We start from the raw sequence: 72,089 nt of genomic DNA on the forward strand, positions 1-72,089 counted from the left end.
CGCTGATCATGGCACGGTTACCCTCCAAGATGATGACGGGAACATTTTCAAGGTCAATGGCCAGAGGCTGAAAGTGTTCCTAGAACAGGAAATGCCAGAACTCGAAGAAGTAGACGTCTTCGAGCTATCCGAGATATGAAAAAATCTAGTCTATGGTCTTCACCAGACCCGAAACCGGCCTTATCTTAGGGTAGAACCCTTCTCTACTCTATTCTTTTCTTCCCTTTCTACTCCTGGAAAAACCACCCCAAGAATTGAGGCCTACACATAATGAGAGAGCACCTGCCAAAAGACTGGGGCCCACACTTCAGAGTGTGGGGCCGGCTAGCCTTGCCGGGGCCGCCCGGCCCAATCCAGGCCGCTCGGCCTCTCCCGGACTCGTTCCGGAGTGCCGTTGCACGGTAACGCTCCTCATCGGGCGAACGTTCCACTTATGAAGGAGCTGCATCGATTGGAGTTGATTTAAGCCGGGAGGCCTCTCCCTCCTTGCCACTCACTCCTTTCATGCAATCCCAGATTTCGCCCACCAATTCTTGAGCCAAGATCACATCCATGGCATCGCAATCTTCTCCCAAAACTCCACATTCTGCAGCCATGGACAGCTCCACACCATCCGCTCCAACCAAATTGTCCCAGAGTGTCTCCACGAGCAGCATCCTAAGGATGATCGGTCCAATCCCTATGGCTGACTCCTTGTCATCGCCGCCATGCCAGACGGCGACCAGCCAGGCCGGCTGGCCTAAGGGAGGCCACCCATCCTCCCCCTCATGCCGGTCGCCTCCATCTCGCGCAACATCGGCTTCTAAAAGCCCTGCATCAAGGGGCAATGGGTGGCTTGGTGCGCGCACTTCTGGACGGCCGACCACCGGGGTTCTTTCCCTGCGGAAGGCCATTGGGAAGTGTCTCGTGCCGTCCTCTTCTGGCGGCCACGTGATGCAAGTCGCTGCCCTCCAGGTGGTGATGCCCAAGTCCCCAGAGTACTCTCCGGCCAGCCCAAGTCCACCGCGCACCCGTTTGGTTGGATGGAAGGTCGGCCGCGGGAAGAAGTTGCGCCCGCCGTTGGATCGGGAGGAGAGGGAGTCGATTGACTCCAACTCAGGGTCGGTGCGGCGGTTCAGATCGCCACCACCAATCCGGGGTCCTCCGTAGATCCACGCCTACATGGACAGTGACGATGAGGAGGAGGAAGAGAAGGACGACATCGCCACACTCCGTGCGCAGCTCGCTTCTCTTAAACTCTGGCTCAACAACATGGATGAGCGGGTGGCGGAGTCCGAGATCGATCGGATGGATCTGGACGACAAGATGGATATGCTGCGCAAGGCCGTTTGTTCAAAGATCAACGGGGAACGAGGAGCTCTACCGAGCCCCGGACCCGAGGATCTAGGTCCATTAGGGAGGGATAGAATAAGTAGATTCGGAGTAGGTTTTGTTTTGTTTCTTTGATGTTGTTTCCCTTCTCCAGCACCTTAGCTTGATTTTATAAAGTTTTGAATTGAATAAAAATAAGTTTCCCTATGTCATGTATGTGGTTGGGACACACTTGTGTGCCAACCACACCCCTGTTCTCACATTCTGCGAAGTACCTAGGAATTTGCAGCACACATCACGAATGGATAGCACCAGAAAAAGTTGAGAGCATTTCGCTGCAGAAAAGACCGGGAAGCCAATTCTAGGCCGACTGGCATACCAATTCTACGATCTGCTACAACACCCAACAGATTTGTGACACGCGCAGCACAACGGACACAACGCAATGGGTCGTTTGCAAAACGGTGGAGGATCAGGTCGTCCGGCCTAAGTTTAGGCCGCTTGGCCCCACTGTCACCGAAATGCCGAGATCTTCCTCATGCTGCAGGTTTGCAACTCCTATAGCTCACTTCTCTAAAAGATCGGTTCAAATTGTGCCTGGTTTAATACAAACTAAAATTTGAACAAGAACTTAGAGAAAGATGAAACCATTTCATGAAAATCAACATGTGCCTAAGTTTTATTTCTCATGCAAGTATTTACATGCCTTTGGAACTTAACTTTGTTAGGATCATCAGATCTTTTGCCTATTGACTCTCATGATACTTTGATCCAAAGTCAAGCTTTCTCTAATTCTAGGACTTGGAGGTATTTATTTTGAAAACAAAAATCATGGCAACTCGCTTGTGCTCAAACACCACCATTGTCACATATTTATATATATGAGAGTAGTTCCTATGGTTCCATATAGCTATCTTGTACATTTTGAGCTCGTTCAACCCTATTGCCTCTCAAGTTACCCTTTGCACATTCCTCACTTTGATCATACACGTACACGACATCAATCACTGTCCGTCATGATCAAATCATACAAAAGCTCGTCATCCCCATAAAACAAAAAGAAAACAAGTAAAGTGAGTCATCATGCTCATGGATCCTTGTTCAAAAAAATAAGAGAGAGAAAGAGAAAGGGGAAGATGATAAGAGCAAGAGTATAGATGACGGACAAGTGTCGCTATTTACACATGCACATGATCAAAGTATTTGAGTGGCATTTGCGACTTAGAGACACTTTTGTTTGAGCTTGCAAAATAAATGGAAAAGATGAGCACATACCTTTGTTATCATAAAAAAGAGAGAGGCTTTGCCTTGAGAAAACCATACACCATGAGCATCCAAGAGTTCGCCTTATTTTGAAAATCTAAAAACCCTCCAAGCTCCGAGAAGAAAGACTTGCACTGATTCTTGGTGACAAGTTCTGAGGATCAATAGACAAAGGTGAAGATGTTAGCCACCCAAAATCCAAGGCATGCAAAGAAAGCTAAGAAATAATTCTTATGCATAGTTTGAATTCATGAAACCAGTCTTCGCTCTTTTCTCGACCTTAATGCTCGGGGCGAGCAAAGTCTGGCTATGGGGGTGTGTTGGCAGTCGATATCGATGATTTTCTCTGCCAACGCTCCGCCTGATTTCATGAAGTATAGGCCATAACTATGCCATAACCATTATTACTAATGAGTTCCACAAGTTTTGGTGTTTATTTGACTTCAGAAACAACATATCCAAATTTAACCCAAAATGGACGCTGTTTGGACCGCAAGGTCCGAATCCGGCCGACCGGCATACTTTTGGTGGAATCTTCGCATGAAACTTTACCAAAGTCAGATAAAGGGAGAATTCAAGCCATTTCAATGGGTTGGACCCAGAAATACACAACTTGGACCCGGAAGGCTTGAACCCATATCCAAAAAAGAAGCCAACCTGGGCCATGGTTAAGCATGCAACATCCACCCTATCCAGGATTGATCCATGGCTAGAGAGGAGCGTGTCAGTGCAACGGAGGACCGAGAAGCCACCAGAGGCTGGCCGCCCGGCCCCAAGGAAGCTGCCCGGCCCAAGACGAGGTCGGTTGATCAAACCGCCTGAAGAACCGACGTCTAGAGGAGATCAGGACCGTCCACGGAAAGGCGGTGCCACGTGGAGGCAGGGCCAGGCCGGCCGGCCTAGGCAAGGCCACTTGGCCCCACTCTGCAGCCTCTGTTGTCTATCCTTGGCGTGAAGGTCAAGCACCGCCTCCACTGCTGCTTACAACCGGCGCTACTAGAAATAACCGTCGAGAACCGACCTTAGCACACAATAAATAGGACCTCCTCACCTTACTTGTAACACACAGCCTTGGAGCTTGAGTGCCTCATAGTTTCAGTTTCATCCTTAGTAGAATAGGGAGAGTGTGAGGTGAGAGCTTTGGCGGAAGCCGGGCTAAAGGGGCGGAGTCGGGTTCTCTCGACCTTACCCCATCTTGTACCCACCTCAGGGGATTCTTATAATCAAGTAAGTTTTCCTCGCTTATCTTTAGTTTCTCGCTAGTTTACTTTTTACTTAAGTTATTTGCTTAGTTACTCCCTTTGATCTGCGGGATCCCTTGTCTGCGTGGATAGAAAGTTCTATCCATTTGGGGTTTCTTCTAGCCTTGCCGCGAGGCGGAAGTCAGTAAATCGATAGTTTAGGTGTGGTGCTTAGGCTTGGTTAGTTACCTCGGGTTGTGTTCCACCCCACGGTACCGCAGTAGTAGGCGGCAAGTGGTGACAGCCTTGTCCGTCCCTAGTAGTCCACCACGTTCGGGTGCTTTCATAGCAGTAGTTGCCGAAGGAACATCGGGCTTCCTTCTCATCCCTTTCCGAGCCCTTCTCTTATTCCGCCGAAGCAGATCAAGTTAGTAGCTTTTCAAGTTATTTTACTAATTAGGATTCTATCTGAAGATAAGCCCTCTACCCTCGTACCTTTGCTCCTTGGCGGGTCCGACTGAATCGCTCCTTGGATTCGCTATCCCAGGCTTACTCACCTGGTGAAAGCTACAATTGGTCTCTGTGCGCTTGTGGAGTAATTTGTTAGGCTAAGGAGTGCCAACAATACGGCGGCAATTGAGATGCTAGCCGACGAGGTCATTGGTATTGACGCCCACAATGAGCACATGCTGCTCGCTGCGAAGTTGGGCGGCACCTAGAAGAACCGGGTGTTCGCATTTTTTGGCATCAAGGCTCCCGGGCGTGCTACCGAAGCACGGCTTATTGAAGCCAAGGAGAAAAAGAAAGCCAAGGCGAAGGCTAATAAGGAGGCGGCTAAGGGGCGGCCAAGGAGCCCACCGCCCTCGGGGTGCCGGCGCAACCGGTGCCCTTGAGAAGAAGAAGAAGAAGAAGAAGAAGAAGAAGAAGAAGAAGAAGAAGAAGAAGAGTGGCGGCGGGGGGGGGGGGGGGGGTTGCGTGCGATGAAGCGCCCACGCCTGCTGGAGAAGCTCCTCACCAGCTCCTCCCACCGCAGCAAAGGGGGCTCCGAAGGGGCCGCCGGTTCCAGCGATGACACAATCGCACTGGAGGCTACTCCCACTACTCCCATTCTTGCGGCTCCTGTGTCTGTGGCTCCTTCCCCACGCGAAGCCTGTTTTCTCGTTGGAGTGGAGCGACATGGAGTTGGAGAGCAGCGATGAGGTGAGGCCTCAACCTCGTGCTGCGACGGATGTCGACGGTGGCGGTGGCGAAGGCCCCGAAGGATACGGCGATGTCGGCGGGGTCCCCTTCAATCAACTCATCTTCTACGGAGGAGGGGGATGATGAACGTGAGGAGGGGTCGGGGCGGGTTCCCTCTTATGGCGGCACGGCAGCGAAGAAGGCTGGCACCAGCGGCAAAGCTAGTAGCAGCAGTTAGAGCTCTTTAGAGGAGAGCAGCAGCTACGTGGTGAGCCCCTCCAACCCCGTGGAAGTCGCGGTTGCCCTTGGGGCATCAGAAGCGAAGCTGATCAGTGGGCAGGTCGTCTGAAGCCTTCACTTCGAAAGCGGGGAGCACAAGCGAGCCTTCTTGTCTGAGGCAGGCAACTCATTTTGCTTCCTGCTGATGGAGCGGTGGCTGCTGAGGACCAGGGCTGGCCATGCACTTTGCTGCATTAAGGATCTCGCCCTAAAGTCCTATGTCGCGTCTCGGTGCGCCTGTCGCAAGATGGCCATAGAACATGGTGAGGCTTCGCACATGGCGGGCATGGAGCAGAAAATCGCTCGGCTTGAGCGGGAGAAGACTGCCTTGGAAGCTTCGCTCACCTCCTCGAGCGCTAAAGCTGAGGCCGCTCTGGAGCAGCTCAAGACCGCCCGCTAGGAGGCCGATACCGCCAAGGCAGAGGCAGTCGAAGCCCCTGTGTGCTGACGTGAAGGAGGAGGAGGCACGGGAGAGTGAGGCCCTGCGGCACGCGGCGCGGCAAAATGTCGCCGCGTACCACGAAGCTGTCCCCGCTGGTCGAGCCTCTTCAAGAAGATATCACCAAGCTACTGGAGAGGCTCGGCCTGGAGGCCCCAGAGCTGTCGTCGAACGCCACCCACATCAGTATTTCCGAATTGTTTTGGTGGCTTCGGGCGTTCGTGGCCATGGCGGACTCCGGCAATCGGACCATTGGCGATCTTAGCACCACCGTGGCTGCCCGGTCGTTGAGTGTCGTGATCTACAAGCTGCTCCCGGCCAGCACTGGGGCAGACGCGCACGTCATGAAGGCCCAGCTCCTGTCAATGCGCGAGGCGACATTCCAGTGGCCTTCGCCGGAGGAGGTCCGGCCCAATGTGCTGCTTCCGCTCCCGAAGAACATCGCCAAGAACATCACGGGGACATTCTTCCGCTCGAAGGGCGAGACTGCACGAACAGGATTTCGGCTAGGGCCTACCTATGGCAAGACCTCGTTGTCGAAGTTTGGCTTTCGAACGCATAGCTAGGCCCTAGCCTTCGGCTTTCGCACGATAGGACTTTCCATGCCTCTGGCATTTCGCACAACAGAACTTTTCTTTAGGGGACCTTCAACTCATTAGCACGCATAGTAGGCCCTAGCCTTCAGCTTTCGCACGATAGGACTTTCCATGCCTCCGACGTTTCGTATGAGAGGATTGTTTTCATTAAATATTGTGAAGTGAAGCCGAATGGGGAGGCGGGCCATTCAGCTCGCGTGCCCCGGGCTTACTTCTCCAAGTGCTGATCACTTGCACCGCGCCGATGACTCCCCTCTTCACCGTGACGATGAGGCATAGACGATTTGGCGCTTCTTTGCCCTTCAATGTTCTTTTAAGGGGACCTTGTTTATATTCCAAAAGGGGTTACATAGGGTTGCCGCCTCGTTAAAAACCTCACACTTCCGGCGGCCAAAGTGACTGCGCGGGGGCTTCCTCTGTGAGGAAAAGAGTACGGGCCCTTCAGTACACGATGCGAACTTGTCGCGAAAACAAATATTTACAGAATATTACAAAATGGAAAAGAAATTACCCATAGTAGCATTGGAGCATGTCTTTGTTCCAGGAGTACGGGTCCTCGACGCCGTCAAGGGTGCCAGCATGATTCGGGTCTGGCCATCGAAGTGACCAGGATTGGCCCTTTCCACTTGCTGTGCATTTTGCCTTTCAGCTTACCCTTCAGGATTCGTCGAAGCACGAGGTCACCTTCCTTGATTTCCTTTGGTCTGACTTTTTTGTTGCGCCACCATCAGGTCTCCTCCTGGTATCTGCCAAGGTTGATGGCTGCTTGGATCTTCATGGCTTCGTTGGTGTCAACGGTTGGCTTCATGTCTTCGTAGGGATCCTCCGGATTCTCCGTCTTATATGACCCATGACGAAGTTCCTCCGGGGTCATAGCCTCCTCGCTATAGAGGAGCTTGAAAGGAGTGAATTTTGTGTCCTTAGATTCGGTCGTATTGTGGGGCCAGATCACCTTCAGCAGCTCGTCCACCCACTTGCCCATCGGTTGTTCGGTGATGTTTTTCTTGATGCTCGTGAAGATGATGTCATTGGCTCTTTCGACTGCTCCGTTGGATTGTGGGTGGTAAACTGTCGCGAAGCATAGCTTGGTTCCTAGCTGGTAGTAGAATTCTCTGAAAGTGGTGCAATCAAATTGTTTGCCATTGTCCACCGTGACCTCCTTCTGAAAGCCGAAGCGACACACAATATTCTTCCAGAAATACTTCTGCAGGGCTCCGGCCGTGATGTCTCGGAGCGCCTTGGCTTCGATCCATTTTAAAAAGTATTCCACCACCACTGCTGCGTATTTGTAATTCCCCGGAGCCGTGGGTAGGGGACCAACGATTTTGATGCCCCATCGAGCGAGGGGCCACACCAGAGGGATAAGGTGGACTTCTTTCGTGGGAAATTTGTTGTAATGAGCGTGCTTCTGACAGTTGGAGCATGTGCGGACGACTTCGTGTGCGTCCGCCACCGCCGAAGGTCAGTAGAAGCCTTCGCGAAAAGGTTTGCTGACCAGGGCCCTTGTGACGATGTGTGAAGAGCACATGCCGACGTGGATCTCTTGCAGCGGCTGCTTGCCTTCGTCCCGCAAGACACATTTTAATAACGGTGCGCATACACCTCCTCGATACAATTCTTTGTTGATTATTGAGTAGTTGCGCGCCCGAAGGGACATTTGTTTCTCTTATTTTTCGTCCTCCAGGACGAAGTGCCCCCGAATGTAAGCCATGACAGTGGCCCTCCAATCTTCGCTGGTGATGGCATTGACAAACTTCGCTGTCTCTTCAGCACAGTTAACTGAGCCATGCCTCAATGTTTCAAAGAATACGTCAGGTGGCAATGGTTGATTCTCTATTGCTGCCTTCGCAAGGATGTCTGCTTGCTTGTTCTGTGCTCTGGGGAAGCTTCGGATGCTGAAGCCCAAAAAATATTTCTCCATGCTTTGTACTGCTGCCAAGTATTTTGAGAGCTCTGGTTTGAGCGCTCTGTAGGATTTACCGATGTGATTCGTGATGAGCTCCGAGTCAAGTCGGATAAATAGCTATCGCGACCCGAGGGCTCGTGCTTTGCGAAGGCCTAGTAACAGACCCTCATATTCTGCAATGTTGTTGGTGCACCCTTCGAAGTCGAGCCTAACCACGTACTTGAGCTGGGTGCCCGAAGGCGCAGTTAACACTGCCGAAGCCCCCAAGCCATGCTTGCAATAAGCACCAACACACTCAAGCTGCCATATGGCTTCGATTGTTGGTGGGTCATGCGAAGGCGATGCTAGTGTCCAATCAGTGATGAAGTCTACGAGGACCTGTGATTTGATGGCACTTTGCGAGATGAAGTCTATTGTGTATGCTGCCAACTGGGTTGCCCATTTTCCGATTCTGCCGGAGGCTTCCCTATACTCAAACATGTCCTGAAGAGGGTAGGACGTTGGGACCCTGATCTTGAACCTCTAAAAATAGTGTCGAAGCTTCCTTGCCGCCATCACCACTGCATATGCCATCTTCTCCATCTCCGAGTATAATAACTTCGATCCGCTAAGGGCTTCGGAGATACGAAGTAGATTGGGAACTGCTTCAGTGTCCCTTCGCTCATTCTCTCTTCCACCAGTGTTGCGCTCACCACAGACCCTGAAGACGCTATGTATAACAATAACTCTGCCTTCGGCGAAGGGCTGGGCATCACTGCCAAGTTCTCCAAGTATAGCTTTAGGTCTTCGAAAGCCTTGTCCTATTCTTCCCCCCATTGGAAATTTTCAGAACCTTTTAGGACCTTGAAGAAGGGGAGGCACTTCTCAGCTGACCTTGAAATGAATCTGTTCAGCGAGGTCAGTCTGCCTGTTAGCTTTTGGACCCCCCCCCCCCCTCTTCATTGTTGGAGGCTTCATTCTCCAAATGGCTTCGATTTTCTTGGGGTTGGCCTCAATGCCCCTTTCGGTGATCATGCACCCCAACAATTTTCCATGCCTTACTCCGAAGCCGCACTTATCCAGGATCAGTTTTAGCCCATGCTGGCGGAGGTTTGCGAAGGTCTCGCGAAGTTCTTGGATGTGGTCTTCGCGCTTTTTGCTTCGCATGAGGACATCATCGATGTACGCTGAGATGTTCCTGTCCAGCTGAGTTCAGAGAACTGCCTTGACAGTTCTGTTGAGGGTGCTTCCCGCGCTACGAAGCCCCTCCGTCATTCTGACATAGCAATACGTGCCGAAGGGTGTTGTGAAACTGGTCTTCTCTTCGTTAGATTTCTTCATGAAAATCTGGTGATAACATGAGAAGCAATCCAACATGCTTAGCATCTCCGAGCCTGCCGCTATGTCAACTAGAGTGTCGATGTGGGGTAGGGGGTAGTCATCCTTCGGGCAAGCTTTGCTGAGATTTGTGAAGTCGATGCACTCCACTTGCCATTCTTATTCGGGACCATGACCATGTTGGCCAGCCATTCTGAGAATTGCACTTCGCGGATGACCCCCACGTCGAGTAGTTTCTGCACTTCGGCTTGCGCTGCTTGCTTTCATTCTTCGGACATCATCCGGAGACGCTGCTTTTGTGGCTTGATCTTCGGGTCCACTCGCAGGAATGCTCCAAACTTGATGACAGAGGTAGGTCTAGTGGATGACAGCCCCAAACTTGATGATGGTGTTGCGGCCGAAGATGGCGTTGTATGGGTACCTGATGTCTACCACATTGAAGGTTATGGCCTCCGTCCTCTGAGTATTGCCTTCGCCAAATGTCACGTTCAACTCAATTTTGTCGATGGCCTCAATTTTCTTGCGACCGAAGCCGATGAGAGGGTACTGAGACTTGAGCAGATTCTTTTCGGTCAAGCCCATCTTGACGAAGCATTGCCAGGTGAGAATGTCAGCGGAACTGCCATTGTCAGCGAGGATGCGGCCCACATCGTTTTCGGCGAAGTGCTCGGAGTTTTTGCCGATGTTGGCCCGGATGACGAGGAGGTCGTTGTAGGGGTAGTGTTGGAGTCTGAGGTCGGTTTCGGTGAATGAGATTAGGACGTGGGACCATGGGGTGTGAAAATGCTTGCCTTCGCACACGTGTGAGATTGTGCGGAGGTATTCTTTCCTCTGCCTCTTTGTCTCGTGTACTGGCTCGTTGGAGCCACTGGAGATGACGTTAATGACATTGACCATGCCTCCGGCAAGATCATTGGCTCGTTCTAGGATTTGGCCGGGCTCTAGCTTCCATGGTGGGGGAGGTAGGTGGGTGTTTGTGTTGTGGGTGTTTGCGGCCACGCATGTTGCGATGCCAAGGGGGTTTGTGCTCGTGGGATTTGGGGTGCTGAAGGTGTTGGTAAGGCTAGGGTGTGTGTGATTGGGTAGGGGTATAGTGGAAAGCTGGGAAGGATGGGGAAAGCATGGGGTAAGCCGAGGTCCAATGGGCTTGCTGTGAAGGCTGCCATTGAGTGGAGAGCAGGCTTCAGGGTTGGTTGTTATGAGTGGTGTAATTGACGGGCTTCGGAGGATGAGCGCTGGTTCGGTCGTACTCTTCCTTCTTTTCCTTGATGAGGGGGCATTCCCTTGTTCAATACCCCTTGTCCTTGCCGTTGATGCAGCAATATGGGATCTTCTGCCTTCGATTGAGGTTGTCGCCGCGACCCCGGTTGTTGTTGCTGCTTCGATCGCTCCTCCCTCTTCTACTATTGTGGTGAGGCCGGAAGTTGCGCGCTCGTCGGAGGCAGTGTTCATGACCTTTGTGTTCTTCGCTGGGGCTACCTAATGCGGCTTCGGCCGATCTCTATTGCGGGCTCGCTGCTCATTCATCTCCTCGAGTCTTCGCCGCTTGCCTTTATCTGATATGCAGTATTCCTGCATGATCTCAAAGAGTCTATCGACGGTCTTCGGTTTGCGACACTCGAGGTACTCTCTGCACGGGCCGAGGCTCATTCCCGCGACTGCAGCGTCAATGATGGTTCGCTCGGCTACCTCCGGCGCCCTCGCGCGAAGCCTCATGAGGCGATGGAGGTACTCTTGCAGGTTGGAGCTCCCCTGCTTGAGGTTGTGGAAGTCGCAGGATGTGACTTTGTTGAGCTTCACTGCCCAAAATGCGGCGAACAACTCCGCCTGCAATTGGTCCCATGCGCGGATGTGACCATTCGGGAGGTTGGAGTACCAGTGCTATGCGAGTTCCTTCAGGGAATGGACGAGGGCTTTAGCTTTGCATGCGAGGCCCCCTCTGGTTGCCTCGATGGTGGCTTCGTACTTGAGAAGGAACTCTCTCGGGTCAGACTCTCCGTCATATTGCGAAAGGATTGCTGGGTTGAATCGCGTTGGCCACTAGAGCTCTTCGAACTCCACAGAGAGGGGGGGTGCCTGGGCCTCCGCGGTTCTGCCGGTGCTGCTGCTGCATCTGTCTGTACTCGCCATCTTCTTCGTCGGAGTACAGGTCTTCATCGACGATGATGGGTTGTGGCCGATACCTGATGGGTTGGACAGTGGGTGGCACCACTGCAACTAGCTCCGCAATCGGGCTTGTTCTTATTGTAGCACTGCCATGCATTCTTGGATGTGCTGGCGCATTGCATTACACCGAAGCTCCTCTTCCTTGAGCTTGCTGAGCTGTTCCTCCCGCTCTTTGGTGGTGAGTGCCCTTTGCTTCCCCTTCGCTCTTGTGGTCATCGGCGCGGCCGACAAATCAGCCTGGGCGGCCGCCTACCGTGCGTTGCGCGACCTCTCCGCGAGGCGCGCTTCGATTCTTCTCATGGCTTGGATGTCTTCGGATGAGATGCCCAAGTCATGGAGTTCGACTTCGAGCTCCCCATCGGCGACGTGGTCGACCGAGGCATCTTCGCTGTTGCCAGCATTGTTGGTCGTGCGTTCTCCGTAGAGGCGGGAGGCTCCGTTGAAGCGGTACCGTTGGCCTTCTTCTTCGCCTCCATGTGGTGTGTTGGGACGAACCGCAGGTGGACGCCAAAACTGATGGTGGAGGATACCCGTCGGAGCGAAGGAGTATCACAACAGCCCGAAGACCAGAGGTCGAAGCCTCCTTCGCAAATTGTGCTAAGAGAAAGAGCACAAAAATTAATGCAAGCGTAACCGCTCAGTTGTATTCAATGTCCCATCAACAACAGTTACAGAAGTATTTATAGCCAACAGCTTGCCTACCCGTCGGCCTAGATTCCCCGTAGTGCCCCCTAACTGCTAGATTCTCGGAATATTTCATGGGCAATTATGTACATTTACGACAGTCACAGTGATAGTGGGATACAGCTGGCACACTCGGTGGGCCCACATCGGATTCCCACTTCCTTCGCTGACTGTCTGTCCTTTCTCTTCGCGCTTAGCCTTCGAACCCGCTCCTCGGGACCTCCGTATCCGCTCTTCAGGGCGTGCACCTTCACTCGAGGACCTTCGGAGCCGGTCCTTCGCCAATCTTGGCCTCCATCTCGGGCCGGCCATCGGGCGACGACCTTCGCCCTCGGGTCATCGCTCGGCACCTTCATACCTGGGTTGCCCGCACGTTCATCCTTCGGGTTCCGAACTTCGGGCGCCAGGTCTTTGTCGGACGCTCGAAGGTGGCTTGCCCAGCAAGCACCTCCTGCGTGGAGCGGTCAGACTAGTCAGATCGGTCACCAGGATGAATCGGCGACGATTGAAGAATGCTAGCCCGGGAGGGACCCATCAGAGCAAGTGCGCGCAGGGTTGTTTTAGAATCGGCAGGCCAGCCTTCAGACATCGCGGAGACGAAGGAAGAACAGCAGATGGAGGTTGGAAAAGTTAGGATTTGGAGAAAAGATAAAAAACAATAAAAAGTAGAAGTTGTATTTGTTTTTGATCGATTGGATGTCTCAATCGGCCGGGGTGGACTTATTTCACAAACAATCTTTTTACATATCTAGATGTACAAAAAATTCTAATTATACTCGGACTCCTTTTAAAAACCGGTCAAACCGATCGGACGCACCGATTAGACTTATGAGACCCCTGCCAAAAAAACCGGTCAGACATTTGATCAGACCGGTCAGACCACTTCTGCCGCAATTCCCCAAACCTCGCTGCACTCCAGTCCTTCGCCGACGACCCTCCTTCCACCGTGTCTCCCTCCGTGTGGCGGACGCATTCGACCCCACGCGGCGACTCCACCCCGTCCTCATGGCGACCGCCTGCCGCGCGTCGCGCCTCCCCTTCGCCGCCGCAACCTTCCTTCTTGTGCTACTTCTCGCGGGCGGCGGCGCGGCGGACGACGCCTCCAGCGACGACGACGCGGGGACCCCGCGGACGCCCGGCTGCTCCAACAAGTTCCAGCTGGTAATGGCCTGCTCCCGGCCCGTGCTTCCTCGATTTGCTCTGCCTTCCTGATTAATTGGGTCTCTGCTAGCACTGGTTAGTTATGGTTTTGCCCAAGGCTTGTAGGTTGTAGTTCGGTATATGTGGGATCTGGGTCGTGGTTTGATCGTGTCATCGTGTAGAGGCGGATTTATAAATCTACCTGCGTAAGATCTGGTCAGTGTTTGTCTTAGGATTTAGTGAGCTCAACTGAGAACTGAAATACCGAGTTGTGCTATGGACAGTGCCCCAAATAGTGCAACCATGCTTTGTAGACCATATTGTAGGAATTCAGTGGTGAAGTGAAATGGACCTTACTGGATAGTTGTTACTTGGGCTAACAGTGTGATGGCTCCAATGCTCATATATCTGTCAATCGGCATGCCTTTTTCAGTTTTGAACTTGTTTCAGCCGTTGGTATTTCATAATGAGAAACTTGGTACATGCCATAGAAATATCTTACACACAGTTTTACTACCTTATAGTTCCCTTTAGAAACAATAAAAAGTTTACAATGCTCTCAAGTCTACCATTAGTCCATCAATCTCTTTTTTGGTGATATTGATCCTGATTTTTTTTCTCTCTCGAATACCCATACGCTATTCTGTTTCTGACTCTCCAGCTTATCTCCAGGTTAAGGTGAAAAATTGGGTGAATGGGACTGAAGGTGCAACTGTTGTTGGCTTAAGTGCAAGATTTGGAGCCCGCTTGCCTAGAGATATGCAAGAAGCTCAAAAATCATTTGCTATCCTCGCAAATCCATTTGCCTGTTGCTCCAACTTGACATCAAAGGTTTCACTTTGACACCACTAATAATAGGCTTGCAAACAAAGTTATTTTATTTTCAGTAGACATGTTTGCAGCATAATGCTATTAGTATGCTCTAAGCTAAATCTTATCACTGCAGTTAACAAATTCTGTTGCTTTAGCAACACGTGGGGAGTGTGCTTTCACTGCTAAAGCAAAGACTGCTCAGGCAGGTGGTGCAGTTGGTTTACTAGTTATCAATGACGATGAAGGTATAACTTTGTCCAATAGTAAGATATTTCAAATGTCCATGGTTTCTTTTCCAGAAAGTAATCCATCTCGTGTTTTTAGAGCTTTACAAGATGGTTTGCAGCGAGAATGACACTTCTATTAACGTGACAATACCTGTTGTCATGATACCACAGTCAGCAGGGAAGAAGTTGAAGGACTTCCTAGATCATGGAGCAAGTGGTAAGTTATTCATTTATTATCCTTCCTTCTCTTGTAAAGTGCATCATGATTCCTTTTTTTGTTTACATCATTGTGGTGGTGGTATTTTGTTATTTTGTATTTAGACAGATGATTTGTTTTTTGCCATAGGAAATTTTCTTTTGCGTTAGATAGGTTTATGCCCGTGTGTTGCTATGGGTGGAACAAATTCCTTGTACAAGAGAAAATACATTATGTATCCCATAATAAAAATGGTTTAGCTTTTCAAGAAATGCTTCTCAAAGTTCATGAAGTCCATTGACTAACAGAAGTTAAGCATAAGAATCATTTTCAGGAATCTCTACTCCTAAAATTCATGTTTAGCTTGTGAATTAACTCTACACATAATCTCTTAACTCTATTCAATTAATACCATGTTGATATGCTAGGAATTTTGTTTTATTCCTTGCCAATCGAAGGAATTCTATCAGTAGCATACTGTGGTATAGTTCATTACTACATTACATGATTGCATGAAGAATGCACCCGAGAGACCTGATATCCATCGTTTCATCAATATCAGCATGGTCAGGGTAGTCCAAAAAATCAAGGGCATGATAAGGTGCAGAACAATGCTCAGCACCTTGCAATATCTTTAGTCTGTAATCATAAATGCAGTAACAAGCAATTCATACAACTTTTTTGAGAAAATATTTAGCTTACATAGTTGTGGTAAATAATCAGACATCTACCCATTATCCATTGGCTGCCATTAAGCTAACAATAGTAGAACAATCAAGGCCTAAATAATCACATGGATAATGAGTTGATCATGGTGCCGTGACAACATATAGCAGAATGCACATGTGACTGGTCAACTACGTCTACATGACATAATCACTGAAAAGCTTTCCACATTCCTTGATCACATCAAGCTGCCTCTCAACAAGATCTTGGTCCATTAACACCACAGCAGGCCACATCATGCAGAAACTCAAAAACCTCAGCACAATATAATGCAACCAGAGCTGATAAAATAGAACCAATTCAAGGTTCAGAATTCAGATAAGCCTAGATATACACCAATCAGGTGGATAGCCAGCAATTATAAGATGAATTAGGTAGCAAACGATTGGACTCTAAAACATAGTAAGATCTGTGTTACATGGACACGGGTGAGGGTGTCGGAATCCGACTCGGGTGCGGGTGTCCGATTCGGCAAATCCTAAAAAACAGGATTCGGAGATTCGTCTGGGATTCGTCTAATATCTTTTTTATTTTTAAATTTTACAAATCAATATGCAGGGACTGGACTGAAAGTTAGACAAAAGGCCCAAAAGGCCCAGCCCACCATGCCATCCCACCTTTATCTACACCGTCCCTCACCTTATCCACCACATCCATCCACTGTATCCACCGCTTCGTCGCTTCCATCGCCACCGCCTGCCTCCTCCCTCGTCTCCACCGCCGCCCGCCTCCTCCCTTCCATCTCTGCAGCCGCTAGTTTCCTCCCGGCTGCCGTCTCCAACACCGTGGACGGCCGGCGAGGCGGCGACGGCAGCTCGGTTCGGGTGGCGGCCCGGCAGCAAGCGGGCGTACGGCGGGCGGCCGTATCCGCCTGCGCGGGCGCAGCCACGGGCAGTCGGCGGCTGTGGCTCGGCGGGCGCCGGGCGAACGGCGAGCGCAGCTGCAGAGCTCCCGGCGGACGACGGGTGGACGGTGGACGGGCGGACGACGAGCGTAGCTGCCCAGACACGGCTGCGGCGTGTCTGGTACGCGTCGCATTGCGTCCGACGCGAATCGACGCGCGGATACGCGTCGCATTGCGTCCGACGCGAATCGACGCGCGGATACGCGTCGACGCGCCAAAAATTTTTGGACGCGCGTGTCCCGGTAACACAGAGTAAGATTGCGGAAGTACCTAACCTAGCACCATGAACGAACACTATGACTATTCAAAGTTCAAAACACTGACAGTGTTATGAACCTAGTTCGTAACGGGGTAAACATCTGCCGGGAAGATAGCCGGACGGCGACGGCTAATTAGACTAGGATTGGATCTATACTTGGGAGACAATTGAGGATTGGGACTAGATTGATTTCTTATATTTTTTCTTGCCTTGAATGACATATCTCCTCTCTTTATATAGAGAGGGTTCCTTGACCCCTAAGTAAGACCTAATCTGATCCCTAAACCTAACCCTAATGGGCCTGCCCAGCCAGCCCATAAGACCTCCGACTGCCCATGATATTACTCCCCTCTTTTTGAGTAGCTCGTCCTCGAGCTGCAACACACCCTGCTAAGAAGACGACACAACTCCTTAGCAATTAAACACCTAAAAAATAAGCCTTTTACATCTCGGCTTATTTTCTTATTTTCGACTACGACACAAACTAATTTTAATGACTTGATTTGTGGAGCTCTCTCAAATTTTGGAGGACCCCATCCTGATTCACACAGAGAGAAAAATCCAAAGTAGCTTCCCTGGTTTCTGTTGAAGAACACCAGACCCGATTGCACATGTAACACCAAAGGCATAACACAGAAGGTTAGATCCCTTGATGTCCAACGGAACAATCCTGTTGTTGTCACTGGGGCCTGGGCCTTCGGGATACAACAAAGCATCGGCCCATCAAATGTGGCCTGCTGCAGGTCGTCGTCCCTCGGTCGTCTCCTCTGAACTGATAAGGCATAAGTTTAGAATTTGCCAATTTGGCAGAGAATCATTTCAGTTAGTATAATAGTAAGTCGAATAATATTTCAGTATTTCACACACCGAAGAGCAACAATCCCAGGGTGGTAACGGTGAGGCTTCTTCACTTCCCCAGTTGTGGGCGCAGACTTACAGGCAGCCTGTCAAAAAACAAAGTCACTTAGTAAATAACCATTTTACAAAGAAAACTAATAGAACCAACGCAATGAAGTCAGATATCTATAATTAGACAACAGATAACTTTTCCACCCTAAAATAGAGTAGCCAGAGTTGGTTTTCTGTCATATCAATGATAAATAAAGTCATTGGGCAGCATAGTTGAAGACAGTAACAAAAAAATGGCACAAGAATAAATTTACAAACCTTGGTGGCTAGTTGCTTCCTAGGAGCCTTTCCTCCAGTGGACTTGCGAGAGGTTTGCTTAGTACGAGCCATGTGTCCCAAAGGTCTGATATTACCTGAAAACAAAAAAAATTGTAATCAGTAAATTGTCAGGTGAATTTTAGATTGTTCCTGACAAATCAGTAAATTTAGTATGCGGGAAAGTTAAAATCCCGTAGAACCATAGAATTATTCAAAAAATGTTGATACGACTATAATCTATTGTCATGGTCGGACTCAAGTACAAGAGGCGCAACAAGTCAGGATAGAGTCCTAGTCGGTTTGGTTAGATAAGATTCAGTTAGTTTGTTTCGGAGTCTGTTTCCAGGCTTGGCAAATATAAGCCTTGACCTGCGATTAGTTTCCCATCTAAGATTGTATCTCAGACTTGGCTAGGGCGCCTGCCTTCCTGGTGCGCGGTGAGCTTCAACCATTGCTCCTGCGCGCCGGCGAGGTCCAGGGCCACGGCCTCCTACTTCATTTGAATACAATCTACGTCGTGTTCCTTCCACAAACCTCCATCCATCCCTAGCCCCTGACATCTATATTCTATATCTAAATGTTATGGATTGGCTAGATCAGGAGGATTGGAACGCCCGGCCGAGCAGGAAACCTAGCCAGATCGCCGAAGAACAGGCCGCCTAAGGCTAGTTCTATTCTTCTTCGATGACTCTAACCCTAGGACTCAGGCCGCTTTTATAGACTAGGCGCCCTAGCTAAACCCTAATCACCCACGGGGGTACTATTCACGCGTACTGTAGTCGCGTGAACAGTACCGCGGGCCTCCCTTTTGGGCTCTACTCAGCCCATACAGGCCCAGCCCGCTGCCATAACACTAAACATGATCATTCCTTTTACAACTATGAATAATAAATGGCTAATAGCCCAATACCTCAAAATGTAATGATCTCCTAGTAAAAACATGACGAGCACAAAAAATTTCGATCAAATTAGACAGACAATGTAGCCAGACTGCCCATTACCACAAATACAAAAACCTACCCATCTTCAGGTCTTCACTGCAACATGTGAGCATTAATAAAGAAACACAGCAGCAAGACTTGGGGGCAAGAAGCCTCCCCGACCCCATGATATATCCTGTACTACCAAATATACTCTAACAGTGAATACTTTCAACAGCGAGTGTTTCAATTAGGACAACTGTTTGTGTTGGCTGTTAGTCCTGTAGAGATGGTGACTAGTCTAAGTCATATGTTCCTTTTGAGTTAATTATGCCGTATCATTTTATGCATAGTAATATGGACAATTTTCTTTTTCTGCAGTGGAAGTTCAGTTATATTCACCAAATCGACCAATTGTGGACCTTTCAGCATGCTTCCTGTGGATAATGGCTTTAGGAACCATAGTCTGTGCTTCACTCTGGTCTGAACTTGTTGCATGCGAGCAGGTTGATGAGCGTTATAATCAGCTGACCCGAAAGGTTTGGACTTTTGGGCCTTGCCTATGCTGACCTAAAGTGAATGGACTTTCATGTTGTTTTTTATTTTTATGTGCATACTTGAACAAACCCATGCTGATTTGCTTCTGGCGCTCAACATTTATAATCTTACTATCATAGGAACATTAATACAATATTGGGTGAAGTAGCTGGAACTCAGAACTTGTATGAGTAGGTTGCATGCAAGGCACATTTCTGTGCTGCTAGCCAATGTATCTTGTCTAGGAAGAGAAATGAGTTAAACGAGACATGCGATCTACCACTTAAGTGTCATGGTTAACTCTTGTTCATCTTCTGTAAATTTTTCGCAGAACAATGGCATCATAATGCCCTATGACCTTGTTATAACTTGAGTTTTGATGTGAAGTGCTTCACATATTCTATAGCAACTGTAGTTTTGTGAATCATCATTGTGTTCTTTGTTTTTTGAACCCCTGCATTTTTGCTGGTGAAAATACAAAACATCTTGTTGTCAATCATGTCTTTTCTGCCTGTAAATTCTGCTTCTTTAGTTTTTGTCTTAAGTTTGTATATAGTATTGTAGCTAAACAGTAGTCATATGCTCTCTGACAAATTTATCCTTTGAATATTAAACAGGATGGACCAAACACAGGAACAAACTATAGAGAAGATAAAGAGATCTTTGAGATCAGCGCCAGGGGTGCTATTGTTTTTATTATAATAGCTTCAGTTTTCCTCCTCCTCCTGTTCTACTTCATGTCATCTTGGTTCGTTTGGGTCCTAGTTGTATTATTCTGCATTGGTGGTATTGAGGTATTCCCTGCTTTCAGGCATAGAAGTAGCTCTACTTTTTGTTAGTGAATGTTGAAATGTATTTTTTTCACTTTCATTGAGGAGTTTACCCAGAGCATTATGGTGAATTGTTTCTCGCAGGGTATGCATGTTTGCTTGGTCACACTTCTAGCTAGGTACCAAATAAACTAATTGTGATAAAGAAATTCAGTCAATGCTCTTCTCTTTTTATATCCTTATATCATATATGTTTTTCATCTTACAGGATTTTCAAGGATTGTGGGCAAAAGACTGTACAACTTCCCTTTCTTGGGGAGGTCTTAACCATATCTGTTGGAATTGTACCATTTTGTGTGGTGTTTGCAATTCTCTGGGCTGTGTATCGGCATGCTTCATTTGCTTGGATAGGCCAAGATATCCTCGTAAGATAAACTTACTGCCAATTCTGTTCTGTTTTTACTCCCTCCCTCCCTCCCTCTCCCTCCCCCTCCCTCCCCCTCCCCCTCCCCCTCCCCCTCCCTCTTCCTCTCACCCCCTCGCCCTCTCCATTTCCCTCTCCCTCGCTTGCTATGTTTTCCTCCCTAGTATTGGATATAACTTTCTATACTTTTCTTCAGTAGCATATGAAACTACTGCAATGTACCATCAAGCTAAAGTTCAGATCACATGATAGAAGAATGGAATAGAATAACCTATTTTTCTTAAATACCAGATTTGTAACTAACATATTGTCATTTCTAGGTCCAATGCTAATCCAGTTCTTGAATTGCCAATTTGGTAGGATTTGCATGTATAATTTACATTGTGCAATGAGGTGATTGTTTTACAAATGTTTGGTATTCGAAGAACTTCGCCATAAATATATACAAGAATGGGTCTGCATCTTTCTACAAAATTCCCTGGTCCTAAAATGTCAAACATGGTTTGTGCCTACTGTTAAGGCTCTTTATATTCTTATGAGTCTCTCCATATTCAGATGACTCTTTATATTCCTATATGGCTCTATATAAAGATGTGGTCATCTACACATTTGTATTCATCTTCTCAATCCTCCAAGGTTAGTAACATGGGATCAGAGCAAGGATTAGGGTTAGGATTAAATTAATTAATCCACCCAAGATCCAATTTTTTTCCCAACCTTGGGCTGCTTTTGACATCCTCTGCCCACGGCCGCCGTCCCCCGTCCGCTGTCGTCGCGGCCATTCGCCGCTCGGCGCGTCTGTTCTCCGAAGACCGTTCGGCCGCCTGTCGCGGCTTCTCTTCGGCCGCTTGTCGTGGCTCCCCTTCCGCATCGAGCATCGGCGTCCCGCCCGTCGCAGTGCCCTGTTGTCCTCTGCCCGTCGCAGAGCAAACACGCCGACTCATCCCCAATCTTCGGCCGTCGCGGATCCGTTCGGCCCTCTCCCGCTTATCGCAGTTCTGCACTGCACCGCCCATCACTCGTCCTCGGGTCTGCTCGTTTGCCTGTTGTCCATCCTGCATTAGTGCCATGCGGATTTCCCCTCTAGTACTTGATTTATTCTCTGCACTGCTGTTATCTATGTGCTGTGTGCACTCGCGCTCTGTTCTCTGCACTGCTAGTTGGTTGGTATGTTGCTGCACGGGAGCTCCTTGGTTCTTGTGCGTCGGCCATCATCTAGAGATATAAAGCTCGTCTTGTTGCAAGAGGTTTTCAGCAGACTCGGGGCTGCGATTATGATGAGACATTTGCTTCAGTTGCTCATATAACTACTGTTATGACTTTGACTGCAATGGCTGCCACTTCATGGACTATCTCTCAAATGAATATTAAGAATGCTTTTCTTCATGGTGACTTGCATGAGGGAGTTTATAAGCAACCACCCCCAGGTGTTATGCTCCTTTAAGATATGTCTATCGTCTTTGCTGTGCTTTGTATGGTCTTAAACAAGCTCCTCGTGCTTGGTTTGAGCATTTTGTCTCTGTGATAAGGGATGCTGGCTTTACACCTATTGATCATGATCTTGCCTTATATATTCATCTCTCCACCTGGCCATACTTTGCTTCTTCTATACATGTATGGCATGTTGATTAAGAGTGATGATGCGGAACACATTTCTGCTTTAAAGAAGCAACTCGGTGAGCAATTTTAGATGTCAGATCAGGGTCCTCTGAGCTATTTCTTAGGGATTGAGGTTCAACACCCTCCATAGGGATACTTTCTCTCTCAGTCTAAATACATAGAGGATCTTATTGGTCGTTCAGGCATCAGTGATAATCAGACAGCTGCCGCGCCTATGGATCTAGGCCTGCAGCTTCGTCCCACTGATGGTACATCTCTTGAGGATTGCTCTCGTTATCGGCATATTGTTGGCAGTCTTGTTCATCATACTGTCACTAGACTCGATATTGCTTATGCTATCCATATTTTGAGTCAGTTTGTGAGTGCTCCTACCTTCGTTCATTTTGGACATTTACTTAGTGTGCTGAGATACTTAATGGGGATCTCATCTCAGTGTTTGTTCTATGCTCATGATAGTCCGCTTCTGCTTCATGCTTACTCAGACTCCACTTGGGTGAGTGACCCAATGGATCGTCGTTCCATCACAAGATATTGCATTTTTCTTGGCTCATCTCCTCTTGCATGGAAATCTAAAAAGCAGGCAATTGTATCTCGGTCTAGTGCAGAGGCAGAACTTTGAGCATTGGCTACTACTTTAGAGATTGTATGGCGTCGATGTTTGTTGTCTGATTTTGGTATTTCTTGTGATGCCCCCACACCTCTTCTCTGTGATAATACAGGAGCCATAAAAATTGCCAATGATCTTGTAAAGCATGAACTTATAAAGCATATTGGAGTTGATGCCTTCTTTACTTGGTCTAATTGTCATCAGAAAACCATTGCTCTACAGTATGTGCCCTCTGAGCTGCAGTTACCAGATTTCTTTAGTAAAGCACAAACTCGAGAGCAGCATCGGTTTCACTTACTCAAACTCAATGCTTCAGATCCTCCACTTCCACCTTAAGTTTGAAGAGGGGGGGGGGGGGGGGGGGGTTAAGGCTCTTTATATTCCTATGTGTCTCCATATTCAGATGACTCTTTATATTCCTATATGGTTCTATATAAAGATTGGCCATCTAATCAGATTTGTATTCATCTTCTCAATCCTCCAAGGTTAGTAACACCTACTATCTGAAACTACCATGTGCAAAAACCTAAGCATGGCGTTTCTGTTCTAACGTGAATGAATATGGATCAGTTACAGTCTGCTGGTTGCTTAGGCATGTTGATCATTAAACTTATAGCATATGAAGTTTATAGCTTTCTTGCATATATGGTCCACTAGACGACTTCATGTACATTTTGCAATGGAATACAGGGAATTTCTAATTGGCGAGCGCGCGCCAGCAGGATTCCCTGCGATCGATCTTAGACAACCTCATATTTTCCTTTTTAAGAAAGTTTTATTTTCCACTACTTAAATATACAAGTTTGACGTACAAACTTTTTCATACAATCTTTTAAGCAAAAATGTTGCTAAAGAAATTTTTGCAAACAACTTTTATGCACAATTTATACTTATGATTTCTCGTGAGATAATTTTTCATCACAAATTCAAATGAGAATGTTGTTACTCCCACAACCAGAAAATTGAAGACAACGGTAGGTCACAACTTATACTTACGATTTCTTGTGAGATAATTTTTCATCACAACTTTTATACTTACTAATATGTTCAACAAAGTTGTTCACCGACTTTGAACAACTTTGTTTTATAACAAAAATCCAAAAGGATAAAAAACGCTGGGCCACACACCAATGATCATCACCGAGCTCGAGCTGTCTCCGATAGCCGCGCGTGTCAGGCAGAGCTCGAGCTGCCTCCCCGGTGGTGGCGTTCCAGTCGGCCAGTCATGTGAGGCGGAGGCACACGGAAAGGAAAATGGAATGAATATTAGTGAGGCTCATCACGCACGTGGACCAGTGGAGGGGCAGTCAGTTGAATCGATCGCCAGTAATATAGGTAGCGAGCGCTTATCAAATTGGATTCGCATGGAATAAAACTCATGCATTGAAATCAAATTTTGTATTACAGCTGAAGGGAAATGTAGCAAGCTTCACAAGGCTAGTGCCATACCTTTGGTGGATTATCCTCTACAACAACAACAACAACATAGTCTTTTGTCCCAAGCGAGTCGGGGTAGGCTAGAGATGAAACTTAAAAGACACAAAGTCATAGTTCAGGCACGTTGAAAGTTAGTCTCCAAGCGCTCCTATCCAAAGCTAACTCATCAGAGATATCTCAATCTTTAAGGTCTCTCTCAACCGACTCGTTCCAAGTCAGTTTAGGTCTACCTCCACCCCTTTTTACCTTATCAACATGCTTTAGCACCCCACTACGCACCGGCACCTCCGGAGGCCTCCGTTGGACATGTCCAAACCATCTCAACCGATGTTGAGTAAGTTTCTCCTCAATTGGTGCCACCCCTACCCTTTCCCGAATAGCTTCGTTCCGGACTCTATCCCTTGTGTGCCCGCAAAACCACCGTAACATCTGCATCTCTGCTACACTCAGTTGCTGGATATGTCGCCTTTTTGTAGGCCAACATTCAGCACTGTATAACATCGCCGGGCGAATCGCTGTCCTATAGAATTTAACTTTTAGCTTTTGTGGCACCCTCCTGTCACAGAGGACACCAGAAGTTTGACGCCATTTCAACCAGCCAGCTGAGATTCTATGCCTAACATTTTCATCAATGTCGCCATTCTTTTGTAGCATCGAACCTAAATACCGAAAATTATCCTTATGGGCCACCACTTGCCCATAGAGACTAATGTCACCATCCTCATGCCTAGATGCGCTAAAATCGCACATCATGTACTCGGTCTTGGTCCTACTAAGTCTGAACCCTTTTGACTACGTGCGTCTCCATAGCTCTAACTTCCTATTTACCCCTGCTCTTGCTTAGATAGTATGGTGATACCTGTGGAGTGTGTTGTTCCTCAACACAAACTTGTGGTGGCGGACTTTCGTTTTTTGGTACGTGTCCACCGGGACAAACGTGCCAAGATTATGAAAACGAAGTGGTGGAAGCTTAGAGGGGAAGCGACGCAAACGTTTAAGGAGAGGATGCTAGGTGAGGGGTCTTGGGAAGAAGGAGAAGATACTGACGACATGTGGCTAAAGATGGCAACATGTGTCCGGAAGGTGGCCTCAGAGGTGCTTGGCGTGAGTAGGGGAGACAAACAAGAAGAGAAAGACACCTGGTGGTGGAATGACGAGGTGCAAAGGGCTATTAAGGAGAAGAAGCAATGTTTCAAGCGCCTCTACCTTGACAAGAGTGCAGTCAACATCGAGGGCTATAAATTAGCGAAAAGGGCTGCAAAGCGAGCTTTGAGTGTAGCAAAGGGTAAGGCGTACGATGACCTGTATCAACAACTAGGCACAAAGGAAGGGGGGAGAAGGATATTTATAGGATAGCTAGGATCCGCGAGCAGAAGACACGGGACATCAACCAAATCAAATGCATCAAGGATGGGACGGATCGACTTCTAGTGAAGGATGACGAGATCAAGGGCAGATGGCAAGAGTATTTCGACAAGCTGTTTAATGGGGAGAATGAGGGCACTACCTTTGAGCTAGATGACTCTTTTGACGATACCAACAGACATTTTGTGAGGAGATTTCAGAAGGCAGAGATCGGGGAGGCTTTGAAGAGGATGAAGGGCGGTAAAGCGATGTGGTATCCCCATTGAGGTGTGGAGATGTCTAGGTGACAGAGCGATAGTATGGTTAACTAAGCTTTTTAATCTTATTTTTCGGTCAAACAAGATGCCTGAAGAATGGAGAAGAAATATATTAGTACCGATCTTAAAAAACAAGGGAGATGTTCAGAGTTGTACTAAGTACCGTGGGATTAAACTGATGAGCCATATGATGAAGCTATGGGAGAGGGTTATCGAGCACTGCCTAAGAAGAGTGACAAGTGTGACCCAAAACCAGTTTGAGTTCATGCCTAGAAGGTCGACCATGGAGGCGATTTTTCCTAATACGACAATTGGTGGATTATCCTCTATGACTAAGAAATCCCCATATCATCGTTAAATTAGTGATGGATATGGAAAGCAAAATGTTTCAGTATCATCTTTTTTTTCACACTGTTTGAATCGGTATGAGGTCCCAAAGTTTCAAAGCTGGATGTCATGCATATGCGAAAATTCAGGAGCTTGTTGTTTGAACTATTGGATTGTATGTCTAAAGAGGAGAAACTCGTTTGTGTTTAAGTTCATGGTTGGACCATTTTAATAATTTTTTTTACCTTGTATGTTAAATTTATTGCTATTTGACATTTGAATTCTTGGACCTTTAGTTCTTTGACATCTGCGAAGACAAGTATATGCTATTGACCATGTTTTCTGTTTATTTCTCCCAGGGTATATGTTTGATGATAACTGTACTTCAGATGGCACGCTTACCAAATATCAGGGTATTGGCATGTTTACTAGCAGCAGTTTGCTGATTGTTATCGAGTAATAATTTTACTGATTTTATCTCCATCAGAAATATCTAACACTATATTTTAGCAGGTTGCATCAGCACTTCTTAGTGCTGCATTTGTGTACGACATTTTTTGGGTTTTCATTTCACCTCTTTTATTCCATGAAAGCGTCATGATTGCAGTAAGTGTATTGATGATGACATGGGGAAGGCTTGATCTTTTTAATCACTGCTCCAAAACAGATGTTTCCCTACAGTGCCTGTATTCATTCATTTTTATAGTTTGACTATCACTGATGAAAACGTCATCTTTGAGACCACTTACTTTGTAATATATCATTTGAACTAACATATAATAAGAAAATGTGATTGTCACATGTTTCATGACATGGTTACGACCTAAGCTCAAAATGTACTGTCAAAAATTCTGTAGTCGATCTAATACAGTGCAGTGCACAATGGCACACTTTGAAGGGGTTGACCGATGCTTAGACAGGTTGGGGTCTCCTGCAGTGAGGGTGAGGATGAGTTACAACAGTGGGTATCCTAGATCAGGGGAGTTCTAAGCTCTATGGGTTGATCGATGCGTCTTAGGACTTATTTGTAGTTGCAGAACAGAATGGACTGCTGCACCTGTTTTAAGATCAATTCCCAAGTTCTTGATAGAAATTATTTTGTCAAGATAGTAATTGCTTGCTGCCTTCAGCTCAGAACATGTACTATTACGAGATAGTAAGAGTTAACTTTGGAGCTAGAATATGCACTTGATACAATAAAATATATTTTCTGATTATCCGCATAAACTTGTAATGTGCATGCTTTCAGCTGCAGTTATTAAATGTGTGGAAAATACGACTGTGTGATTTATCGCATATCCATTCATTGAATTACCAACCTAGTAATACCTGTACTAGTGAACCAGCCATATTTGTTATTCCTTGTACCTCTTGTGTTGATTATTCTCATTTTATTTATGGTTTCTTTTAAAATTACTCAGGTTGCCCGTGGTGATAACACAGGGGAATCAATTCCGATGCTCCTAAGGATACCTCGCTTCTTTGATCCATGGGGTGGTTACGATATGATAGGCTTTGGTGATATTATTTTTCCTGGATTGCTTGTTGCATTCAGCTATAGGTATGTGATGTTGTGATATACTTTATTGTCTTTCTTGTGATCCACTAGTTCCTCTAAAGACTACACATATTCTAATCAAGCTACAACCAGACTTTGATTATGAAGTAACATACCCGGCTTCCTTTCTTGCTAAATGTATTGGTGATCAGTTGAGGAAACCATTGCCAGCCAATCAAATTAAATTTGCCTGTTGAAGTACCCCCCATTCACGGTTAATAGTTGGTGTAATCAATTTATTCATGATTGAATCAATTTGATTACTAGGTAAATGCCTACAAATTATCATAGTAAACTCAATTGTTTTTCAATGTAGCAAAAGGAGTACAATGCATGTAAACTTGGCTTTCTTCTTCTCTCCCTTAGTGAAGTTTGATAATATCACTAAGATACTTATTCTAGAGTTTGTGTTCTAAGAATGACCAAGTTTGATAATGAAATTCTCACTGACGTAGTTCTAGTTAGATGTGTTCTAAGAATGTTATGGGCAATGATTTGTAGAATTCTGTAAAGAGAGTATGCTCTAAATCAATAATTATTAAAATATTCTATAAAATTCGAAACTGCATTGCGCTGGATTTAGATGTTGTCCCTGCTATTGTTCTGGATTTTTATTTTATTTTATTTCTATATATAGATTTTTCTCCCAGTTTTAGCATAGACAATGTGGGGAATACTACTATAGTAGTCTATACCTTGGCACATGTAGGTATCGAGCCTGCTTGGCTCGGTTCAGTTCAGCTCGAGCTGGCTCGTTATTGTAACGAGCTAGAAGTCGGGCTCGGCTCGGCTTATTTATCAGCTTGAGCTGGCTCATTTAGCAAGTGAGCCAGCTCATGACATCCTTGGTCTTCTTGCTCTACCTCTCTCCATGGCCGTAGCCCGCAGGGAGGGGAGCTCGGGGGCAGCAGGATCCAGGCCGTCGAGTGGACAGGGCCTAACATGGGGCTGTGAGGCCATTCCGCTGCCTCCCGCCTAGCTGGCCGGCCAGGGCTGGCGATTGACGGATGGGAGGGCGGAAGGCATGTGGGCCGCCGCTCTTCATGGCCACAACCCAGGGTGGACGACGGCCACTATTCATGGCCTCTGCTCGCGGGTCTGGTGGATTTGGAGCCCTTGGCCATCGAACGGTCGGAGGTCTTTGTGAGGGGCGCGGCTGCGCACCTACATGGGACTGGCGGTGACAAGGGGCGAGGCCACGAGGGCTGTGGCACTACCTGCCTAGGCGCTGACGAGTGGAAGTGGTGCCGCGGAAAGCTGGAGGCATGGCGCGGCAGGGGCGCGGGGCTATGGGGCTGACACGCTAGGGACAGGCGAGGCGATGGGTGACGAGGGGAGTTGGGGAATCGTGGGATTCAGCCGCGCAGGGGAAGGGAGAGGGGGCTGTGAGTGAGGAAGCTATGGTTTCAGGCTGGGCCGCTGGATTGGCTTTGTTTTGGGGCCTTGGGTCGTTTCTGCTCGTGAGCGGCTCGCGAGCCGGCTCGAGCTGGCTTGTTAAAAGTTAAAACACCGAGCTAAAACCTTGGCTCGGCTTGTTAATATTTTTCAATGAGCCAAGCCAAGCCGAGTCACTAATGAGCCGATTCAAGCGAGCTAGCGAGCCGCGAGTTTTTCGTCCAGCCTTATGTGGGCGTTTGATTTCTTAAGTCCTGAGGTTTGGTTTGCAACTATATTATTCTTATTCTCAACATTTATAACTCATACTTCAATATATCCTTAACAGATTTGACAGGGTAAGCAAAAAGGGTATCTTAAATGGATACTTTCTGTGGCTGACTGTGGGATATGCTGTTGGTATGTGCTTGATTACTTTTATCATTTTTTGAGTTTTGAGATAATTATTAGCAAAATGTTCTTATTATTTGTATGAAAATGGATTAGTCAGGTCCTAATAAAAGAATGGATTTCAATTAATGTCCACAAGTTTCAGAAGGAACATTTTAGGACTAGTCGAGGCAATTTTTTGTAGCCTTTTCACAGTAATTGGTATTTAAATTAAACCATCCCCTCGAGCTCTAATGGAGTACCATCTAGATTCACAGTCACAGCAATATTAGCCGTATCCCAATTGTAAACCATCGTGAGTCTTCAATAATCTATTGGAGAACATAAGATCCGAAACTAGTGGTGAGTCACTGTCATTAGATGTTCCTTGTTGGGTTTTATTTGTATCGCCTTAAGTGCCCTTTGGTTCAGGACAATTTCTGCCTTTTTACCTAGCAGCATAAAAATGTCATTCGTTGCTGCAATGGGATCTGAAATGTGTTAATAATGTTATTGTTGCTGCAATGGGATCTGAAATGTGTTATTGTATATACTAGAGAAGTTATTTGTTGCAAACACGTGAAGTGAGATATCAGTACCATTTATGACAAATTGCTTCTCCACGCAGGCCTTTTCCTTACCTATCTTGCGCTTTTCCTAATGGACGGGCACGGCCAACCTGCGTTGCTGTACCTGGTTCCATGTACATTAGGTAAGTATGGTCACTGTTCCCTGGATTTTGTCATCATCATGGTCTCGTTCACTCTCCGGACTGCAGTTATTGTGATTGATGCTTTATCGTTTCATGTACCAGGGCTTATTGTTATCCTTGGTTGGGTAAGAGGTGACCTACATGACTTGTGGAACTACGGAAAAGGTCGAACTGAAAACGTGGTCGATGAACCTTGAGAAGTGAAATTCTGACTAATGATACCGGATTGCTTGTGACTTCCATTATTCAATCGACAGATCTTCTGGGGCAGTATCAGAGATGCATAGAATTACCTTAATTGAAAAGTTTTTACGTGTCTTTTCTTCTTTGTTATAATAGCGTAGTGCTCATGTATTATTACGGGTAATATAATAGATTTATATAATATTAACAACAAAGTAATACCATCAAGTTTGTGCTCGTTCACTCCGTGTACATATCGTGTTGTGATCATGTAAGGCATTGATTGTTTGGGATTTGATTGGGATTCCAATTAATTTGTCTGGGTTTCTATTATGATTCTGATTGATTTGTCCAGTTCTAATTAGGATTTTGATTGATGAAAGGCTAGTCCGACTTGCATACGGGATGGATTAAGGTCCATCTGTCAATAGCAAGACGGATCAAACTAAAATTTTAGCTGAAAATTTTACTCTGTTTAGAAATTGGTATTGATAGTTTTGTTAGATTTAAGTATTCATGACCAGAATCTTAGCTTAGTCTAATCATGATTACTAATCATCAACTTAATGCGGAAATCTTAGATTAAACTGACCATAGCCTTTAGATCCCATTATTGCCTCCGTAGTCGTAGCAGTAGCTGATGTAGATTTGATTTTCACCAATTAGAGAGACTTAGATCTTTCTCTGTTAATGAAGATCTTGATGTCGATGATGAGCAGCGACTCCCATCGGTGCCTGCCACGAAGTAGATGAGGAAGTCGCGCTTTCAGCCCCTCCAGTGTCCTAATTGATTGATGTTTTGCTAATTGCGAGATTAACTAATTAGGGTTAGGCCTCTACCTCATATTTATATATAGCACTGTGGGACTGGGGCTGACTTATAGATGGAAGCATTAGGTGTACCTGCCAATCACGGTACATGACTTATTAGGTGCTCCACTTGTAATGAATATTTGTAATTGTATATATACTTTGTGCTGGTGACAAATATTTGTAACTATATGTATGTGTTGGTCGATAGTATCCTTTGGAGCGAGGAAGCACCGCAGCAGCCCTGAGAAAAAACACAAACCACAACCTTGGAGAAAAACCACAAACCAAAAGAGAAACACATGAACCCCTTCGGAGCTGGAACTAAAAATGCATTAGCTTCGTATTAACTGTCCGATCAACTCTAGTTACAAGGGTATTTATAGGGAGGGGTTGGTTCAACCACCTTTTTGGCAATTACATATTTTTAACCCTCCCCCCTCAAATAGTACATTTCTCGAATATTCTAAGAGTACATGGTAATTTCCTTTCGGGTCTACCTTTACAGCTCGGCACTCTTAGCCTTCGCTAACCCTTTAGGATACGCTTGGGCTCTGACCTTCGGTACCCCACCCAAGCTGTCTGAGGGGTGGCTCATATCCTTCGGTCGGCCTTCGTGTGATGGACGAAGGATCCCCTTTGTCTATGACCTGTAGCCTGAGCAGCCTTGGCGCCGCTCTAGACAGTCCTCTGGCTTTGTCGATGTAGTCCTTCAGGACGGACGAAAGCTCCTCCTAATCTAGGCCCTGAAGCCCTGTGGCCTTGACGCCGCCATCGCTCATCCTCCAGCTTTGGCGATATGGCACTTCTCCAAAGGTGACGTCCCCAACAGTAGCCTCTCGAGGATGAGAGCAAAATAGAACAGCGTATCTTAACATTATTCACATTTACCACTTTAGACAGTTTACGTCTCTAGTGGTAATCCTAATACTTCTTTAGTCCAATCTTAGTGTACATTAGTGCCCAAAGCATAAGAGGCTTTCACCAAGATTAATTTAAATCTAATTGAATGATAGAAACGCTCTCAATCTTGGTGGCATATTCTAATCGCCACTTTACTTAGTAGAGCATCATCCACTTAAGTATTAGGATAGTAAGTTTTCCACCTTAATCTCAGTACATACCTTTGTCCATGAACATTTAGAATCATGGTAAACTATAAGCTTAGCATTTTAATTCTCTTTCGGAATCACACTCATGGCGAAAATACTTATTTGATTCTATTAGAAATATATACTAAAACTCATAGACTCAATTTATGGCCTCTTTTATAGTGACCTTCAAAACGAATGAGGTTCTTTCTTTTATGTCAACATCAAACATTATTATATATACCACATCTTCATATTGGGATTAATCAACTTATGAGAATCCTCAACAAATATATGGTAGTTTGATATGGAGGTTTACTTAACTGATGGCATGAATTAAACATTATGAGAATCTCTTACTCAAATCATCGATGCGGGAAACTAAGACCACATCTCTTCAAATCATCTCTTCCTCCTTTTGTGAGCTCCCACTAACTCCCACTAATCTCTGGCATTCTTTTAAGAACACAACAGTTGAAACAACTAATCTTTGCATTCCTTTAGGAACACAACAGTTGAGACAACTATAGCGGTAGGAATGGTACCCTTCAGACTTATTAGGATAACCATAAATGGTGGCTCGTCATGACATAAGTTCTTTATCTTTAGTATACCATTGATCAACTTTCTTTACTGATGAAGCCCACACCAGCGATGGCTAGAAATGAATAAGAACAGCAAAGTTTATGGTCAAATATTTACCAAACAGTGATGGCCAGAAATGATAAATATAAGCCATACTTCAAAAGTCTCGAGCTTCATTGAACTAGTCAAATAGCCATGGCTAAAATGAACTAGAGCAACAAAATTTTGTGAACATGTATCCGTTAATCAGCGATGGCAAGAATAACGAGTAAAGTCACACTTAACTTTATTTGAGACGATTGATAATTATGGAGTAATTCTCTTGTCACAATGGTTTTTAGAGCATTTTCCATCATATTCACTCTTTACATAAGCCGATATTCTAATTCAGCCTTTTGAATCTCAATCTTTATGGGCAAATAAAATATGGTGATAAGTTATAGCTCTTTATTGTCTTACATCTAATGACTGGAGTATCTCTTATACTTGATGAGACATTCCAATTCTCCCCTTCGAAATGTGATTTAACTAATAATATCATAATTTCGACAAGGTCTCATCAACAACTTATTGAAACATTACACAATATGCAAGAAATATATAAAATAATTTCTTGACAAGATAGCAAAATCAACAATGATGATGTATTATCTCAACATTTAACAAAAAATATTCAAAATCATTTATCACTGAAACAAATATGGCTGAATAGATATAACTAATGCGAAGAATTTAACATCTTCGTCTTCATCATCATCAATAGACTTTGCTCCCCTTATCTTATGGGTTAGACTTAATGACCTACTAGGAAATCTCAATTAATCCACCAAAATTTAGGGGAAACTTTAACTTAAAAGAGCTTATGAGACAACTTTATTATATTTCTTTTGCACTTAATGAAGTGACTCACAGAACTTATATTTTACTGGAGTATGCACATTTTGAGCACGCTTATTATAATTCTCTGGTAGAGAAGCCATAAGATATTGCACTAGCAGATCATCAGAGATGGACCTATCAAATGCTTTCAACTCAGCATCCATATTGTATGTGCTCTAAATATGTATACTTAGTCCATTGTGCCCATCATAATGTGAGGTAGATAGCTTATTTATGAGAAAGTTGGAATAATTAACTTTATAACTTTCCTCAATGGAGTTCATAAACTCCTTAACACTTAGTTTCCTATCATCCTTCCTATAAGGAAATGCTCCCCTTATGGCATCTGAGATCGAATATTTTATAACTAATTTTGCAAATTTGTTGGGTACATGACTTATTTGGTATTTATCTCTAATTTGTGGAAATTATTTGCCATGCAAATCTAGGTTGTTATTCTGAGATCACAAATTTCCAACAAGTTTCAGAATGTATTATTCAGGGGGCAAGGTACACTAGAACTGCCGGTGTTGTCATATTAATTCAGAAAAGAGGTTTAATATATGTTTGCCTCACACCTCTCCTGTTCACAATCTAGGTGCTCCACTTGTAATGAATATTTGTAATTGTATATATATTTTGTGCTGGTGACATAAATATTTGTAACTATATGTATGTGTTGGTCGATAGTATCCTTTGGAGCGAGGAAACACCGCAACAGCCCTAAGAAAAAACACAAACCACAACCTTGGAGAAAAACCACAAACCAAAAGAGAAACACACGAACTCCTTCGGAGCTGGAACTAAAAATGCCTTAGCTTCGTATTAACTGTCCGATCAACTCTAGTTACAAGGGTATTTATAGGGAGGGATTGGTTCAACCAACCTTTTGGCAATTACATATTTTTAACGCTCCCCCCTCAAATAGTATATTTCTCGAATATCCTAAGAGTACATGGTAATTTCCTTTCGGGTCTACCTTTACAGCTCGGCACTCTTAGCCTTCGCTCACCCTTTAGGATACGCTTGGGCTCTGACCTTCGGTACCCCACCCAAGCTGTCTGAGGGGTGGCTCATATCCTTCGGTCGGCCTTCGTGTGATGGACGAAGGATCCCCTTTGTCTATGACCTGTAGCCTCTCAGCCTTGGCGCCGCTCTAGACAGTCCTCCGGCTTTGTCGATGTAGTCCTTCAGGACGGACGAAAGCTCCTCCTAATCTAGGCCCTGAAGCCCTGTGGCCTTGACGCCGCCATCGCTCATCCTCCAGCTTTGGCGATATGGCACTTCGATCATCATCCAAAGGTGGCGTCCCCAACAGTAGCCCCTCGAGGATGAGAGCCTTCCTCAGGAAGATTGTGGCGGAACCGCCCGACTTAAACTATCTTTAGTGCGCCAAATCATTTCCTCAGGAAGATTGTGGCGGAACCGCCCGACTTAAACTATCTTTAGTGCGCCAAATCATTGCCACAGTAGTAATTTCTTATAAACGCACTTAAATCAGCTTAAATCCGGTAGTCCGTCGAGTGTGCTTGGGACGACCCGAATCATCCACGTACAACTTGGATCTTAACCGTACATCTGGATCGTTTCCACGAAAGGAGAGCATCAACAACCCATACATTTTTACATAAATACGGAAAGGTACGGACTATTACAAGCCGGTAGTTTGAAACAAACTTAAGTGCAGGTTACACCAGACTAGGAGTTTAAAACAAACAAGCCAGTAAGCGGTAATTAAACATAACATCTAAGGCTCATACTAAGTATTTGGAGACCTTTCAAATACTTAGCTCTTCGGGTTTTCTTCTTCAGCAGACGGCTGTTGCATTTCTGAAAAACCACAAAACTAAAACCTTGAGTACGAAGGTACTTAGCAAGACTGACCCGACTAACCAAAATAAAATTCCAAGGAGTATGAGGGCCTTTAGTGGACTGGTTGACTCGACAATTTTGCATAAAGCTTACTAATAGTGAGTCCTTGTTTTGTGATTTTAACTGTAATTTAATAATTACTTAACATCTAAGTGGTAAAACATTATTTTTCATAACAAGAAGCACTAAGAATCCAGTAGTATAAATTCCAAGGAAAACATCTTAAATACTTTTCTTAACTACGATGCCCAAGCGATAATCAAGTGCATTCAAAACCGAGAATTGCGGCGATCCAGACCGATTTACATCCCGTAGGAGATACCTAATCACCAGTTATGTACAGTTTCGAGGCTATACGTAACAACATTTCAATCAGTTGTACCCAAGGACCAGAAATGAATTTACTCGAACCCTGAGGCGCACCCCCACATGGGACCCCAGGTCTGCCCTGGTCTCCAATGTGAGTTTCAGGCTACGCCCCTGCCTTTCTCCTGCTCGTCAAGTATGGGTATAAATCATTTCCAATCCAAGAGCCAACTAATCTACTGGGCTTGCTGGTTCCCAATGGCAGTAAGCAACCAGGTAGTATCACTTGATCAAAGGTTAAGACAATGAAACAGTCCTTAACAAAATAATTCCAATGGACAAAACTACATCACTAGCTTCTGCCCACAACTTTAAAAACAAGCCATTTCCTTGATTAAAGTGAGAACCAGATTAACCTTAGGTAACTAAAGAACAAGCTTACTACAAAGTAATAACTAAGCATTGCTAAGCATAGGACATTACTAATTAAGTTTGAGAAGGTGGCAAAGATGTCCTACTGAACAAGGATGGATTATGCATAAGAGAACTGGGTTGCAATCAACTCCTAGATCTAATGCACAATCAGGAAATAAACTTGTTTTGATGATTGCATAATAATTGTAAAAGCATAGGTATAAATGCACCGGGGCTTGCCTTGGGTCCCTGCTAAGTTAGTATCTTTAGGAATCCCTTCAACAACAGGAACAAGCTCAAGAATTTCCTCGGTCTCCTGGGGGGTCTTCAGATATTCCACAAACTCCACTTCAGGTGCTTCAGGTTCTATGGTAGGATGCAGGTCAGTGTTAGAATGCAAAACTTTTGATAAAAGAAGACTGTACAACTTATCTCAAGATAACGTTGTAAGTCGACACTATTCTACCCACAAAAGCTAAACCCACAATTTTCTTAATTACTAACCTATCCTAAGCATTTTGTTTTATTAAACAACAAGGTTTCATAATTAATTTCTAACTCAAAACCTAATTCCTATGAATTATAAAGCATTTGTGATTAAATAAAGAATTATTCAAAATTTATACCTTTTATAATTATTAAGTTCTTATTTAAATACCTTACATAAAAGGTATAGAAATAAATACTCAATACTGTTATTATTTTTCCTAGGGTTTAAAACTTTTAATGCATAAAAGAAAATAAAACAAATCTAATAAAATTGGTTTAACTATTTTTAGACATTTCTACAAATTATAAGGAATTTTGGAAGAAAACAGAATTGAAATCTAAATTCTAATAAATCCTAAGCAGTTTTGCAAGAAAACCCCTCCAACTTCTCATTCTCTCCACCTAAACCTTGCTTTCTTTCACTTAACCCCCTTTACTTTCTTCTCTTCTTTCCTTAACTCCTTTCTTCTTTTCTCCCTCACGGAAGACCCTCCCCTGCAGACGCACAACACAGGCAGGTTGCAGCCTCGCCGGCGACGAGCACACCGGTGGTCAATCCCGGGCCCACGGCCTTCTTCCCGACCTGCTCTACCACTCGGTCCCCCAAGACCCCTCTTCCTTCTTCTGGCAGCAGGGACGCCATGGCCCCCGACGAGCCAGAGCTCGGCGGGACGTCGGACGGCCGCGCCAGCACCTTCCTGGCCAAAACTTCAAGGCCGAGGAGCACCTATGCCACTCCCTGAACCTATCCCAGCCCTTACCTGGGCCTCGGGACCGCTGGAGCACAGAGCCCCGCGGCGACCCCGGCGGCCGTGCCTGGCTACGGCGGCGCGCGCGCGTTCCGACCACTCCGGCCGGGAAACAACACGGCGACCAGCACGTACCCCATCTACGACTCCTAACCACACTCCTAGACCACCAAAACACTACCCAAAACGTCAGGAACTGAGATCTCACCGACGACCCAGCTTCGCTGCACGGTGGCGGACAGAGGAAAAAGATGACGGCGAACTAGCGGCTGCGGTGCTTTCCTTTGGTTTCTTACTGCTCAAAGTGATTGATGGGTAACTGTTGGTGGTGTGTGAGCAAGCAATCGAACCAAGAGCGCTTGAGGGCGACGAAATCGGCGAGGAACAGAGAGCTCGGGTTGGGGGAAAAAATGGCGGGAGGTTGAAGATGATGAGAAGGGCCGTACCAGCAAATTCGGGGGCCCTGTGCGAAACAATGGACCGGGGCCCTAGTGGCCTAGTACAGGATCATGAATACTAAGCGATAGCAGCCGGCAAGCACGATGTGCTGTGTGAAAGCACAAATGTTACAAGTCACACGTGTGACTGCCAGTTAAATCATCACAAAAGGCCCAATAACTGTTTTTTTGTTCCGAAACAATTTTTTTTGTTGCTAGAACAATATTTATTGTTTGAGCAACAAAAAAAATTTCCGAAAAAAAGTTTGTTCTAGCAACAAAGCATTGAAGGGTCTGGTTTATTAGGCCGATTTTAAGTCCAAAAGACGGAATCTTGGAGAGGTTGGGATGCTGTGACAGGTCCACTCGAGATCACACACGTGACCCCGAGCAGCACCCATGTAAAAAGAAGTGACAAGTGATATGTTTACGACGATTTATCTTTTAGGAGCAATTTGGGCCATGTTTTACCACAAATTGGGTCAAACAATCAACTAAATTAAAGTCTTTACATGACTATATCTGATGTATACCTAATATTTTGGGGGCCCTTCGAATTCGGGGGCCCTGTGCGGTCGTGCCCGGATACGGGCCTGATCCTTCTAGCAGTATATATTCGAAATTTTCACCGTGATCCGGTGCCAGCACCTGCCTGCTTGCTTGACGTGTATTTGCTGCATGCTCAATGCGTGGACGCTTTGAATTTGCCCGCCGAATCATCTCGTCGGCGCTCAGTGGAAGATAAGGATGGCCGGCACTGTAGCAAACTGAATCAAACTGAATTTGAACGAAATACCTATATTCAGACCCCTTTTTCTCCAAATTTCATTGCCAAACTTCAAAATTTACCAAAACGAAAGTTGTAGCAATCATATTTGTCTAAAACTTTCCTTTCAGTCACCTCCTCAAATTCGGCCTCTAAGATAGACAAAACTTGCTCTGAACATGGCTGGTTCAGACGAATTTCAGAAATTCAGCAATTTCATTCCATTTACCAATTTTTGTATTCAAATTTAAACACCTTTATGCACTTTTTCATGAAAATAAATAGTACCACTGTGAATCATGAACATTCAAGTTTCTATTTGGGTACTTTTTATACAAAGTTGCTACTTCAAATGTCATTTTATTCACTCCCAAACTCAGCCATTTATCTCTGTTTTTCAGCAATTCAGACTTACAGAATTTTCATTCTGTGAGTTCCACCCGACAGCGTTTCTGTCAACTTTTGAGCTCAAGTTTTAAATATATGAAACTTCTTTACCTCGACCAAAATTGTTTCCACACCTTGTTCAAAGCGGATATATTCCATTTTGTAGTTTTATGGCCAAATCATTCATACAAAAATCTTTACAAAAGACTTGCAAAGAGGGCTAACTGAAACTATTCCAGAGTTTTAGAGTTGACCAAATTCGACCTGTCAGTTAAACTGGTGAACAACATCACATTCAAACTTTGCAGTCAAATTTAAATGTCTAAACCTTCTCTTCTTTCTCCAAGATCTGCTGTTATATGTTGAACAAATATGGTACATCCCATTTTACAACTGATTGCTCAAGGTTCGGATACAAAAATGCTCCTTAATTCAAGCTCGAATTGGCTAAATCTCACTGTTTTCAGCTTCGAGATCATGAACAGTAACTTCAGGTTGCTGATTTTGATTTGCTCATTGGGATTGCTTATGACTTGTAATCAATCCCAATTTGATCCCACTAAGTTTCAAACACCTCAAACTGAACATTTCATATTTTGTTTGAACTTTACAACATTGGAAGCTTAAAATGTTGACTTGGTCAACTTTGACCCACAAATGACATTTAGCTCATAATGACTCGTTCATCTCCAAATGTCTTACTTAATAACTTAATGACCATTAGGGAATCTTAAACACCTTGAGTGTTACAAAGATCCAGGTCTCGGCACCTCGGCATGCGCTGCGCAGCTCGAAGCGCCGCCCTTCGTTCCTTCAGGATGGTGCCACCACGTGGAGAGGTCTGTATTATAAATTTCCTCTCCCGTCGCTTTCTTCACGCCCTTCAACCATTGTGACCCCTTCGGACCTCCGCCCCAGCGTTTCTTGCTCGACCTGTCCTTTGCTCTCGCTTAACAAAACTTTCGCATTCACCTCTCCGAAGGTGGTGGTGCCGAAGGCTGAATGCGCGAAGCCCCCGCAAACTACCTCTCTCGGACCTAGTGGTATGACCGAAGCTTTGATACGCAACATGGAGAGCCGGCGCTTGATAGCCGCCGGTGATGGTAGGACTCCTCCGCAGGGTGAGAGTACATCACACCCAGAGGAGGATGAGATCGTCGTATTCAAGGACTCCTTGATCACAGGGCTTCGATTCCCGACAGACCCTATGCTAGTGGACATTATTCGGCTGTACAACATCTACATGCATCAGCTGATGCCTAACTCTTTCTTGTGACTCAGCCTATTCTTTCGGTTGGCGAACACCTGCCAGTTCAAACCTACTGCAGAGGGCTCTGTTTACGCTCACCATTTCCACTACCAGCCGAAGACTATCGATGTTAGCTCCCCCAATGGCCAAGTCATTGAGGCGGAGCCCCAGTACGGCTGACACACCTTATCTTACCATGAATTTGTAGCCAGCCCCGTGACAGCATACAACAAGTGTTCTAGGGATTGGACTTTGTTTTGGTTCTACCACAAGGTTCCTCTTGACGAAGCCACCCAGAGCCATCCCCTCATTACCAAGAAAATCTGCAACCTGGGTAACCACCCTAGCGTTGATGTCAATGAGAAGCTAGAGTATGAATCCTTCGTGGATATGCTTCAAGAGATCACGAAGTTATAACTTATAAGGCACTCGTGACATTGTCAAGGAGTATTAGTCCTGTCGTTGTTGCCCCGTGAGCGTCGTGTGGATCATTAAAGCTTGAAAGCTGGAGGAGCAATGGATCAGAGGGATCCCTATGCTAGATTTTATGGCTTCTTTCAAGAATAAGAAAGATTCTAAGTGTAACACCAAAAAAAAGAGAAGAAAAGAAAAAGGAAAAGAAAAGGTTTGTTGGGTCAGCCATGGGCAAGCCAGGCCCAACCATTTGATATATTACCCTCCTCAGGTTGCCTCTCCTCCCAGACCGATAATTCCTCTTTCCCATTCCCTTCCTGCTTCCTCCTTGTTCCTCCATCGCTGCTCCCTTCCCCCTCTAAATCCCCTACATTGCAGCACCTATACTTCAAAAGAAGCAGCAAAACGAATCAAGGAGGAAGAGAGGATCAAGGGATGTGCAATATCGGTGTTTCCCCCACTTCCCCTTGCGGATTCTCATATGGAAACCCTAGGTGATGCTTGAGCCCTACTGTACATTTGATTGAGGTTGCGTGGGCATGGTAGTTCGTGGTAGGGAAGGGCATGGTGTGCAGAGTTAGTGGTAGATCTTGAATCGATGTTTGTCATGAGTTTCCAGACCGGGGAGAGGTGATTTCGGGGCTAGTTAGAGCTATGTAAAGGAGGATAAAAATCATAGAAAATTTATATTATGAGTAGTAGACTCGAGTATCTTTCTTTTGATGCAAAAATTACGTTCATAGCTGCTGTACGCTGCGAATAATGGTCGATTCTTTCTAACCCAGTGCTTCTAATGAATTTCTGCGTAGTTTTAGATATATTCAGTTTGAACTACCATACAAGCCTAAAAAGTTTACACAATGAATAACAAAGTTGTAGAGAATTTAGTAAGCTTTCTAAAATGTGTTTAATTGTAATTTTTGGTGGAGTATAACTCGAGTTATGGCAGGATTATTCTGTCTATTCATGTTTGCCTAGCAGATCAAGCAGATCTGTTCATTGGTGATTTTCATCTAGTAAATGGCCGAATTGGCTCTTCCAACTATGTAGACTTTTGTAGAGGTATAAAAGTTCTTACTTCTGGCAAAATTTCATATATGTTTATGGTATAATATAGGAGATATGTTTTTTCTAGAAAAAATGTTGGTGCTTGAGCTGTTAGGCAGATTGGGAAGTGCTGTTTTGGATTGTGTATTAGATGACCTTAGAAATCCGATAGAATTATGGTCTTGCTACCAAAGTTGTAGTTTATTCTCTCTAGTTTCCCAATTACATTTATTTGGTACCTAATCTTATGTATAAAAATAGACGCGGAGAAGAGAAGCATTGCTGCTCTTTGTCAATGTTGTTGTCAAGGAATGCGGTTTTCTATTTTTATTCATATTGGCATTTGGGGGCATAGGAATGCTTTATTTTACCATATGAGAGTTTGTTTTGAGAGTGTATGTGCTGATATATGAGTGGTTTAGCAGGTGGTGTTGCTTCAAGGTGAATGTCTAATCATCAGTAAAGGCAAGAGAACGTAGCTGTTGCGTTGCTACATCTTTAACTTTCTATTTTTGCTGCCTCCACTTATGAAATGCAGCACACATAATTATATGTGATAATATAAATTTTTTGATATGACTTATAATCATTGGGTGAAGTATAAAATAATATTGCTAATATAAATTTAGAGGTAACATGGCTTTTTCTTCAGCATGGGTGGATAGATAAATGAAATGGTTTATATGTGGTGAATTTTGAATTTATGGTTAGGGATGAAAGTATATTTACACATGACATATACTTAGTAATTTATCATACGAAATGTTTTCCTTTGAGTGAAATCCTTAGTGGTCTACTAGTGAGTGGGCTTGTTTTAGTAGAGGTATGTTAATCTTGTTCTATGAAAAACTCTATGGCATTTATGCTACTTTATGTCTCCTAGTGCTATCATGTGTGGATAAGTTGGAGTCTGGATTACGAGTAAGGTTCGAATTAGTTTTGTACTATTCTTTGGTATTTGTGTTCAAATATATGGAGGTTCGAATTAGTTTCGTACTATTCTTTGGTATTCGTGTTCAAATATATGGATTGAATCTTGGGTTGGCTGGCTCTACATAGAAATATTTTATTTTTAAATGATGGATATGCTTGGGGCTTGGATTATGGAATTATTCTTTTGTATGTTTAAGTTGATAATGGGTACACCTATCATACTTCTGTTAAGACTAAGGAGATCTACAGATTTGATGGTATGAATAACTGTTTGGTTGATATTTGCAACATATTATTATTCAATCTTGGTTGGTGCTATTAATGTTGAAGAAGTACTATTGGCATCTCTTGCATTATCATGGATTATTCTCTCTTTCCATCATGGAGTACATAATATTTAAATTTAGAGTATATGATATCTGGCTTTTGAAGATCATGTTGCTTGCATTGCACTGCATTACATGACATTTGGAGTTATGTCGCGAACCTATGATTGCGACCGTACAAGTACAACAACGTTTATTGGGCATAACGATGCAGCTTCGTACCTTGTTGGGTATGAAGGCATGAACTCATATGCATTCATATGCATATAGCATCATTGGTTTGCCATAATGTTGCAACTTCATACCTTGATGGGTATGAAGGCAGGAGTTCATGTGCATTGATATATTTTTTTAAACAAAATTGGTTGAATGTTTGTTGTGATGGAGTTGCCTTTGTAAATACATATGGTATGCCCTCATCCCACATCTGTCCGGGTTGTCCGGTTTGAGATATGCCAGAGTTCCTCAATCTTGTCCGGATTGAGTAAACCTTCCACGGACAAGTCGATATCATCTGACCAATCTTCTAGATTGTTGAACTCATCTGGGGTTACCAGATTGTTCAAGTAGTATATGAATTCTCGGTCATCATTGGGATTGAGGAATTCGGGGTTTATCTGAATAGGTTCAGAATCGAGTGGATCGTTGTTGTCAAGTCCACCATGAAGTCGTCAAAGTCTTTGTTAAATTTTGCCTCAGGAGGCTCGTGCTCCCTGGCATTTAGAGCTTTCTTTGCTAGATTGATACATTCTAGCAGGGGATCATCTACTCGATCGAATTGTCTGAGGAGATCATCAGATAGGGGGTAGTGTAGCTTCGTTATCCGAGGTTTTTCAATGCTTGAGGTGCGGTTTTCTCCTAGAGTGTTTTGAGCAATATTGATGCACTGTAGGATGGAATTTTCCACTCGATCTTGATAGCCTACGACGTTCTCTGCTTGGTGGTGCGCAGTAGGACTCATGGCGTAAGGAGTACCACTACACTCTAGGGTTGCCTGGGCCAAGTTGATACACTTGGCGATCTTTTATGAGAATTGATCCACCGGTGCGATTGGATCTGGGCTGTAATCCTGGGAAGAGTATGGTACATCAAGGTCGATCCAGTATCTTTTGATCATATCACAATTTTCTTCCTCCTTGGAATCCTCAGGAGGGTTTTCTATGCCGGCTGCTGAAGCTGCCGGGTTATTGGTGGAATCAAGTCCCACGCTGGCGTGATCATTGATGTGGTTGGAGAAACTGCCCAATCCATCTGCAATGTAGGTCCATGACCCGAAGGTGAATGTTGTGCCCTTCTCGAGAGCGTTGTCGCGGTGGGGAGGTGCCAGCGAGTTCGCTGGAGGATCGTCGGAGACCTACCCCATGGTGGGCGCCAGCTGTCGGTGTTTTACTATCATGTCTACCTAGGGATACCCTTAGGTAGAGAGATGATCATGGAGGATCGCCGAGATTAGGAACACGATGGTGCAAGAAACACAAGGGGTTAGACAGGTTCGGGCCACAAATGTTGTGTAATACCCTATGTCCTATGTGATTTGTATTGCCTTTGGTGTAGCGATATGTGTAGAGATGAATGGAGGGGGTCCCTGCTCGCCCTCATATAGGCCGTGGGAGCAGGGTTACATGGAAACCCTAGGTTGGTTTACTGTCTGGAGTTCATCCCGAGTAGTTTCCGGATAGTTTCTATCTAATCTGACCGGTACAAGATACGCCACAGGTAGTTACATTTGATACACGGTATCTCCTACCCTATATCTCACACTGAGCTGTGCCACATGAGATATCCTATGGCCCCGGGTCTGACAACACCTACGAACATGAGCTACACCGGCTACAACACCTTGGAACGTCTTCGTGAAGGAACGACAACGAAAGGTAACTTAAACTCCGCACACTTGATTTTTGTTGCCCAGCAATGCAAACTCCATGTGTGGGGGAGGTATGTGAGCACCCCGAATAAGTTCCATCCATGACGATCCTTATCTTGGTTTGTATATGGTGTTAGTTCCTGCATCTTGCTCAAAAAAAAAACATGCCCTGCTTATGACATTAAACAAAGCCCTTCTAGGAGGTTGCCCGAGAATCACCAGATTCGTGCTCATACTTGTCCCTGTTTGAATAAAGCTTAATCATGCTCCATACATCCTTCATCTGTTCTTGTATGCTCTGGTTTGAATATGTCTTGCAAAACACATTCATAGGACTTTTAAATTAAGGATGGTGCTTAGGTTAAAATGTCATCTTCAATTAAATAAGACATGGAGTTAAGTTTGATTGATGAACTTAGAGTTAGTACTTTTATGGATATTGGTTGTATATATGCCGACTAACCCTTGCAGGAATTTTGTCAACTCTAATTGGGTGAGCCATTGAGCTAATTCAAATAGGAAGGTAATTCGAGGCATTGGATTCATGTGGTACAACATTCTCATGTTGATGCAACATCAATTCAGCCTTGCTTGAGTAAGTTTCATGGTGAGAGTAATTTAGTTCCAATAAACTCTTGGCTCCCCGGTGTTAATACTGGCAAAACCTCCTTTCGATTTTACTTTTAGTCTTGTCTATGATTTGATAAGCATGTCACAATCAAGTGTGGAGGAGATTCCCGTAACGTTCCGTACCTACACGATACGATCGCCTATGGACGTCACGTGCATGTCTCGCCTCGTATCTCGAGTTTGCACACTCTCACTCATTATCTCCCTACATGCTTTAAACATGATCTAAAATTCTAATTTAAAATTGTTTAAAACACGATAATATCTAATAGGGGTTCTTCAACTTGTTAAACAATAGCATGATTTTTATTCTTTACTAAACCCGAGTTTGTGAACCATATCTTTAGAACCCCGAACCGCTTAAACTGTCGAGTTTTATGATACGATCAGATTTGAGTCACTTAACATGTTTTTGCCATGGTTTGCATGGGTTTTCACGAAGGTTGTGGTTTTCACCCGATACATTCCCATTTTAAAAAAGTAAAAAATAATTCATGGTCCTTATTCCCTTACCTATAACTACCAGAGCCATATGAAATAAACCATATCCATATGCACCTTGCTATCATTTTGAGCTTTATCAAATTTTGAGACCGTTGAATGTTATGCTTAGTTTACTTTTCTGATTCAGTTCTTGTACGTGCACAAGTATTTCCTCATTTCGCAAAATAAATGCTCCAACATTTTAAACTGATAATCGCTCTCCATCTGAAAAGAGAGAGAGGAAAGACGGCATGCCAAAGAAGCATGATCCGCAGTGAGCAAAAGAGAAAAAATGGTGTGCCAAAGAAGCACGACCAAAAAAAAGAGAGAAAAGATGGTGTGCCAAAGAAGCACAACCCAGAAAAGAAGAAAAAAATGGAGAGAGAATCAGTCAAGAAAAGGAGTCGTCATCCACCTTGTGGACTTGTCTATCAGTTGGTAAACTTAAGCACTATTTCTCTTTGGATCAAATCTTTGATTTTGCAAATAGAAGTGATGTAAGCGTATGCCTTCAATTTCCCCACCAAGCTCCACCTCAGCCATTTTAGAAGTAGGGAAGAAAATGCAAGTTCTGGTGAGGGTACACACTTGAGTGACATTGAGAGATCCAATAAAAGGGTAAGACCATGAATAATTTTATATTTGAGCAAAAGTTGCAAAAAAATCCCAAACTTGCAGCAAAATATGGAAGGTGCTTGGATTAGGTTGTTCCAATCATCAACAGTCCAAAACGGTAAGGAAGAAATTCAAAGGTTCATAGATGAAGGTAAGGTATTGAACAACTTTTGTGCAGGTTGTCTTTATCAAGGAAGGGTCTTTTCTACCTTAGTCTTAACCTTTACTCGGGATGAGCAAAGGGCTTAGTGTGGGGGATCTTGTTGATGTCTAATTTGACCCGTTTTGACTGTCAACTCCGGCATCAAAACCATGCATAAAGATGGAATATGGTAACACAGGATTAAAAACTAATGAATTGCATAGATGTTGGTTTCAAAATGTATGAATTTGAGACAAAATTGAAGCTAAGTGGCAGGTCATGATCCAAGGTACAAATGTTTGACGAATCGGAGCGCGACACATGTCGTCACAAGGATCAAAGGGCCCACCAAAGCAAGGAAACCAATATTACAGAGGCTTAGGCACGTGCCAAGGCCAATGGGACCCACCTGGAAGCTTTCTGGCCAAAGACGATGGCCAAAGGTGGGGCCCACTGGTCGACCGACCAGTGGTGAGCTCCATTGATCTCCAACCTTTGCATGAAGCTTCAAGGAAGGTTCCCTAGGTCGGTTCCAAGTGCCTCACATGCTGCAACTCGGCCGAGAAGACCCATTTGCTCTTCCCTATAAATATGAGAGGGGGGGCTAGAATAGGACTCACACATCTCACACCCCTCTCCTCTCATTCTTCACTCGGAGCTTGGGAGCTCTCCACAGGTGCTTAGGTAGCCTAGGAGGTCAGAAGAAATAGGGATAGAGTGGGGATAAGCCGGGGGAAGTGCCGGGCCTGTCGGCACTCTTCTCTGCTTGTACCTCGACGGATGCTTATCGGTCTGTAATTGTTCGTGATTATTTTAGTATTCATAATTTATTTCAAGTTTAGTTAGTAGTTTTATGCTGTTTACTGGATTGAGTGTCTACTAATATTATAGTTGTTAGCCCTAGTCTAAGACTCTCGATAGAGACAGATGTTCTTGGCCAGGACTAGAGATAGTAAATGATAGTGTAGGTGTAGTGCCTAGGCTAGACTTTACCATTCGATTGTTGTGCCTCCCATGGTTTGTAGAGGTAGCCCGCAGGTGGTGACAACCCTGTTTAGTGCTATCATAATCCTCCACATTCGGTTGCATGATAGCAGCCTATGCTAGAACTTTTGGTCTGACCAGGCGAAGCTGCCGCCTGACATAAACAGCTGATTCTTAGTCTGATCTTACCATGAATCTGAATAGTCCTCTCTACCACTTGATCCTACTGGTGTTGTGTCCTTGGATGAGTCTAAAGCTTAGATATCGTACTCACATTTCCATGGATTCGATAACCCTTTGAGTACTCTGAGGTGAAAGTTACATCGATATCTGTACGCTTGCAGATTCTTTCGTGAGGTTCAGTATACCCAGGCAGCTTTCTGGTGCCGTTGTTGGTTAATCTAGCAGCGATGTTAGGAAACGCCATCACCCCCTCGACTACAGAGTAAGACTACTCTGCACCCGCATGTTGCGCTCATCCGAACAAAAGTTCAAAGAGGGTGAGAGAAAAGTCCACTCGCCGGGCTAATCAGTTACTTAAGCTTACCGATTACCATATTTCTCGGCATGTGGTTAGTACGTTCAAACACTTAACCAGCACTGCCACACACTGCAACCTTAGCATATTTTCACTAGTCAGATGGGGTCTCATCTATGAGCAATGTACCCTGACCCCGCCCATTACCTTATAGAACTGGCATCCATACAGTTCCAGCCGTATGCACAATGTTAAGCATACGCTATCGAAACAACGTATTGACTGAGTACCGTCGTGGATGGGGAGTTGAAATCCAATTTCGAACCACTACTCCCAATATAATCAACCAATGGTTGGTATATTGGCAGCAGCTCAAGTTGGCCACTGCTTGAGCCCAGCGTTCGGCTCGCATCACAGACGGGAAGGTCAGACTCCCTCAGCTGACTGAGCAATCATACCTTCGCGATGACGTGTCGTTACAGAATTTAAAGTACTGGAAGTAATGTGCTGGAAGTCAGTCATACAATATAAGCCACCTGATTTTACCCATAAACCCCTATGGCTTTACGTTCTATACACTTCATTAAGAATCCAACGCCTTTCAAAAACTTAATAGTTTTGAAGTCTAGTTTTAAGGTTTGTTGCTAGAAAAGCGCAGTCGCAGTCTCTGGTAGTGCTGTCTGTTTGCTCTGATATCAGCTGTGGTGGAACCACCCAAAATAAACTGGCTGACTGCGGTAGTCATCGTTGCTAGGCAACTCTGAACAAAGACCGCACTACACGGCAGTTCCTCGAGTAAATTCTTGATTAAAGCCACGGTAACCGGGATCTAAACAAACAACAACTCACATAAAGGCGAGCCCAGAGAGTACAACATAGAATATTTCTTACATCACAGAGTCGTAGCGGAAATTTAATTTATTATAAACCAGTTCAGAATAGTAAAGTACTACAGAGTTTTTAAACAACTACTGTTCATCAGAATTTCATTATTCAGCAGAAGACTGAAAATACGATAAATAGCGATAAGTCGGATGCCACGATGAAGCCCGTACGCGACATCACTCAGCAGGAGGGGTATCAGCGCTCGCTGAGGGACCGTCCCACTCAATTGACCAATCCGGAGGCAAAGTACAAGGCCAAGTCAAACCCACAATCATTGCCTCAAAGTCAGTACCTCAAAAACAGTGCCACAAGAAAGGCTGAGCAACTAATACTCACCAAGGCTTACCCGTCACCGAATATACATAGTTCGTTATCTAGACATGCAAGGCTTTGTAACATTCTGGGTTTATTTTGCTGAAAGGCAACAAAGAATAGGTCCTTATATTCAAGTTTTAGCTTTCAGATTCTAGGTTGATTAACTAGTCTAAGTAAGCATCCTATTTCTAGACAGGCATGGTGAAAATATTAATCAAACAATAGTATTACCATCATCATGTTCCACTTGTTACTCTATGTGACAGAAATTGTTAAGCAGTCTCAAACCGTGAGATGCGGATGATTCGAATCGAGTTTCTTAACCTTGCAAGGCAACTAACTCACACTCATGGGGAACTATGCCACCTACACAACTTTTCCCCTTTCTTTCTAGTCCATGGATCCGGTGTAGGAATATGGGGTAGCAAAAACAAAAATTTTCTACCGCATAAACCAGGATTACTGCAGTTATAGATCACGGGATTACCACTAGACGCGCGGTTGTGGAACTTCTGTAGCGCGTCGGTGTAGTGCAGATGGAAGCCGGCAATGCAGTTGCGGGAACCACCTCACGAATGGCTCATCCTTGTGCAGCAAGCGCAACACCTCCACGAAGTCCACACGTACGGGAAGAAGCGCCGCACTCCGGATTGCTAGATCCGCGAGAACAACTAGGGCTTGATGCACGAAAGAGAGGGCGGCGGCCAGCAAATGGGGCTAGGGTTAGGGGTATGGCGCCCCTCCCCTTGCTTATATAGGCTTGGTGGGCGCCCCTTTGGTGGGCCTTAATGGGCCCCACCTTGGGCGCCCCCTAGGTGGGCTACCTTGGGCCCCACCAAGGGTCCAACCCTATGGGCTCTCTAGGCCCATTAGTGCATCAAAGCCCAGTCTAATTTAGATCTCATCCTCATTAGGCTTTTAGCCCTTAAGTGTGTGACTCTATGGGCTCACGCATGAATAGACATGGCCGAGTACTCGTACTCGCCAATAGTTGATAGCAGTCTCTAGCAAGACGTGTCAACTCCTATGCATGTGCGAATCATATCTATGGATCTGTCACAATCTTATATATGCTGTTCCCTTTGCCTCACAATATTTGGTCTAGCTTGAAGCCGACCACTCTTTCTCGATCCTGTGATTCAGAATCCTTAGTTAACTCTTAACACTAGCATGGCCATGCATTTCTTGATCCGAATCACTCGAGGGGCCCAGAGATATCTCTCTCTTGTAGAGAAGGGCAAATCTCATCTTGACCGACTATGTCTCACAGCATGCTTCTTGACAGACCCGAAAACCACCTTTATAACTACCCAGTTACGGTGTAGCGTTTGATGGCTCCTAAGTAAGCCGGTTCACATCTTGAGTACATGTTGACGGTCATTAACGACCAATTTTTACCGTCAACTCCTGCACAAAAGGGAACCACAAAGTGGAATAAATGCTAGCATAGGGTTTATTTATTAACAAATTCCACATATGGTGCTTGAGAATGTGTGCAGGTGGTTTTGAACTAATTTCGCAGATTTAAAGTACACTTTGGCCCGACATAAATCGTAGAAATTATCAGAGCACCAATTCAGGCTCAAATGGACCAAGTGTAGCCCAAGAACCCAGTTCAGACCACTCAAGACAGGCCAAGCCCAACTGGGTTAAGACAAGGAGGCCTAGGACAGCCTGCTGGACGAAGCTGGGGGCGGTTGGCCCACCTGGCAGGCCGAACGACCTACTGGTCGGCCGACTAGGCCCATGAGCCCCACCACCTCAGTTTCGACATGTGGCGCCTCTCTGCTGGTTGCTTAAGTCAGTTCCAGGTGCTTCAGCCCGTGGCTCCCTCCTATAAATACAAGGGGAGGGGGTAGAGGAATGGACACACACACACACATCACACCCTCTCAACTCACCTTTCTCCCTTGGAGCTTGAGGCCTTCATCCTAGATGCTTATGTAAACTAGGAGGTATAGAAGAAGAGGAGGAGAGTGAGGAGGAGTCGGGGGAAGTGCCGGGTCTGTCGGCACTCTTCTCCGCTTGTACCTCGACGGATGCTTATTCGGTTGTAAGTGTTCGAGACTTTTTTTATTTGTTTATTTGGAATTAGAGTTTAGATCGCAAGTTATCATCTCTGCCTTATATTAGTTGATGTGTATGCTAGCGAGTAGCATTTGATCTTAGCTTAAGACCCCGGATAGAAAAGGGTAGTCTTGGCCAGGGCTAAGGTTAGTAGGGAAAGGCGTAGACGTGGTGTCTAGGCTGGACTATACCACTCAGTTGTCTGATAGTCCCACGTTTTGTAGAGGTAGCCGGCAAGTGTTGATAGCCCTGTTCGAGCCTTTTAGTAATCCTCCACGTTCGGATATCAGATAGAGCACATATTGGAACTACCGGTTTGCATAAGTCGGTCGACACCTTTGGCTCGAAGTATAACGGAGGCGTGATCTCTTCTTGTAGGCATAGATTCTAGATATAGAAAGTCCTCTATTCTATCTTCTCCACACTGGCGCATGTGCCCTTGGATGAGCCTGAACCTGTAGATAGCGTACTCACGTTCCTCAGTGGATACGATACCCTAGAATACTCTTGGGTGAAAGCTACAGCGGTATCCGTGCGCTTGCGGATTTTATTCGTGACGTTGCAAAATACCAACAAGCTTTCTGGTACTGTTGCCGGGGAACGGTAGCTACATTATCTACGGACTCAGTCGTCCTCATATCTTTTTTTTTTTCTTTTTTCCTTGATTCTACCTCAACCCCCGCTACCCATGGAGCAGCTATCACTTTTACAGCTCTCTTCACCCAAGAGCGAGTTCTACGAGCCAGCACCCTCTGCTGACCCAATTCTTTCTACTAGCTATGAACTCGACTCAGGCTACATAGCCTTTGTTCTGGAAAATTCCTTTTCAAGAAGGGATTGTGAAAATCCCTACCATCATCTGCGCGAGTTCGAGCAAGTATGTTCATGCAAGAAAATTTCGGGAATGACACACGAAACTCTTAAATGGAAATTATTTCCTTTTTCCCTTTCGGGAGAAGTGAAGCAATGGTACATTCGTGTCATAGGAGGTGTGAATGAAAGTTGGATTGAACTTCGGGACATATTCTGTTCTGCATTCTTTCCGCTTTCACTCGGGTGATAGTCTGGTGGGGTCCTTTGTACCTTCATTTTTGAAGGCAGGATGTTTCTGAAGCTGGAGAGGCTGGACCCGACGGCTTACAAAGGAGAAGACCACATGATCACCGGTGATTCCTTTATTTTTCCAATTCGCAATGGCTCTGAGGATGCACTCAACTTGCTTGCCACCAGGTCAATTACTCGACCAATTTTCTTGGACTTGGGGGACACCAGGAACTCTTTCTAGAAGTGGAGATTCAGAGTTCCCGACATGAAACCGAAATTTCTTCCACTCGATTCCTTTACCCACTGGATCATACGCTAAGTACTCGTCTCGAGTTTCAGGGCGGAGTATTAGTTCACATCCGCCGACGACGGCAGTTTTGGTGGCATTTGGAATGGGGACAAGGATGAAGAAATGTTGAAAAAGGTGAAAATGGGGAAGAATGCCAATGAATGCTTCGCAGAAATGAGTAAAAATAGAAAGATACAAAATGGATTAGGGAGTCAGATGATACAATTGGATTCCCCAGAATTGCAGAAGGTCATAGAAAAATTCCGACACGGGAAGTGCAAGGCCACGTTCCATGAAATCACGGAACACAACGGTTTCAAGGGTACCTTCCATAGGGTAATCTTCTCCTTCCCCTGCACGCCATTGGATCACGCCTTGAGTTTGGAGGAGCCCCATATTCTCCAGATCTTGCAACACTAATTCAGACATTTTACTTTTGCGCCAGCCCGTTGAAAGATTGGCAACTGCTTCGTTTTCAACCTTGGATTTGTCTTTCTTGGGAGCCATCTCAATGTCACGAGTTTAAGCTCGGGGGCTACGAGAGGGGCTATGGATGGCACAGGCAGTGGGCAACTGTGAATCTGAATTTGATGGCGGCTAGGGGTTAAAAGGTTTAAAACCCTAAAAGTGACTGAATGGGTTCATATGGTCTCTGATGGCAATTTCGTGAATACCAGGAAGATCAACGGATTCTTTCTTTTTCAGGAAAGTTTTCATCACTTATTCTGCCATGAGTTTTCTTTGATTCTTAAATCTAAACTGATAGATTTAAATTCAAGACTCAAGGGCTGCGGGATATGTGTCTTAGAGATTTATTTTTCAAATTTCTTGGAAAATGATGAAGGAAAAAGACTGAAGTGACCCTCAGCCTGATTCTGCGATTCAACCTAAGCCTCGGGGGCTGCTCCATATGGAGCGCGAGTACTTCGCGCACCATAGATTATCAAGATTTCGGGGCTTGAGCAGCTCACAGCCTCGAGACAACCAAAAGTACTTGGAGGACTACTCGACGTATCTGAAGGAAAGACCAGAAGCAACCAGAAGGATATTCTGACTACTTGAAGTACTCGAAGATGCCCGGCCAAGTACTCGACGCCTGCAGAACTCGACTACGAAGAGCTCGGGGGCTTGTCAGACCCGGGGCAGCAGGACTGCTTATAGGCGTAGAATGTTCTAGATTAAGGGATAGCTCATGGATGGACCTTATCTCTCTTCACTACAAGAGATTTGACATTAGGTGACGTTCTATTTATGTCACACAAGTGGTTATTTTCGTTATGTTTTGCATTTTGTGACGTTCGGGTGACGAAAATGCGATCGTCGCCTAATGTGGGTCATAAAATGTATTCTGTGACGAAAACGCGTTTTTTTGTCACAAATTTTGTGACGATCCTTACAGTGTCACTAATTTGTGACGCTTACTTTTCGTCACTACCAAACCTGAAAAATGTCACGAAATCTATACCATGCCTGACTAAGCAAATGCCAGGTAGGACAAAAAAATGTCACAAAATTATATTCTACTAACATGACGATGACTAGGATATGACGTGGCAGACCCTTTGTGACGATTTAATTCGTCACAAAACAATAAATGGCCCAACAAAACCCATTTGGAGAGCACCATATTGTGAGCTAAATTGCAGATCCATTACATTTTACACATGTTGATCGTTTTTATATCAGTCCATCCCATTTGCACATATTACAGCCCATTCTTCATTCAACCCATTACAAACATCGCAGCCCGGAGCCCAATCAATAGAAGATAGATTCACATAAGATCAACATAAATGTAGCCACATTTATCATTTATTAATCCTGGTGGCACAAATACAGTAGCACAATTATATTAGGCAATACATAATCTTAAGGAAAATACAATGCCAAAAAAGATAGCCAAGTCATATGTCCAAATCACTAAACAATGGACCATTCATCATGAATCTAGAAAGTAGCATGAGACCAAGAAATTGCCTACTCATTCTCATTGGTACTGCCTTGATAAAACTTCCAATCCTGCCAACTGCTTGCACCTTTTGCTGATTCTCCTACCTTCTTCAGGATATCTATAGAAGTTATCATCGAGCACTCACTGCCTGCTGCACAATACCCTATGTTTTCAACATTAGTATTGGAATGTAATAGATAGAATATGTAGGATACAATTTCCGAAATAATGAGGCAGACATTCGGATGTCGGATTGTCTGGAAAGGCGGGACAATCCACCCAGGGGGAGCGGACGTTGAGCTGACAGTTCTTTTCGGAACAAACAAATATTTAAATTCAACGCGAATGTTCAAGTTGGTTTCTAAATTCAGACAATAACAAATCACAGGCTTATTCAAGCTGGCTCCTATATTTAACAACTTATTGCTGGAAACGCAACATACACAGGACTATAGAACTTACGGTGCCCAAGGTAGGCAGAAGTAGTCCATAGGGTGGGTTCCACAGCAGGTGGCAATAGTTAAGTTACAAGCCACAATGTATCCGGTCATCCGGTCCATAGCGGTGGGTCCCATGCTGAAATAAAAAAAAATCGGTCCAACCTCCCTTGTCCCTTCGCGGGAGCTCACGGAGAACTCCGCGTTCTCAACGCATCCGCCGCCGCCGCCTCCATCGTCTCCGTCCCCGATCTCCCTCCTTGCACCAAATCCGACCATGGCCTTCTGTGGGTACCTCCTTATGTGTTGCATCTACTAGGATCTGCAATTTTTATGCACTGCTATAGCCTACAAAATTAGATCGGCCGGCTCCCTCGAACGACTGGCACGGCAACCAGTAGAGCGGCAGCCTGCCCGTTGACAACGGCGGGGCGGCGAATTGCGTGGCTCGCGGACACCCGACGCGGCCACCCCTCGACGCTCGCGGACGCCGAACGCCGGCGCGGCCACTCGCGAGGCCCGGCGAGGCAGACGCGCGGACGCCGCACGCAGGCGCGGCCACTTGCCTTGCGCGCGCGGACGCAAGGCGAGGCAGGCGCGCGGACGCCCGGGTGCAGAAGTGCCGACCGGACGGACTCCCAGCATCTCAGCAGGTATGAAGAAGCATCTCACGAACTCCGAACCACGTTCAATCTCTACTACTTGAACAAGTTAAGAATTATCTCAGTATAATGAAATGAAGAAGTACATTTTCCAAGATTACAAAGCCATTGAAGAAAAACACACAATCCTAAATTAATTGGACAAGCCATTATTCTAGCTGAGGCGATACTGTAAAATTACATGGATGAGACTCTACTCTTGCTCTGGTTCATGCTGCTGTGTACTGAATTTTTGTCATATGTGCTCTATCAAATCTTCCTTCAGCCGAGTGTGAGTTGATCCATCACGAATTTCCATGTCTTTGTCTAGTACATCTGTGAATCCATACATTGGTGGGCGAGCTTGAAGCCAACTCCCTGGCTGGTGAACACCTTGAAATATGAGAGGAGAATGGCCATATGGTGGGTGGATTCCTGGAGGACCAAAAGGATTGAAGTTCTGTAGAAAATTGGATGTCCCAAAGGGAAACTGAGATTGGGGTGTAGGAGGTGAGAACTGGCCACTTCCCTCTGATGAGTACTGAGATGGAGAGTCATGATTCAAGAGGTTTGAAATGTTTCTGGGGTTGGGTTCCATTGGAAGGTGGTTGTGTTCTAGAGTTGAATCTCAAGTGCTGAGATTTGAGCAACAAACTCATTCAGTATTTGTACAGGTAGCAAGCAGGCAAGAAGAGGAGGCCAACGCCCAATGGCTAGCAACTGGAGCCTATGGCTCTTTATTTGTTTAACGTACTGTGTCAGATGTACAGTAGAAGAAACATTTTTTATTGTCATATGGGCAGGCCATAGCCCTATGGTTGGCTTTTATTATTTCTTCCCTATTGACTACTCTCACAATGTATCAGCCACCTGGTAAAGATTATTTAATTCACTATGGACTACTTTTTCCTAACATTGTGGTTGCCCTTAACATCTGTCTGCAGCAGCAAAATAGGACAGCTATGAGATCAGTCCATTACCTGCAAAATACAAGAAACAAAATAAAAGGATAAGGAACAAAACTAATTTATATAAACATGTTAAGTCAAGGCAATCTTCTGTTAAACTATTTTATAGCAACTGACCATAGCTTCTGATAAGATTCTGATAACTTATATAAGATAAAGAATTTTGTAGCAACTAGCAACAGTTTGTAGTCTGTACAATTGCCCTAATAATAAGAATCGGGTAGTGTTTTAATAATACTACAAAGAGATAAACTATTGCTCTTACAGGAACATAATGTACTTGCTTGCATCCATTCACTCACTAACAGGCAAGTAATAAACGATGAACTGGAATTGCTAGCCCAATACTGTTATCTAAAACTTCACTACCGCTGATGCTTAATTTGGGTGCATTTAGGAACACGAATTCTGTTATATCATTAAAAAGATTATGCTCACCAAAATAGTTTCCTATAGTTATTTATTTATTATTTATGGCACAATCGAGCCATATTGCAATTGTACACAGCCACGTCATTCAAGCTTCCAAACTTGAAATCTCTCCTCGCTGCAATGGACACCATGATAAAAAACTGAAATCTTCATCAGGGAAACTTCAGAAATCAAACCAAGGAATATACATACAACTAAGAAAGCAAGAAAATTATGGCATAGCTCAGACTCCATTGATAACATGCCATATTGCGATCTTTGCTATGGGCAACTAAACCTTTGCCTGCAGGACGTGCTATCAGAATGGGACAATCTGAATGGAAATGCAACAATTGTAACTAGTACATAGATACTCCAATTATCCACTTCAGCATGCAGTATCCTTATTTGCAGAGCTATTCTATTGGAGCTTGCAGTATATACCTACTTTCTCCAGTTACAAATAAATTTCACATAATTAATTAAGCACAAAAGCAGTAGTAATTGAACAGAGCAGAGAACACATAATTAGCAGTGGGAAGAGGCGCCGCTTGTCCTGGCTCCCGAGTTGAAGAGTAGTCGCGGTTCCACGTGAATTAGCAGGTTAGGGGAAAAGCAACACATTACTCGTACTGAAGGCTGCAAAGGCCGGCTCCTAGCCTCCTTGGTACTGCGCAGCAGCCCCACAGGATTCTCCAGATCTGCAGCCGTTGCCACCGAAGGCCACCCCGCGGCAGCGAGGACGGCGAGGCGACTGTGATGTCGTGCTCCTAGCGGTGGCGGTGACTTTGAGGTCGTGCTCCTGGCGGCGGCGTTCCCCTCCTCCTCGCGTTCCTCCTCTCCTCCGGCGTGGCGGCAATGTCGAGCCCCAGAGGGAGATCCTCCTCCTCTTCTCCTTCCCTCTCCTCCTCGGCTCCTCCTCTGCTTCTCTTCTTCTGGGTGGCGGCGGCAACTTTGGCACGGGCTGCGTGGGGTCGAGCTCCTCCTCTTACTCTGTGGCGGCGGCGGTGGAGACTGGCGGCGGCGCTGCTGGCGGCCAAGGCGTGGCGGCCGCGGGTGGTTGGCAGGGGCCGCGGTGCACGCGGGGGTGCGCTGGCAGGCGAGGAAGGGGGGGGGGGGGGGGGGGGGGGCGCAGGCGGCGGCCAAAGCAGAGAAGGGAGGCGGCGCACAGGGGAAGGGCCAGGGGGCGGTAGGGTCGAAGAAGGAAGAATAGAGGAGGCTGCAGGTGGCGGTTTGGGCTGGAGGCGTGGTGATGGGCCGATGTTGGGCCGCGCGCTGCGGGACGGCGAGTTAGGCCAGCAGCGGGCTACGCTGCTTGGGTTGCAGGCCGAAAAGGCCAACGGTTTGGTGCCTGGTGGTTTGGGTTGGACTGGGTGGCTTGGGTTTTAGCTAGGTCTAGGATTTGGTCTGGGCCGGTTTTGGACACGGGTTCAGATTATGGTTAGGGTTCAGGTCAAACTCGCATAGGGTCTTGATGGGCCCGTGGGTTAGGATTATTGAGCATTTGAATTTAAATTGAGGGCACAATTTATTTTAAATACCATACAATTTTCACATAAGAAAATAAATCCAACTCGAACTCAAATGAACAAAGTAGATTCAAATTAAATTCGAACAACTCCAAATATATTCACACTAGCAATATTTTCCTTAATTAATTTCACCAAATAAGTACAACAGTTAGTTTTGATATTAGGATTAGTCCATGGTTTAGGAACAAACAAATGCAATACAAGGTTAGTTCTAAAAATAGTTCTAGTATTTTATTACTAATTAAATAATAAAAATGACTTGTGCATCCACTTGTCAATTCTTTGAGAACAAATTTTATGACGAATCAATGTTGTCAATTAGTCATAAATTTGTGACGTCCGTCGATTTTCTTTCATGACACCATAAAGTTTGTCATAATTTAGAATGGTAATTGTTTGTGACGATTTCGAGTTGATCTTAGTGGCGGACAACTCATTTTCGTCACTAAACTATACTACCAAATAGAAATTGTCACAAAGCAAACTACCGTAATGACGAATAGCCCCGATGTCATGAGGTATTCGTCACAAAAGGTCATATTTGTTGTAGTGCTTGTAACTACCTGGATAAGTGTAGAACTAGCCGCAGTACAAAGGATACTATCCGATCGTGCTGTAGTAGGACTCCAACTGTACTCGGCTAGGACTTTCCATTTAAACCTGTCCCCCCGGATATATAAGGGCGGGCAGATACCCCCTCGAAACACATCAACACCTAAGGCAATACAAACCACCACACATAACATATGGTATTACGCAACTCGCGACCCGAACTTGTCTAAATCTTTGTGTTTCTTGCACCATCGAGTTCCAGAGCCGTCGATTCCTACCTACAAACCTTACTGCTAAGAGTATCCCTGAGGAGGTTTGGCGGTAAACACCGACAAAAGATGCCCATTCCACCCCAAAGGGAAGCACTCGGCAAAAGACTGTCGGAATCTACAACAGCTGTCAGCATCTTTTTCCCAGAGAATTATAACAAAAAGAAAAAGGACAAAGAATGCGACGATGACAAAAAAGGCACTGGCAAGCTATTGGTTATCAAGACCCAAGCAGGACAGTAAATGTCATTCTCGGGGGTGACGGCTGCCTCTCAAAACGATTGGCAAAACTAACCCTCCGGGAAATATTATCAGTACAACTCGCCACCGCCAGGTATCTGAAAATGAGCGAGGTCCCAATCTCCTTCTCAAGGGAAGATTAGTGGACCAGCTTCTCTAAGCCAGGAAAATTACCCCTAGTTCTGGATCCAGTTGTGGCAGGCGTGAGGCTTACAAAAGTTCTCATAGATGGCGGAAGTGGTCTCAATATCTTATTTGCAAGTACCCTACGCCAAATGGGACTAGAATTTGGCAAAATAAATCCAACAATTATGGAATTGTTCCAGGAAACACGACAATCCCACTCGGAACCATCTCCCTGCCAGTTACCTTCGGAACTCCGCAAAATTACCGTACAAAGTACATCATGTTCAAAGTCGCAGACTTTGACCCATCTTACCACGCCATATTAGGCCGACCAGCAATGACCAAATTCATGGCAGTACAACATTATGGGTATCTCTTATTAAAGATGCCAGGACTAGCAGGCGTCTTATCTCTGCGTGGTGACTTGTGAAAATCATTTGACTGCGACCAGAAAGCAATACAGTGCGCAACAAGCTATCGAGTACTCGACACAACTGCTGAAGTACTCGCTGTTGCACAACAACTCTCAGACTCAGGGATGGAAATCCCAACAAAAAAATCTGGTCAAATCAAACCACCAGCTGAAATTGGCACCAAACCCATCCAACTCCAAGAGGGAGATTCCTCTAAGACAGTCCGGATAGGAACAGGGCTGGATCCCAAATAGGAAAGCGTGTTCGTCAGGTTCCTTAGGGAAAATCAGGATATTTTTGCTTGGAAACCAGCAGATATACCAGGTGTACCCCGGGAGCTGATCGAGCACGCCCTAAAAGGCAATTCCAAAGCTACTCCCAAAAAGCAACACCTGAGGCAATTTGCCAAGGACAAGAGAGAAGCAATCAAGAAAGAACTAGCAAAACTACTCACGGCAGGCTTCAAATCACCCCGAATGGCTAGCCAATCCAGTGCTAGTCAAAAAGAAGAATAGCAACGACTGGAAAATGTGTGTCGACAACACAGATCTTGATAAACATTGCCCTATAGACCCATTCGGCCTCCCAAGAATAGATCAAGTTATCGATTCCACCGCCGGATGCACCTTACTATCCTTCCTTGACTACTACTCAGGCTACCACCAGATGGCCCTCAAAGAAGAAGATCAGATAAAGACGACATTTATTACACCTTATGGCACCCACTGCTACAAGACAATGTCTTTCGGCCTAGAGAATGCAGGACCAACCTATCAAAGGGCCATACAACTATGCTTCACTAACCAGCTCCATCGAAATGTTGAAGCATACATGGATGACGTAGTCATCAAGACACGCAATCCCAAAGATTTCATCAAAGATTTAGAAGAGACCTTCGACAACCTGAGAAAATTCTGGTGGAAGCTCAACCCTACAAAATGTGTTTTTGCCATCCCTTCAGGAAAGCTACTCAAATTCATCATTAGTAACCGAGGTATTGAGGCCAACCCTGAAAAAGTGAGCACCATCACCTAGATGGATCCTCCGGTCAGCGTCAAGGACGTTCAGAAACTCACAGGCCATATAGCAACACTGAACAGATTCATATCAAGGCTGGGCAACTGTGGCCTGCCATTTTTCAAACTTTTCAAGGGGCAAGAGAAGTTCAAGTGGACTGAGGAAGCTATAGCTGCCCTCGAAGACCTCAAGCAACACTAGCAAGCTCCACCAATCCTCATAGCCCCAACACAAGGAGAGAACCTGCTACTCTACATCGCCGACACAACACACGTGGTCAGTATGGCAATCGTCGTCGAGCGCCGTCAAGAAGGCCATGCATATCCTGTGCAGAGGCCAGTCTACTACATCAGCGAAGTACTCTCCGACTGTAAGGCTAGGTACCCAGCAGTCCAGAAATTGCTATATGCCATTCTCATAACTTCTCAAAAACTATGCCACTATTTCGAGGCATACTAAGTAATAGTGATCAGCGAGTACCCTCGCGTGGATATACTTCACAAACTAGAGGCTGTCGGAAGAATTGCCAAGTGGGCCACGGAACTGGGAGCTCTCCACCTCGACTTCAGGCCAAAGAAGTCACAGGCTCTAGTCAACTTCATGGCTGAATGGAGGGAAAACCAAATCCCCACCCCCTCAAACAAAGCAGAACACTGGACAATGTACTTTGACGGCTCACTAAAAATATACGGAGGTGGTGCATGCATCCTCTTCATTTCCCCATCAATGGAACAACTCAAGTCCGGTCTCCAAATTATGTTTGAAGTCTCCAACAACGAAGTTGAGTATTAAGCATTGTTGCACAGCCTACGTCTGGCGATCTTCCTCTGAATCAAAAGACTACTCGTCTTAGAGTCAAAATAAAATAAAATAAAATAAAATAAAAAATTATTTCCCTTTCATCATATGCTTATGATCTGTTTAAACCTCTTTAGAGTTGAAAGGATGAAAAATTGCTCTGTTCTGCTTGTTTTATCTGTCTAGTTTATAACTTTAAAGCTTTCTTAAATTTGAGTTTGTTGGCTTGATAAACTTCTTGCTAAAAACTTGTCAATCCTTTGGGTAGAATATGCTTAATCCAAGTCTAGGTTGTTGTGAGTTTTGATATGGTAATTAGGGCAATATGATCTTTTTTCTAAGGGATGCTTGAAATCTAGAGTTTTAATTTTGCAAAATAAAACAAAATAATAAAGGCAGGTTCCTCAATGATGAAAAATATCTACCAGAGCCTTATGAGTAGTGTTGGAAAACCTTATCTATATGTTGCTTGTTACTTTATTGAGTTTTGTCAAATTCTGTAACCCTAGTAAGAGTATTTTCATACTTTGTGATCAAGATCACATACACATTCATGTGTGAAATTCCTACACTGGGAATTAGCATTATCCATCATTCATCCAGGCAATAAAAATTCCTTGTTTTGTCCATGATCACTCTCTCCATGTTGTAAATGGTATGGGCTATAAAAAAATGAAAAGATGCATACCCAAAGAAGGTATGCCACATGTCCAAAAGACATGTCAAAAATAGAAAAGATGCATGCCCAAAGAAGGTATGCCACATGCCCTACAAGGCATGCCAAATATAAAAGATGCATGCCCAAAGAAGGTATGCCACATGCTCACAAGACATGTCAAAAAAAATGTATAGCCCATATCCATAAAAAAAAATAAAGGGGAGGGGATGATCCATGGCAAGGAATTAGTCATACCATCATTCCATTCCGTACACACATGCACATCTTGATCACACTTGTATGATTTGATTTCTTCATGGATCTGCCTATTGACTTTACAATACATGAAGTGCAAGTATGCCCTTTTCTTTTATCCTACCTATTGAGCTCCACAAAAGCCCTTTAGTAGGAAAGGAAAAAGGTTTCATTGCCCTGATAACAAAATAAATATTGAGTGATTCGAGAGAGTCATTTGAGGAACTTTGCCTTGTTTTCGAAAACCTTTTTTAAGAAAAACCTCCAGATGGATTGCTGATCTATGAAAAAAAAGGAATATAGGTCTATGCACTGTTCTAACTCTCAACAGCTCAAGACAAGGAGAAGGCTATAAGCCCCTTGGATGAGTACGGGACAAAGCAGAGCTATGTGAGCCAACCTATTCGAATTCATAGACATGATATTTTGTTATAGACTCTGACATGATAGATAAGTATGACTTAGAGTGATTTTCTGATCATCAACCTAATTTGTCCTACTTTGCTCGGGACAAGCAAAGGACATCTTGGGGGATCTTGTTAACGCTTGCTAACAACCAATTTCAAGCGCTAATTTGATCAGAAAATCTTAAGAGTTTAAATATTTCATTTGAATTTTATCAAAAATAAAGTAGAAATCTAGTTTACCCCTAGAAATTATGCAAGGATGGAAGATGGGACTAAAGTGTAGGTTAAGAGGACCTTAAGTTCCATGGAAAAAATCGTCGACCAATCAGAGCACAGAATTCAGTCTCGCATGGATCAAAGGGCCCACATGCAGTACCTAACAACATAACAGAGGCCAGGCACGTGGAAATGTAACAAGGAGACACGTCGTAGCCCACCAGCGCAATGGGAGGCTGGTGGGGACCACCTGGCAGTCAGCCGACCACCATGGTCGGCTGAGTGGGCCTGGGCTCCACCGCCTTACCCCTTGTATAGGAAGCATCCTCACACCTTCCTTAAGGCGGTTTGAGGTGCCACATGTCGTCCAACCAAGTGCAAGCAGCCCCATGAGCTCCCCCTATAAATATGAGAGGGGGGGGGGGTAAGAATGAGGTTGAGGCAAAAGCCAAGAGCACAATAGAACTCCTCTCATTTCCTCTCTTGAGTAGTTCTAAGGTTAGTGGAGCTTAGGTGAAGTAGTTGTCGGGTCACCGAACATTCGTTAGGGAATAGGTATGGGTTCGCTACTAGATCTCTTTTGTAACGTTCGGTTGTGTATACTTGACTTACCTTATAGTTATTTATATTTGCATGACATATACCTTGTGGTTACAGATATAGATTTCATGGTTAGTTTGCTTTGCTGTTATGGGCTTTGCCTGGTTAGAGATTTAATTATAGTTAACTTTTACGTGCTCCAGTATCCATATGTTTGCTCTAGTATGATGTCTGTCCATCCGAAGGGTGGGGGCTCCATGCAGGATACTAGAGTAACGCTTACTAATGTAGACATTGTGTCCGGGTTAGTTAAGTGTTGCTGCATGTCGCCCTTTCCCACAGTTTGTAGAGGTAGCCTACACATGGTGACAGCCCTGTTTAGTGTTATCGTAATCCTCCATGTTCGGTTAGGGGGTAGGAGGGTATAAATATCTGTGATGGCTTGACAGTCATATATGTCAGCCATTCGCACAATGCTCCCATGTAATAGGCATAACTTTATACTCCCTCCTTCCTCGATTGTAAGGCGTATGAAGGAGTATCACAGATACCAAGGTGTGGAGTTAACACTGCGGAGGTTAATGCAGTGGAGGATAAAATGCTGCGGAGATTTTCTTGTGGTCAGCGTTAATGCTGAGGTTTGCATGGTGCATGGCCGCATGCAACGCTTCAATCAGAGACTGCATGGCCCCATGCGCCTGTTTTCAACTGCACTTGAAATTCTTTTCTCTCGCTTCGAGGTGGCGCACCCTACATATGTAGAAAAGTAGAAAATCATCGCACGCCTTAGAAATGGGGAAGGAGGGAGTAGTTCCTAACCAATCTGTGTAAAGTAAATAATGCTAGTAAACAGTATAGATAATAAAAAGAACATTAGATAGACCTTAACTAACTAACTAACTTCTACCTAGCTCCCTGCCTTCTTTTTACTCTTGTGTTAGAAATAGGAGCTGCTCGTCTCTCTCTCACACTACCTCCATCCATAATTTATCTTACCCCTATTTATGAATTTAAATATTCCATTGAGATAAGTTCATGTTGCCTACCTACACAACTTAGTCTCCGCCCTCCCTGCGGAATTATAAATGACACCCCGGTAACTCATTGGGTAAAATACTGCACCGGTTATTCCGTCCACTTGCGTAATGAATCATGGTTCATTAGTTTGGTTATCAGTAATTGCTATATGAAATGTCGAGGCATTTGTTGGTGCCGATGTCGGACATTTCTGAAGCCTTTACCGAAACCAGATTGAACGACCCTGTTTTTGAAGTAGACGTTACGAAATACCAACATTGATCAGCCTGGATTTCAACTCGAAATTCATGTCCCCAACATCAACGTTGGGTCCAGTCACCACATTGGCGGTGGAGGGGACAGAAAAGTCACGGAGAGTCTTCTCAGCCATGGGTTCGGTTGTCGTTGATGGTGCTTGAAGAGCTGGTTCGCTTGTCGACAGCGAGAACTGAGGAGGGAAAACGCGAGGTCGGACCCTTCTCACGAGGTTCTCGGGATTTTCAATGAAGTTTGTTGGCAAGAAGAAACCAATCATACACTACCCTATTTCCATCCAATCAGGAAAAAACAAAAATCAACATTAGCCTGTATAAGCAATAGCTACCTCTTATTCATATTGCGATGTTTATGCATTAGTAAAACCTTTACAGCCATCCCCGCAACGCTGCTAGAAATGTTTGTTGACATTTCTTAACGTCGCCACTAGGAGTGGTTAGTCCCCGGCAACGGCGCCAGAAATGCTTGTAGATATTTCTTAACGTCGCCACCAGAAGTGGTTAGTTCCTAGCAACGGCGCAAGAAATGCCTATGGGCGTTCCATAGCGCAATCACTATGAACTGGTTAGGTCCATAGTAATGACGCCAGGAAACACTGTGCGGTATGTCTTAATGTTTACTGAAAGGATCCGCAAGTGTATGGATATACCATTGTAGCATTTCACCCGAAAGTATTCAGGGTATCATTATTTATATTTTTCCAAGGGATGACGTGGTGTGTAAAGGTGTTTACTAGATACACAACCATGACAGTATGAGATAAGGTGCAAATTGCTGATTATATAAGGGTAAGTCATGATAAATGATAAATGAGGGTAATGTGACACACATATCAGCCAATTCTCATGATAAAGAATAAATAAATACACCTAAAGTTAGTGGGAGCATAGGCAAACAATAGGGGTCCTAGTATACTATTCATGCATAAGCAAAGGTTGTGTTAGTCACATGCTTAGAGTTGCAGGTGCTAGGAAATTAGGGATATCGGGGAGAATGTCCCGCACTAGAAAACATACAGTCCTATTATATCTTTGCATGAACTCCTACACGATACCTGAACGTCGGTAAGTACGCTAACCACGAAGCAACTTCACGGTGGACCGACGGGGCTGTCACCACCCGCGGTCTACCCCAGTCAAACCGTGGAGCACCGTCATATCCGAAGGATCTCGCATACCCGGGCACCATGCCCGCGTATGAGGTCACTACCCTAGCGCCCCCGGGTCCCCCACCCTTCGAATAGACAAGTAAGATGCTAAGGCAAGCCCAAAAGCATAACAAACCGAGATCCTTACCCAAATCATCTGGTCTAAGCAAGCAACTAATATAACTTTAGGATAAACTGATCATGGCAAGGAAAGCTAAGAACATAGCAAGATAACCATGAACGAACTCTGAATGAATAACATAATGACTGTCAGAATACAAAGCCATACTAGAGGCTGAGGATTGCTTGCTGTCCCCGAGACGACTAGATTCGCTAAGGAAATGAAGTATTAGCCTAGCTCCACTACCCTAAGGAGTACAAGTACCAAGAGAGTGTGTGGAAGAGAGGCTTCAAGTGGTGTGTCTTGAGTGGGAGAGGAGATGCCCCTTTTATTGCTCTTGAGGTCGGTTCCTGCCATCTCCTCACATGGAAATGTGCACAACTGACCTTGGGAGGATAAGAGCGAATCTCTCGCAAAAATGCATCTAAACGGGAGGCTGGGCAGGTTCGGTCGAACCATGGGGTCGGCCGGCCCCACCTTGCCACCTCTGGCCACCGTCTTCGCGTGGGTCACTGCTAGGTGGGTCCCCATCTTGTATACGTCGGTGTCGGGGCTTGGTACGTCGGTTTGATCTAACATGTGGGCCTCTTTTGGATGTGTAATGCAGGATGCGATCTTCTGCATTTTCTTCATGTTTTCTTCTTATTCCGGACTTAAACTCCTGAAATGATAAATTCTCCAAAACAACTGTGGAGCTTGGTTAGTGATACAGTTATGCGAGTAAGAAGTATGGTTTTCCTTCTTTTGTGAGTATAGTTAACGGTCGGATTTTGCAATTAAGGACCGTCAACACTCTGCTTTCGCACTCATCTTGCTTCGAGATCTGCTCCTTCTCTTGCCCTCTTCACCTCCTTGACTCTCTGGTAGGATAACCAATGCATGCGTGTGAAGCAACTTGTGACCTTCTACATGGCGTCGAAGAAGCTGTGAAGGGGAAGGAGGCGGAATCTGGATCCACCCTTGATGATGGGTGGTTGCTAAGTGTACAGAGCTTCATCTACACTCCCATGTTAGCGAAGGTCTTTTGCATGCTAGATCAGTGGTCCAGTGGCGTCGTGCCCTTGGCCACAGCTGTCCGTATGAAAATATGGGCGAAATTGTTGCTTTTGCGCCTTATTTTGAGCACAGATTTGCTCTTCCCTGCTCCAACTTCTTCTCCGATCTTCTCTATTATTAAGGAATCCAGTTGCATCATCTTCTCCCCAACTCTATACTCCAAATTTCAATTTTCATACATCTGTGCGAAGGTTTTCTGGGCATCGAGCCCCACTTTGAGCTTTTCTGCCATCTCTTCCACCTCAAACTGTAGCCAAACTCAAAAGAAATCGCCGTGGTTAGTAGTGCAGGTATCTAGCTCAGTCAGGGGACGGATAAAGTGTATATCCCATATAAGTTATCAGGCAAAGTAATCGACTGGAAGCAAAAGTTATTCTACCTTGGGAACTATAACGCCACGCTCCCAATGATTACCCAAGACCCCAAACCATCAGGCCGGAGTAGAAGAAGGAGCCTGTAGATGATAGACAGATCCAGGATCTACTCGATTGGATCATGGATCTGAAGAAAGAGAAGATAACCAGCGCAGCTGTAGTCATGGACTGGATGAAGCGCAGGATCTAGTCATTACAGTCCCGGACGAAGTTCAGATTCAAGTATCAGGGAACCAATGACTCTTCTCGCTACTCGACAATAGAGATTTCTGACAGAGAAGCTCTTCATCAAGTCCAGCGAGTAGTGGACATTTTAGAAAAGGTTCCTCACATCCCTGATACTTTCTCCATGGCAAATCCTCCAAAGCAAGTATGTTAAAGTAGTCGATTCATTGATTTCGAGTACTTTTTCTTTGTGAATGTTGATACCTAACATCCAGTATTTTGACAAGAGGACGTAAATGTATATAGGAGCAGTCCTCCCTTGGCAGGCATTACTCGCCCCTCCCATCTCCTTCCAAGTGCTCATGCAAGGTCAAAGCCGCACATTGGGGATTTCCCAATACTTGACGATTATGTAGATGGTTCTGATAGTGAAATTGGTTGTGCAGAAGCTGGGGGATCGGCTAGAGGTGAGGGAGGCTGTGATCGGAGTCCCAGCCCAAGCGAGGATGCAGCAGTTGGGCACCCGAAGGCTCCGCGCAAAACAGCATGGAAGCGCAGGGCCTCTTCACAGCCCGGCGAAGCCAGGTAAGTTTTGGTTTTTGTTATGTCGCAATGTACTCGACTACTTTGAGGATTTCATCGAGTTGTTTTTCATTGCTTCCTTCCTTTTTCTTATAGCCTGGCGAGCAAGGCGCTACGGCCAACGGCATATGTGGATGATGGCGGGGTGGGAACGAAAGTCTCCCCCACCCTGGTGGACACTTCAAGGGAGACAGAGGCCACTCTGCCTGATACTGCTATCCAGGCGGGTGGTTCCAAGAAGGAGGGCAACCTCAAAGGAGAAAAGGGTGCAGAAGCCAGCAAGGTCTCGGCAATGCCGGGTGCCATGGTGGTTCAACCCCTCCCCAAGCTGACAAAGGGAGGGAAGCTTCCAATCAAGAGGGCGACCCTGTGAGTGTTCTTCCCTTTGATCTGAATTATCTTTTGACTCTTATCGATTACTTAATTTGCTTTTTCCTATAGCAAAATGGACCTCGGGTTGGGGGAAGCTGGCAGCAATGTCTCCGCAGCCGCCAAGCCTACGGTGGAGGTTCCCAAGGATGCCCCGGATGCAGATACTCAATCTGCGGAGGATCTTGTGGTAGCCATGCTCCGGAATTCATCATATCCTGATGTGGGCTGTTGGTATTTCTTAACTCTTACAGAGAAGTCCGCAAGCGCACGGAAATACCGTTGTAGCACTTCACCCGGGAGTATTCAGGATATCGTATTTTCCACGAGGAACGGAGGTGTAACGGTCTTTGAGCTAGTTCACCCATGAGAACAAGAGGTAGGATAGCCTAGGCAGCATGGTTTATCGAAGGAAAAGGATTAAGGTAGGCTATGCTCTACTGCTATTTGTTTACTTCGGGCACTGGTTTGACCCTGGTCTGCCAAGGAATATCCGGTATCGCTCTATCTCGAACCCAGGGGGGAGTGCACTAACCACGCAGACTGTCTCCGTAGCGGACGGACAGGGCTGTCACCACTTGCCGTCTACCCCACAATGCCAGCTGAGCTTGAGACAAACAAAGGTAATCTAGGGCCTAGACACCACGTCTAATCCTTCGACTTCTACTCTAGCGGCGATCAGGGTTTACCCGTCTTTATCAGGGGCCCTCTACTAGAGTATCCGTCACAAGAACAGACGATGCACTCGCAAATGAATAACAACAAAGAATAACTTTACCAAGAACATAACCAAAAGATAAACTCAGGTACTTACTCAAATGATTCGTACCTGTCGAGCTACAAGCCGAAGAAGGATGCCGACAAGCCCAGCACTCCTCCACACTTCTCCTCACACACTCCCTATCCTAATCTACATCTTTTCCCCACCAAAGTGTATCTTGTATTGTGTTATTGTGTTGAATGGGGGGCTCTCCTCCTCCTTATATAGCCTCACCAAGAGTGGATCCCCGGTTAGACTTGCGAGGTGGTACTATGCACGTCCGGGATGGATGTTGGGGAGCCGTGGGAGACTGCTGGAGAAAGCTGGGCCTGAACGGGCCCAACAAGGGGTCGGCCGAACCCTTTTTGTGGCCTTTTGGGCTCATCTTCGGTCGGTGTATTCCTTGTGGGCTCCTCGTGGGGATCGCGGGGTGCATTCCTATAGATATGTGGGTCTGGCATGTCATTTGGGCACTAGGATCCTTGTGTGCGCTGCTGTGTTCATCGGAAGTGTCTTTTCTCTTGGGCTTGGGCTAATTTGCTTCAGGATGTAGGCCCTCTAATTCTTGTGCTCACGTAGAATGCTTCTGATGTGTACTTTTCCCTTTGTTTGTGCACGGTTTTCACCCGAACGCAGACATGGCTTCCTGTAAACAACGATTCACCAAAACTCGTGGAAATGATTAGTATCAAGGTCCTAATTCTAGTTTGGTGTTTGTTTTGGCACAGATCTTTGCAAGAGTTGATGGTCATTTTTAGCACTTAAGGACCATCAACAAGACCCCCACACTTAGCCCTTTGCTCGTCCTCGAGTAATGGTTGAAGGACTAAGGTGGATGCAACTCCTTTGAATGTAACCTGCATACAAGTTATTCCAAACTTCTTCCAATTCTTGTGAAACTTTTGAGTGGCTACCATGATATCTTGGGTAATTGAAGAATGGAACAACATAGAATTCAGGTTCCTAGGTCTTCCTGCTGAGAAACTTGGGTTTTTATTTTTGGAAAGAAAGAATAGTCTTGCTCCTCAAATTATTCTCTCGAATCACTCTTTTTGTCTCAGATCCTCACCAAGGCAAAGTTGTTGCCTTCTTTTCTCCTATCATTTAATCAGGCTTATATGGAGCTTAGGATTGGAGTAAAGAGGCTTGCTTGCTTTGCTTGTTTTGTTGAGTCAAACATTAGATCCAAAAAGAAATAAGTCATAAACCTTGATCAAGATGTGCAAGTGTGTGTGGTGATATATATATATATATATATATATATATATATATATATATATATATATATATATATATATATATATATATATATTCTTTTTGGGTGGATGGTGTATGAACTCCTTTTCATGAACCATCTCTCTCTCCTTTATTTCTTTTGGATGTGGGCTATGTTTTTCTTCTTTTTTCTCTTTTTTTTTTCTTTTGACATGCCTTGTGGACATGTGGCATACCTTCTTTAGGTATGCATCTTTTTTTTATTGTCATGCCTTATGGGCATGTGGCATACCTTCTTCAGGTATGCATCTTTTATTTCTTTTTGTATAGCCCACATCATTGATGATAACTTTAGAGAGAGGGAGTCATGGTGTGACTTGGAGTTTTATTTTGTGGTGGATGAAAATGCTTGCTATCCTCCAGTATAGAAGTATAGCATATGAGTGGGTGTGTACGTGATCTTGATCATGGGAGTATGAAAAGTTTCTAACATGGGTCGTAGAATTTGACAAAGCTCAAAGCAAAAGGCAAGCTGCAAAAGGTTTTTCATGATGCTAAAACTTTGGCTCTGGTAGGATTTTATATTAATTTGAGGAGACAAGCTATTGCTGCTATTTTTTTGAAGATAAATCCCAAGTTCTTTGCAAGGAAAAACATGGTTCCCTTCATCCAGTCATATCACATTAGTCAATTACTTAGATAGCATGGGTTCCCTATGAAGATATTTGCTCACAAGAACTAGAAGGAAAGCGAGGAATAAAGAGTATGCGAGATTATTCATGGAAGTGC

General features: G+C 45.0%; 1 protein-coding gene and 2 long non-coding RNA genes across 3 annotated transcripts; 2 read left to right on the forward strand and 1 right to left on the reverse strand.

Moving 5' to 3' along the window:
* The first annotated feature begins 13,190 nt into the window (after positions 1-13,190).
* LOC120684613 (signal peptide peptidase-like 2) lies at positions 13,191-30,567 on the forward strand. Its single transcript, XM_039966486.1, has 14 exons — positions 13,191-13,482; positions 14,134-14,292; positions 14,408-14,519; positions 14,599-14,718; positions 19,055-19,212; positions 19,828-20,004; positions 20,125-20,159; positions 20,249-20,405; positions 26,377-26,430; positions 26,531-26,623; positions 27,439-27,578; positions 29,299-29,369; positions 29,968-30,051; positions 30,154-30,567. The coding sequence occupies exons 1-14, from the start codon at positions 13,327-13,329 to the stop codon at positions 30,246-30,248; spliced, it is 1,611 nt and encodes a 536-aa protein (XP_039822420.1). The 5' UTR covers positions 13,191-13,326; the 3' UTR covers positions 30,249-30,567.
* A 25,089-nt stretch (positions 30,568-55,656) lies between these two features.
* LOC120685668 lies at positions 55,657-56,681 on the forward strand. Its single transcript, XR_005679689.1, has 2 exons — positions 55,657-55,828; positions 56,148-56,681. It is a non-coding gene; the product is annotated as an uncharacterized LOC120685668 (long non-coding RNA).
* Positions 55,849-58,318, reverse strand: LOC120685669. Its single transcript, XR_005679690.1, has 2 exons — positions 57,223-58,318; positions 55,849-56,796 (listed from the first exon to the last, which is right to left on the reverse strand). It is a non-coding gene; the product is annotated as an uncharacterized LOC120685669 (long non-coding RNA).
* Positions 58,319-72,089: the final 13,771 nt, after the last annotated feature.

Source organism: Panicum virgatum, chromosome 8N (genome assembly GCF_016808335.1).
Source record: "Panicum virgatum strain AP13 chromosome 8N, P.virgatum_v5, whole genome shotgun sequence".
NCBI classification, from domain to species: Eukaryota; Viridiplantae; Streptophyta; class Magnoliopsida; order Poales; family Poaceae; genus Panicum; species Panicum virgatum.

What these genes read in the sequence shown, in the direction of transcription:
- LOC120684613 (XM_039966486.1), top strand. Translation starts at nt 13,327, where the DNA reads ATGGCGACCGCCTGCCGCGCGTCGCGCCTCCCCTTCGCCGCCGCAACC. An exon ending in AGTTATCAATGACGATGAAG is followed by an intron (nt 14,520 to 14,598) that starts GTATAACTTTGT and finishes TCGTGTTTTTAG; the next exon opens with AGCTTTACAAGATGGTTTGC. An exon ending in CCTAGATCATGGAGCAAGTG is followed by an intron (nt 14,719 to 19,054) that starts GTAAGTTATTCA and finishes CTTTTTCTGCAG; the next exon opens with TGGAAGTTCAGTTATATTCA.